The 67,065-nt window shown below is 29.2% G+C and overlaps 3 protein-coding genes across 4 annotated transcripts; 1 reads left to right on the top strand and 2 right to left on the bottom strand.

Annotated features, from left to right (window-relative positions):
- Positions 1–1,796: 1,796 nt before the first annotated feature.
- On the bottom strand, positions 1,797–6,514 carry LOC107883967. Of its 2 annotated transcripts, XM_029488015.1 has the most exons (3): positions 5,786–6,514; positions 4,117–5,047; positions 1,797–2,537 (listed from the first exon to the last, which is right to left on the bottom strand). In XM_029488015.1, exons 1-3 carry the CDS (start codon positions 5,811–5,813, stop codon positions 2,420–2,422), a joined length of 1,077 nt encoding a protein of 358 aa, XP_029343875.1. In that variant the 5' UTR covers positions 5,814–6,514; the 3' UTR covers positions 1,797–2,419. The 2 variants fall into 2 exon arrangements, with proteins under 2 accessions (XP_029343875.1, XP_029343874.1); XM_029488014.1 differs by lacking the exon at positions 5,786–6,514 and having other exon boundaries at positions 4,117–5,506.
- Positions 6,515–9,869: 3,355 nt separating this feature from the next.
- LOC100169488 (ATP-binding cassette sub-family F member 3) lies at positions 9,870–15,956 on the top strand. The gene is made up of 13 exons (XM_001946492.5): positions 9,870–10,191; positions 10,320–10,425; positions 10,512–10,689; positions 10,806–11,038; positions 11,213–11,317; positions 12,322–12,480; positions 12,544–12,747; positions 12,968–13,133; positions 13,619–13,809; positions 13,888–14,062; positions 14,314–14,494; positions 14,565–14,785; positions 15,483–15,956. The coding sequence occupies exons 1-13, from the start codon at positions 10,119–10,121 to the stop codon at positions 15,636–15,638; spliced, it is 2,148 nt and encodes a 715-aa protein (XP_001946527.2). The 5' UTR covers positions 9,870–10,118; the 3' UTR covers positions 15,639–15,956.
- An 8,453-nt stretch (positions 15,957–24,409) lies between these two features.
- LOC100167416 (uncharacterized) lies at positions 24,410–25,904 on the bottom strand. The gene is given in 3 exon segments (NM_001293547.1): positions 24,410–25,372; positions 25,455–25,579; positions 25,706–25,904. Coding segments are annotated over 3 exon segments (435 nt in total). The 5' UTR covers positions 25,892–25,904; the 3' UTR covers positions 24,410–25,248.
- Between the last annotated feature and the right edge of the window lie 41,161 nt (positions 25,905–67,065).

The raw sequence follows: 67,065 nt of genomic DNA, 5'->3' as shown, positions 1-67,065 counted from the left end.
AACGCACATTTTTAATCCCCTCCCAACCCATGAATTGGACTATCAAAACCTCTGAAAAACAGTTGCTACATATGGTATATTGTAGTGGTCCATATGGTCGTAAATTTAAAAGAGCTCATTTAGAGTGAGCTACGTCAAGTGCCATCAATCATCATTGATCGGAATACCCAATAGCTTATACACGAATAACAAAAACTGAATAGTAATAAGTTATGCTAGGCGTATAATATATTATATTGTTAAGATATAAACATACAACTGACACAACTACGAATGATTCGTCAAAATATAATATACATGAAATAAATATACGAAGAGTTCTGAAGTCTCATGACTATAATATAATATAATTTTAACTTGGCTTTAATTTTTTTCCGCGACTCTGTTCAAATTTAATAGGTGGGTCGTGTGTGCTGCAACTAACATTTTCTTGTCTCATTGTCGAAAAAGTTCGCGCCGCCACTGCTTGAAGTTATCTATAATGCTGGCCTAAGAATGGCATCCGGTGCATTTAGAAGTAGTCCCATAAACAGCATACTCAATATTACTGGAGAACAACCACTTAATAATCGGAGAAATCAACTGATGTTGCAATACGCAGTAAGAACAGCAACCGACCCGAACAAACCAACGTATTCCACAGTATTCAATAACAGATTAGAAAATACTTTTAACAATAACAAAAAATCAATACAACCTATGTACAAAAGAATAAAAGGAAAAGAGGAAGAACTAAAATTAGAAATAAATAATATATTGACTAGAGAAGAACTCGTAAAACCTCCATGGACAACGACAAAACACTCGTTTGACATGTCGATAGCGATTTAAAACAAAAAAGAAACCACAAATCTTACATACAAAAATGTATTCTATGAGTTAATAAACACATTACCCGACCACATACATATATATACCGACGCCTAAAAAACAGACAAAGGGGTGTGTGTTGCTGCAGTTTTCCAACAAACCGAGCTACTTAAATATGTTAAAAAAAAACAATTTATAATATGATGAATTATAAGCAAGGTTTACGTGACATAAATTCAAATGTATCTTTGCGGAGAGAGGATCAAGTAATTACTGAACAATATTTTTAAAAAAAGCACGTCATATTGTAAAACAAATATTATTTTCTGTGCTCAAAATCTAAAAGGTTAATGAGGATCTATCTCCCATATTTTCCGTGGGTAGGCCCCTTAGAGGGAAACAATTTTTTTTCACCGGAGCTTAGAGGGCGCCTATTTTTTTTTTGAACTGGGGCGCAAAATGTCTAAATGCGGCACTGATTATAGGTACTATGCCCAGTGCTGCATAATATTAGTTACATCCCAATGATATCTATTAACTACAATAAAGGTCTAATCCGAATTGTGGCCCGAATTTTTTTTTGCGTCATATCCGATTAATATTTGACATATCTGTTATACGTCATACATATTATACAGTGGTTGCCACTCATTATAATCACGGTTAATGTTATCAAACGTTTATTGTTATCGAAAAGTATAAGTACGGGCTGGATGTATACTTATATGTGTAAATTATGTCGGCTATTGTATAATAATATTATTATTGTTCCCAGTTCGATAATAACGACTACCAGTAGTCATAACATAGGTTTATACCATTATAATATCATATGTATTTTTACTAGTTCCAGATGATTTTCTATCCAGACCGATAACTAGTTGACTGTTTAATAAAAACAGTAAATGTATATATTTTCTACCGGTGAGAGCGTTTCACCACTAACCTATTTCTTTTCTAGGGTTAGGTTAAACAAACAAAATATATTAGAAAAAGAAACTTTTATTTTTAATACTATGAAACAATTAGAAGAAAACCAAATTGACAAACTTAAATTTATAAAAATAATCTCATACAACTTAATATGAAAATATGAAAATATAGAAAATCTAATGTAGGTAGAAAAAATTGTAAAATGAACAAAAAGTTTTTTTTAAAAATAATTTTTATATAATATCCGATAGTGAAATAATAATCAAAACCTTAATCATTACCATAATCAATTGTCTTTAACATCAATAAGTAAAATATTTTATCGGTGGATATTTTGTAGCCTGTAGGTTATTATTTTCATCAAATATTGATTAAATTTATTAAATTTATTAAACAGTATAATGATGGTGAGATGAATAACAATATTGTGTTGTCTGGAACCACGATATTATTGATGGATGTGTAGTTTTATGTATAGGTAGTTGATGAAAATGTTAAACTGTATGTCTTCATATTTAACAATGTATTATAATTTATAGTTTTATATATTGGAATAAATTGTGTTTACACGTATATAATTCTGGGTAGTAAATATTAATAAATTAAATAATTATAAAGTATTTAAATTAATAATGCATTTCATTTTAACGCATTAAAGAAATTAAATTAATACATTTTATCTAAATTTTGCATGGATTTTGCACATGTATTGACTACAATCAGAAACAGATCCCGTAAATGATTCTTTGAAAACGTGTGCCAATTCATGTTTTGAAATAATTATTTTTGACATTCTGCAAATTAAAAAAAAACATCGTATAAATAGTAAAACGCTTAGCAATACAATACAATGCACGTGCGCATATAGATATTGCATTCTACAGAATTAAAATTTCATAAGTATTGCATAATGGTAATAATCTATACAAGCCAATTTTGAATTAGTAATACGTTTCGACAGTCCTGCATATATCAACGAACATATGCATTAACATATAGGATATATCACCCTATGGATATATACACATTAGACGCGTTAGGTACACATCGTGGACGTTTTATAAAAAAGCACTTAGTAATTTTTCGAAAACGTACATGTTACACATGGGACCATGGGACCCAAAATAAAACGTATATAAATATTTATATTATATTATATCGTGTGTTCGTGAAAATTGTGTAGTGTATATACACTCTATAACTCACTTATATTATTCAGTACACTATAAATATTTTAGATATATTGATGATCCAATGGCCTCATTACATATCCCGCAAACAGAATTCAAAAATATGTACTGGGTTCTGAGAAATATAGTATATGATTAATTTAATTATAAAGTAAAACCCTGTTTTCGTTGACACTCAGTATATTGTGACTTTACTATTGGCATTAATCAACATTTTGAGCATAACTTTTTTTGCAGTGTTGAGTCACAGCAAATGTACCATTTTAAAGGCAATAATATTTTGGACGTAAGTAAAAGGACAAGATTAAAAAATAAATGATACTTTTCTTCAAACAACCACAAAGGTCGTTATATCAGCTATTAAAATATAAAATACAGTAGAAACCGTTTATAATGACATCGGTTGTAGTGACAATTGGATGTAATGACTTTAGATTAAAGGTCCCTGCAAAACTTCTATATAATATTGTATGTACTAATTTGTACCGGTTTTTATGACGTTTATATAATGACTAACGGATGTTATGACGGTTATTTTTGGTTATCTATAATTACTTTACTTTATTAAAGGTATACTATTACAGCCGATAATACCGATAATTTCATTGTTGTTTTGTCGTCAGTTTTATTTTATTTTATTTTATCGTCGGTGTACGGGTAATCGTCGTGCGAATGAATGTGTTTTGTGTTCTTGTGTTAAATATTTTGAAATTGTAGAATGAGTAAACGAAAGCAATCCACAATATTGAAGAAAAAGCAAATGTCATGTTTCGTTTAAAAAAAGTGGAAAAAATTCCCACATACCTAATGAATTAGGGGTAGGTCACTCTACGATTTCTAACATATGGAAAGCTGGAGATAAAATCGAACAAGAGTTTCAAAATGAAATTACAGATTTTTAAAAAATAATTTTTGAATTAATTAATTTAAATAATATGTACATAATAATTAAATGTTTTTAATTTACTTTTTTTCTATATTATACATTACATAAATAAATAATATTATTAATATGTATTGAAGTTACAATTTTTATTTAGTCATTTTCGTTATAATGACAACCGGTTATTAGGACCTATTTTCTTTGGTCCCATGAACGTCATTATAAACGATTTCTACTGTAATTATATTTATATCTTATATTATATATGATAAATAATGATAGTATACGACGTATTATTACCGTCGAGCAGAACGAGCTACGGGACTGCTGGCCAATTGAAGTCCGGCCTCACAGACAATTCTCTGAAAACACGGTATGTCGTCGTTGACCGCATCGTTGACCGCCGAAGTCAGGGCGTCCAAGTATCCGGATATCTGACGACCGCCCGCGAACCGACCGTCGTCCACGACGTGGTCCTTCATCATGGCGTACACATGAATGTAATGCGCTATCCTGGGCAACACTGACGTCCGGAACAGGTACGACGCGGCCATAAAGAAGCCGGTGGCGAACAGCGGATCGAACACCCTGTCCAAGAGGAACCGGCCGACGGCTGTCAACCGGCTGCACAACGGCGAGTATCCATCTAACGACGGTGGGTCGAACATCGTCTTGCCGAACAGCAACCACTGCAGCAGACCGGAAGCGCGAAAAAATGTATGTCCGAACGGGTGAATGTGTTGCGGGGGCGGGGGCCCGAACTGCAGCACTCTATCACCGGCCGCGACGTACGGCCCGACCGCGGATAACGGCAGCTGCTGTACTCCGACCGCTTCCGGTTCGCCGAACTTCCCGATGCCGCCGCCGTCAACGACAAATCCTCCGGCCGACGGTCTGAGCACCACGCTACCGCCGCTGACGACGACCGGACCCCCGCCGTTAACCGTGACTCCGGTCACGTCGGTTAGTGCTGCATTAGAATAACCACCGCCGTGGTGCACCCCGGATGACTCGGGGGATTGCCATTTGTCGTTGTCGTTTACATCCGGTAACGAATGATAACCACCACTTACGGGGTTTTGTACGTTGTCAGTATCGTACGGTTTTCCAGCTGCAGACGGCCGCTGGTGCACTTCGGAGTATTCGCGGTAGACGTTATTGGCCCCATGCGATTGACAGTTTGCATTCTGCAGTCTGATGCACACGCTAACGACAGCCGACATTATCGTCCCTGGAAAAATACGGTGGGATTTAATTGGGTATTTATTTTTTCGTACAAACATTTGGCAGATCATATAGGCGTGTTCTATGACATAATCCTTTTGCGTTACAATATTAAATTTTAACTTGCATCGACACATCGTACTGCGATCGTAATTGAAATAAATTCACAATTTTTCTTCCCGGCACCCAGGATTCGTAGCAGGATATTTGGGATTTTCGAATAACTGTATAATTACAAATGGCTTTAAAGGAAAGGAGCGACCAGAGTCAAATATCACTCAAGTAAATTATAGTTCAGGTATACCAGTTACCCATCAAGAGTTGAAATGCATTGTTGTTTACAGAGCTCGAAACCGATATTTGATACCTACCGATTTTGAATACCGGTTAAAACCTCTAAAAACTGAAATCGATACCGAAACCGAAAACAAAATCGAAATAAACCAATACCGGTAATGAAAACTGAAATCGGAAAAATTCCAAACCGGTATTCAAAACCAAAAACGAAATCGGAAAAAATAAATGCCGATATCCGAAACCGAAATTAAAATCGGAAAAAATAAATACCGATATCCGAAGCCAAAATCAAAAAAAAAATAAAAAAATACCTATAACCCAAATCGGTAAAAATATCTATCTACGGTTTCAAGCCCTGGTTGTTTGGTACCTATAGTACCCAATAACACTATACAGACAACTTGAATACTAAATTAATAATTATAAAACAATCCTTACTACTGCTTACCTTTCCAAACGGCAAACGAATTCCTCATTTTATTATATTTGGAATTTAGGTATTAATTAACTGACTGACTAAAAACAGAGAGAACAATTATATCATTCAATTCCACGATAAACATAAATATTAGGTAGGTACCTATAATATACTTTGTTGAGATTTTATGCTTTATACTACAAATTGTCTAGTTTTCTTTAATAACGACGACCATACTTCTTTCAGTTTTATATAAACTTAAACTTAATGTGATTACATGATAATTAATACCTGCTAAATCGTCGTTGACATTATTTTCTAATGTTCTTTAAACGACGGTATTAATTGTTGATCACTAAACGCTTTGAAAAAAGAATACAAAATAAAAATTAGGATTTGGTATCTAAAATACATTAAAACTATAAATACGAAATAAATATAGGTTATAACTTACCTATAACCGTTAGGTATATATTTTGTCTTGTAATTTGACAATTAAATTAAGCTATCATATTAACATTTGTTCGAAACCGTGAATTATAGTAATAGAAAGCGCGTATTTATTTTGGTAATCATTAGCTAAATAGCCCAATTAACATATTATTATGTGAAATTATACATAAGCCGAACATATATATATCTACTGTTAGACATTTGATCCAGCCGTTCATTAGGGGATTTGTTACTTTAGTTTATTTTTAGCACCCCTAGGCTAGTAACAAAATGTTTAAAATGTAGAAAAGTATTTTTTACCTATATTATATACTATTTTATTGATTATAAATTATAATTAAAATAGTACCTACTATTATAAATATAGGCCTATTCAAGTTTCTGTGGATTAATTATGCATTAATATTACAACTATAATTTATCAGTGAATAATATAAAATATTAAAATGTATGAAAATGACACTCGGACACCAGATAAATAACAATTACGTTTTCAAGCTATTTGACTTAGAAAAATCAACATATCATATCGTTTAGATAACAAAATTTAAAAAAAAAACGTAATTATTTTACTTTTAACTTCCCGAGACTTGCAATTGTCTACTAGAAGTCCGTAAACCACCCTAATTTTTTGAGATAAAAGTAATAATTCTTCTGCTAAAAAATGTGGGCATAGATTCAAAATCAAAAAATTAAAAAAAAAAAAATGATAAAACTTATACTAAACATAAGAAGTATAAATTATAAAATATATATTATAAGAGAAACATATTAGCAAGGACGGAGTGGCCGGTCTGGAAATGGGAATTTTCTAGATGGTTTAGACCATATTATGGCCCGGTAATTTTATTTACAAAATTAGTAAATACGTCAACAATTAGTTTGTATTAAAATTTTAAAAACTATTAAATTATTGTATTATATTATTAATGAAATTATGTTACAGTTTAATGGTCTCGTATGAGTATGAGAATGAGAAAGCATCTGATATAAAACTATAAAATATTAGGTAGGTACATAAATATATTATATTGACATCAAATAAAATCAATACAATATTTTGACGTCGGCTGTTTATTTTTATAATAAAACACCCGGATAGTGTATGGATTCGACTGCAATCCAGCAGCACTAATTACTAAAATATAACTACTGATATGACTCTGTACCTGTTTAAAGTTGTGTATCTACTATCTGTAAAGCGTTGATGTATATACTATATACTATATAGGCTATAGCAATACCTACCTAATTGGACAATTTAATAATAACTAATAATACATAGTATTGTGTTTTGCCTTTTGGTTCCATTTGTCATTGTTATTTATATAAATAATATTATCTGTAAGAAACCCTAGCAAATCTTTGCATGCAAATGTGATGTGGACAACACTCGACAGTAGGTATTCTGCGGTGTGTATAATATTACGCGCGTAGATATAGATCGCTGGTGTATAAATGTATGACGTATAGGACATAGGTAGCACTTTTAGAGCAATATTAGTTATTACTCTATGGTGTATACAATATGTGTATAAAATAGGTTTGTTCGTTTTGACAAAAAGTGTACGCTTTTTAACAATAAGTGTACACCAAAGCGTTCGTTTTGAAATAGTGTAGTTGTACCACAGAATAGATGAAATTTCATCTATTCTGTGGTTGTACACCCTGTTTGTTTTAAAAAAGTGTTACATCAGTGTACACTTTCTTCACACTGACCCAAGAGCAGGTGTAGCCGGTGTAGGTAATTGTTATCATTTCTTATCAGCGAATATAGTTGATTCTGTATTGCAGCTGATTGATCTACACCAAAAACGTTTGTTTTAAAAACAGATTTCTGATCACACCCCTTACACTATCCCCTGACACTACACTAATTAGTGTACACTTTTTTTTCAAAACGAACAAACCTAATAGAATGACATGACTAATGAAATATCATTTTTGTTCTAATCAGTATTTAATATTTTTTTATATATATAATTTACAGACCCTTGCGCTACAAGTATTGTGTAATTTTAATTTTAATTTTTTTAATACAAAAAATTAACAATTTTCAATTGTAAAAAATTTGTTTTTGGGAAATTTCAAAATAGCCAACTTGTAAATCAAATGTTTGATGGTAAAAAAGTTTATTTGAGCTAAATAGTTAATATTTTTAAATATCAATATTTTTTTGGGGTAAATGAATTTTGGAATGACAGTGCCTACCTATTAAAATATGTATTATATTAGAATTCTCATTAAAATATTAAGCTTTAAAATATTTAATTAAAAATCTATCCCGTTAATCAAAAAGTTAAAACTAACAAAACAACTAAAATAATTATATATTTAAAAAAAAAAAAACATTGTTTTATCATGACTTAAAATTGTGAAACTGTATAATGTATATCCAGCGCAGTGATCCTGGCGCGAGCTAAGTAATAAAAAAAAAATAACTGCACGAAAGTGTGTAGGTATAGTATATCGAAGGAGTATAATACACAAGATTTGCCTATTTAAACTGTGTAAAATACAGGTAAATTTGTTATATGACATAACTAATTTTCTAATGCATCAATTAACTCCTAGTAAATTCCAAAACATCAGAAATATTGCGTAGAACGTGCTTTTGTAAAAATTATCAAAATCGTACGTTTAGAAATTAAGTTATAAATGAAAAAGTGCGAACTTTTTAATGGAAATTTATATTAAATTCAGAATCCCGGTAGCCGTCGTCGTCGTAATCGTCGTCGCATCAACGTTGCCAATGTTTGTTATCTAGTCATTGGGGAAAATATGACTAAATTACCGTACTATAAACAATATACAGTTCTTATAGATTATTGTGTAAATATAAAATATTCAATATTCACTCAGTATTTACGCAAACATTTGTTGTCCGTACTTTACACCATATACTTTATACAATATACGATATATATATATATATATATATAATATATATATATATAATATATAGATAAAAATATAGATACATCATCATTATTTGCATTGGTCATAAAAATTAGTGATATCACAACAAAAACCCTTCGTAAACTAATGAAAATGTGTAAAAATGACCACGGACTAAGATATATATATAGTCCGTGAAAATGGCTAAGTAAAAAAAATATAAGATCTTTAATCACTATAAAGATGTGATATCACGAATAAATGCCAAGTTTATTGAATTTAAGGAAACTTATTTCGTTTCAATTATTTATTTACTTGGCGAGGAATTATTTAGAATAGTATATAAATATTAATAATAATGTTTTTAAAATAATAATAAGTTATATTTTAATAGCCCTTCGCCATTTAATTATTTTGTTCATCACACTTTGTTTCTTTTAATATCATACCATCTTCGCGTATCTTCTTATACGCTACTACTAAAACTCGAGTAATGTACTAATGCTTCAAAGTTTCAAACTATTATTTCGATTGCTTAAGTTTTTTATATTTCACTTGAGTACTTGACTATAATATTATTAAAGTGTCTTTCACGTTGATCCACAATGTTTGGCTCCCACCACCAATCACATCAGTGTTGCCAATGACACGGTTCCAGCCATAAATCACGGCAATTTTAAAATTTTAGTTTATACAGCTTGATTTGTGATAGGAGCTACGTCCGCTATAGCGCCAGCTGCTAAATGGACGGACCGACAGATGACAGTATGTACTATTCAGTCTCATTGGGCATTGATTAGTTGAGTTTCCGAAAAAAAATATTAAATTGGAATATAGATTATTCAACAATCCACATCATGAATATTGTTGTTTAATTACGTTTATTTTATTTCAAAATAAACATTTACACGTCCGGAAGTATGCCAAACACATGTCCGTTAATACTCAAAATACGCTCTATAGAATAATTAGTCAATAACTTAGATAGGTATAATAATTTATTAAGTAAGCGATGGATCACTGTAAAGATTTTATAAAAACCGAATTCCCCTCTATTGATATAGAGATGTTTCAATACATAGAAGGTAATATACAAGTAACTTGTGCATACACAATTTGTCTCAAGTATTATACATATAATTGTATTGTAAACTTGTAGAATTTGTAAGCTTTATATACATTTTTATCCATGTATACTGCTTTACGGTTACAGGTGTTCTACAAAATGGAATTGAAGACTTCCATGATTCTGAAGACATATTTGAAGCAATTGGTGAAGTATTACAGGAAATAGCAAATAAGTCCGAATCAGATATCAGGTATAGCATAGGAAGTCTAATAATAATTGCATTTAAATATTGTGCACTGAGAATATTTGTGTTATTAAATAAATTGTTTTGTTTAGAGGAATCTGTTCAAAATTATTACATTTCATGCGTCCCCATTCTAATGACAATGTAATCAGAAATGGCCATACAAAAATTTTAGATGCCCCAGTCCATTTGGCTTCTATGGCAGCAGATCTAGAAGATAACGATATGGAAATCAAAAGTATATGGGTGAATTCAAGGGATGATAGTCTGGTATGTTATAATATTTATATATTATACCCATGTCTTAAATATAAGAACTGATTATAATTTGGTAACCTAATATTAATATTAGTACTTACTTTTTTGTATTGCTTTAATTTCATAAGAAAGTGGACAAAAAAAAACTGGAAAAAGCTCAAGCAAAATTGCAACAAAAACAAGATAAACGGACTGAGCAAGTTGTTAAAGGTGTAGGAACTATGAGTGTAATAAATAGTAAAATGGATGCTGCAACTGCTTCTCAAGTGACTAGTAAAAAGGAAGCAAAACTGGAAGCTAAGGGAAATAATCGAGCCACAGATATAAGGATAGAAAATTTTGACGTTGCATATGGAGAAAGGTATATAAAATTCTATGTTATTTTTAATATATCTAACTTTGCTGTTATTGTAAAATTAAAAGTTATTAATATTACTAAGTACTACCTATTACCCCTATTCAATGTAAATAAAGTAAATATAGATGACTTACAATTTTAACATAATTATTAAATCTAAATAATGATTTTTTTTAGGATATTACTACAGAATACAGATGTAACTTTAGCATGTGGTAGAAGATACGGTTTAGTTGGAAGAAATGGTCTTGGAAAAACTACACTATTAAGAATGATTTCAGGGTGAGATTTATAGTTATTTTTACCTATTATGATTTAATGGATATAATTTTAATTTTAAATTCATAGATGCAAATAGAAGGGCTAGGGACTAAGCCCACCCCCCCAAACATTTCAAAAGCCACTCCCCAAATATTTCCTAACTTTTTTAAGCATATTTGACATTATAGTATAGGGTAGGCTAGGCTTTAGACCCTCCACCCTAATTTAAATGCTTTTTGCGCTTATGACATTAATTACAATGGTTTATATAATTTATTACTCAAGTCTTATCTAAGGTTTTTGAGTTAAGAGAACTTTGTACCCGCATGTGTTGTCTCTGTCTTACACAAGTGCAACATCGTAAATTTTTGTTCACCATTTTCAGTATTATGCTGTTAGTACTGCGTCCTCTTAATACAGGTTTAAGTCTCGGTAATTTCTGCTAAAAAAATTTGAAGTATGGAGACATAGCCCTTTACATTCCTATTCACATAACTGTAAATTATTAATCAACCAACCATAAACATTTTGGAATTAGAAATTGTATTTATAGTATAATCGATTACTTATTTTGTTTATTATACCTAATAAATTGTGTCCCGCGAGGATTTACCCATTGCGATATCTCCTGAGATGAGGTGATAAATATATCATATATCTGTTTTTTTTTTTTTTTAGATTCATAGAAACAAGAACTACACATATTTTAATTTTTAATTGAATTAAATATTTAAGTAAAAAAGTTAAAACATTTATTTTTGAAACAATTGATGATAGCTATTTTATTAAGTTTATTTTTCTAGAAATTTTGACGTTTCAACATTTTATTTTCATTAATTTCACGATTTTAATCATTTTTTGAGTTTATAGGTAAAACGGAAAATAACCAGTTTGTGTTCGGGCGGCAAATCCTCCCTTACGACTAATCCTCACGGGACACCCTGTATATCAATAAGATATTATTATTATCTTACTCCAATTCAACGTGATCACTGTGTTTAATACTTATGTTGACTAATTTTTAGTGGTCAGTTGCGAATCCCATCTCATATATCAATACTGCATGTTGAACAAGAAGTTGTTGGTGATGATACACCTGCTTTAGAATCTGTGCTGGAGTGTGATTTTGTTCGTCATGGTTTGTTAACTAGAGAAAAAGAAATCAACACATTAATTGCTGATGGGTATAACATAAGTTTACTTTAAATTTTAAAAGAACAAATGTATTTAATATATGTTATTCTTAGGTCAACTGCTAGTGCTGAATTATCATCAGAATTAAGCGAAATTTACATGCAGTTAAGTGCCATAGAAGCTGATAAAGCCCCTGCTCGTGCAAGTGTCATACTTGATGGTTTGGGTTTCAACCCGGATATGCAAAAAAAAGCTACTAAACATTTTTCCGGAGGATGGCGTATGCGTTTAGCCCTTGCAAGAGCACTTTTTTCAAAGTGAGTATCTTCAAATTATTAAAAATATTAATAGGCAATCTGAATAGACTATTATTATTTATCCCGTCTACCAATAATTTAGCATTTGAAATGTATTATAATCGGAACAACTTAAATTTATTTAATAAAATGTTTTAATTAAATGTTTTAATAAAATGGAATTTACAAATAACTTTTGAGTCTCATCAAATAATACTATTTTTTGTTTTTATTTAAATAGGCCAGATTTGTTATTACTGGATGAACCTACGAACATGTTGGATATGAAAGCAATTATATGGTTAGAAAATTATTTACAAACTTGGCAAAGTACATTACTAGTAGTATCTCACGATCGTCATTTCTTAGATACTGTACCTACTGACATATTACATCTTCATTCCCAGGTAATTCATATTTAAGGAAATTCGATACCGGGTTTTTCTGTCTATTCAACGCGTATCATAGGGTTTTTGATGTGTTCTTTGCCAAACGTACCGATTGATCTAATGAAGCAATAAAAATTCTAAATACAGATTTGAATTTTTCGTCAAGACATAAGATCAACTTTTCCACATTTTTAATATTATCCCCCAAATTCATAAAAACATATTTAAAAATAAAGTAATTAAAAAATTGTCATATTTAAATTTTTGGATAAGTTAAAATCAAAAAATTAAAAATGTGGGAAAGTCGATCTCTAGTAGATTTGATGACAAATTCAAATTTGATTTCAAAATTCTTATCAATCACTACATCAATTGTTACGTTAGGTAAAAAAAGTTTAAAATCCTATATCGCGTATGTGTTAGACAAAGACAGAAAATCACGGTTTGAATCTTCTTAAATTCATTGTTTTTTTTGTCAAAAGTTAATGAAGTTGTATATTTAGCGCATTGATACGTACCGAGGTAACTATGAAATTTTTGAAAAAACCAAAAACGAGAAGCTTAAAAACCAACAACGAGAAATTGAAGCACAAATGGCTCATAGAGCTCATGTTCAAGAGTTTATTGATAGATTTAGGTACAATGCTAACCGTGCTTCCAGTGTCCAGAGTAAAATTAAAATGCTTGAAAAATTGTAAGTCTTATTATTATTGTTGGTATAAGCTTTCATGTAAATAATAAATTAATCATTCATAATATAATATTGCTTTAGACCAGAATTAAAACCTATTGAGAAAGAAGTAGAAGTTGTATTACGATTTCCAGAAACAGAAGGGTTGTCACCTCCCATATTACAACTTGATGATATTTCATTTGCCTATCCTGGTTGTAATAATGTTTTGCAAAATGTTAACCTTGGGGCTACATTAGAATCTAGAATTTGTATTGTAAGTTAAATACCTACTTATTCTATGTATTATTGTATTTACCTCCAATTTTTGCTGTATAACTTAATTTATACTGAATATCTGAACTAAAACATTGTTTACATACATAAAGTACTTTGCTGATTAAAAAGATCCCATATTCACAGAATGGTTTATGTTGTTATACCATAGTCTTAACCCCATAGTTATTATTTTCTATGAGGTCATTTTATTTAATATTTATCATAAATTTAATTTTAATTTTTTATTAGGTGGGTGATAACGGAGCTGGTAAAACAACATTATTGAAAATTATTATGGGCATTTTAAATACTACAGCCGGTGTTAGAAATGTACATCGAAGTTTGAAGTTTGGTTATTTTAGTCAACACCATGTTGATCAACTGGAAATGAACCTTTCTTCCGTGGAACTATTACAATCTTCATTCCCAGGTCTGTTATCATTTTATTGAAATTAGAAAATGTTTATACCTACTCAGTTTACAATAAAAATTTTTATTAGGTAAAACCGTTGAAGAATATAGACGTCAATTAGGAGGTTTTGGTATATCAGGTGATTTGGCATTACAAAGTGTTGGCAGTTTATCTGGAGGTCAAAAATCGAGAGTAGCTTTTGCAAGGATGTGCATGTCTAATCCTAATTTTCTAGTACTTGACGAACCTACCAATCATTTAGATATTGAAACAATTGAAGCTCTAGGCAAAGCTATTCAAAAATATACAGTAAGTTTGCAAGTTATCCATTATATTGTGATTTATTGTTTATATATTGTATCTTAAAACATTATGTATTTTCATTTTTCTCTAATCCAGCAATGCTATAATTAGACACATTGAATAGTTTAACCCTCTGAAAATCTGTAGTTGATAATTAAATTGAGTTCTTATGAAACTTTTTTTACCAATTATCCTATAAACCATTAAAGGATATATAGAACATGCTGTTATTCAAATAACAGTAGACTGATAAATCCAACAACTATGAATATTATAGATTTAATTTTAAATTATCCATAAAAATCACATTTTTCCAATTACAGAAATATTAGTTAATGTCAAGGTTAATGTCCTTAAAGACCTGAACATAATTTTTTTGCCTATGGGTTACATTTGTTAGCCTAAACATGTGCAATGTACCAAATACAATTTATGCATCATTACTTAAAATTAGGATATTTAAACGCAAATACATACATTTTCCATTTAGTAAACTAGTAAATTGAATACGGATAGTGTCTTAAACGTAAAAACAAATTTTTATACTATCCATAGGTACCTACAAAATAATTTAAATAATCAAAAATAAAGTTAATAATTTATTTCAATGACTTACCCTAGTAGCATAATTGTTAAATTATTAATAACAATGTATTAGCTTACAGACAAATAAATTGATTAATCTTAAAAATTCTTTTTTTAGGGCGGTTTAATACTTGTATCTCACGACGAACGCTTAATACGTATGGTTTGTAAAGAACTATGGGTTTGCGGTGGTGGAAGTGTTAAGAGCATTGAAGGTGGCTTCAATGAGTACAGAACCATTGTAGAACGTGAACTTGCAGAAGCAGCCAAATAGACACCACTGACCATTGTCTATCTAAAATAATCATTTTTATATATATTATTCATTTGTTTCCTTGTTGGCATTTATTTGGAACTTTACCGCAAGTGTATGTACATTGGTCTGTTGTTATAAATATTGTAATTTAACAATTTTCATAACAATGAGTGAGTGTGAATTGTATATTTATATATGTAAAATTTTATGATGACTTGTTGTCAGCCATTATCCATACACATGTATAATATATATACACAAATGTTTCTTTTTTACTTGATTATTATTGTTTGGTTTGTAAACCATTCTTTAATAAACCTAATATAACTTATAAAATGTTTTTATTTCTTTTGAATAATTTTTAACTACATTTTGGTTAAAATGGTTGACATTATATTAGTAGCATTTATTTAAATGAGATTGGCATAACATATTATAGTATTATTTTCTCATATGCCAAGCATTAAACGATTGAAAATAAATTCTGGGAATGAACTAATTTAACATAAATGGCCAACTGATGTTCTGATCTATTAAAAAACATCTAATATTCAATAATATATTATTATATTATTCTAACAATTCATACCTACCCTAAGTTCATAAATTGGAAGTCGTGTCGATGGACGCTCTTTCCCTCACAATTGTCACTACTTCATATTGTCATCCTATTTACTTATTGTATTAATTTGTATTTTTGTGGATACAGATTGTAAATAATTTTTATAAATAATCAAAAAAAAGAATTAATCTAATTCCAATTTAAATCAGAGTTTTAAACGATTCTGATCTTTAATCAATTAAACCTGGTAATCGTGTTTAAGCAAAAACATCTGAAACTTGTATAAGATATTACTTATTGCATTAATTTTACTGATTGTAAATATTCACTTTCTTAATCAAAAAAATAGTTTGTTCATATATTAGAAAAAAAATAATATATAGCTATTACCTAGGTATTAACTATTTTTAATAGTTTCATAATATTTTAATATCCATTATAATTTTCCGTCAGTTTGAATAGTTTTGATGATATTCATGGACAACTATTATTTTTATTAAGAAAGCGAATATTTACAGTGTGTAAAATTAATGCAATAAGTAATACGATTCTGAGTGTAGCGATGATTGTATAATGTATTGATTCTACCATGATGTACGTTTTTTTCTATTTTTATTTTTTGTGTCTGTGTGCATAATAAGTAGTCGAAGTATTATTTATGGAAATAATGTTTTGATTTTCAACTTCAATGTCTTCTCCGATAAGAAAGTGAATCTAGTTGGTGCATATTCGTTTATCTTGGTCCTCGTCGATTTTCAAATTATCTTCATAAACGGAGATGACGTTTTTATAACATTGATGGTACATTTACTGTATAGATTTCTGAAATATGAAGTACCTACCATAATTATAATTACTAAATCGTTAATTGATTATAATATACTTTAGAAAGTAAATATTATAAGCTATACTCTGAATATATTTATGGTAAATATGATTAAACTGTATGTGCTAATAAATAATTAAAAAGTTTAAAAAATATCTGTGAGGCAAAATTACATTATATTGTTAATTTTGAATTTTGACTGAATCAAAGTTATTAAGTATTAACTCATTCAAATTTGCAGTTTAATCATTATTATTTATTTAAATAATAATTTTTATTATATTGTGAATTTCAAATTCCATCGTGCACACAATATACATAAAATAATTTAATAAAATAAAATTAGTTAATTAATACCTCAAATATAATTTAATTAAAAATAATATTCATTCATTTACTTTGAGTAATTTATGATAATAGGTATGTTTAATATTAGCATAGATTAAATATACTTCATATTTATTCTATATTTCTTTAATTTATCCCCAGCCTCAATATAGGAGTGAGATGGCGGTTCAAAATATTTTTTTGAAAAATGTATAAGTAAAAAAGAATAAACCCTTATATTATATATTAAAGTTTGCAATTATTACAAGTTATTCTTGGTATTTAGATTAAGACAAAGGTACAAAGTTTTAAGATTTTCGGTATATTATTTAATAATCTAAATATTGATCAATCCTTAGGTTCGTCAACTTACCTCACTCTTCCTTAATCGAATAATGGTTTTGTTGTAATTTAAAAATATTATTCATGGGTACTTGAAACTTCTCAAGTATATTATTACATGCAAATTATATTGATTCAACTATAATTACAATAAAATTATAGAAACTTATTATATTTGCTCACCTTATACCTATGGTCGTCGAGATGCGGATCGCTGTTTCTTGAAATCGTGAATTTGATGTACCATTGCTTAGACGGCTGTCGGAAATTCCGTAATCAATACAGATTTATATTATTATATGCGTGGCACGGCGCAAAATACGAAAAACCTATATCTAGCATGCGTGTATGGAGAATCAACAAGCTTTTGGAGACGGCGCAATATCACCGTTTGAAATCGATGTCCAATACCATTGATTTTATAATATACTTATACTAATATTATAATATTATAAAATTAATGCCAGTACCTAATCGCGTATTGTATGACGTATTGACTTCTTCCATCTATATTTTATAATATACTATTACTATCTGTATAGCCTGACTTTGTCCGTGAAAAAATAATCAAATATATAATACAGAAAAAATATTCGATTTTCGAGGAAATGAATTCTTGTGTTTATGTGTCAGCTACCCAATATAGCATCCTACATCAGAATCCTACAGGGGTTGAGAAACAAAGCTAAAAGAATACTCTCCGAGTCTCAAGGAACACGTGTGAACAATTTGGTGCCAATTGGTTCAATAGTTTCCTAGTTTATACCTAAGCCATTCATTATTATATGCTACACATTCATAACTATACAATTAATTAAGGGTGACAGTCGTATCGTTTGATATTTTCGGTGCTACAATTATTTTAATGACCCTATTGTATTTTATGTATATATAAAAAAAAACGAGACAAACAATTTTGGCTATCTCTAATAAAAAATACGACCATGGCATTAACAATTTTTTAGTTTTAATTTTTTTATTGATATTTTGGAGATTCCTGTTGTTGGAAAGGGTGATATAGGCCTTGAAGGTTCATAAATCATAATACACTGTGCAATACGTCAATACGATTAATTAGACATATTTTATACAGTCAAGTTAATGCTTATAGCTGAGTAGGTACTGACAATCATAATTGTTCGTCGCCACTCGACGCTATCGTTTATATAAAAAATGTGTTTATAAGTTATAATACAATTATTTACTTTAGTTTCAATAATTAAATATAAATGTAATTATAGGGGGTGGGTAGTTAGCTACTTCAGTCACGCGTGAAGTTTCCGCCACCGGGGGACATTATACTCAAAAAACCGACCAAGTTCGAGTTGGACTCACGCACAAAGGGTTCCGTAATCCATACCACCATCTATAAACATGTTGGCAACACTGCTTATATTATATATTCTAGGATTTTTAGTATTTTGTTGTTATAGCGGCAACAGAAATACATAATCTGTGAAAATTTTAACTTTCTAACTTTCGTGGTTCATGAGATACTGCTTGGTTAGGTTAGGTTAGGACAGCGGAGCCTATTAGTAATATGGTCCCGTTTTACCGTACGGAACCCCAAAAAATGATGCTTATACAATATAATTGTATTTGTATTTATACATTTATTATTATTATTATTTTAATACCTATATAATATGCTAATAGAACATTTTTAAAATATTTGTGAAAAATTATTTATCAAAAGTTTTATTGTAATTGCCCTGAAAATAATTGTTTAGTAACCTTTTGCGTTTGCTATCCAAAAATATTTTCACGGAAATTTTAGAGAAATATTTAAAAAACATTTTTATATAATAGGTATATCTTAAGTAGGTAGCTAATTATGTTGTTATCATAAAAAGATAATATTTATACAACATTGTTAGTGAACTATTCATTTTTTAACCACTTTAAAATGTTTAAAATATTTTAATTTCCCAAATGTTATATGGGAAGGGCGTGACAATCCCGTTTTAAACGAGACGTAATGTCACCACTCACCCTACTGCTACAAAGCATTATATAATAATATATAATATTATGATTTATGAATTATGTGATTAGAGCATGAGTGACAACACGTCATTATATTAATACGCACAATAGAAGAACTGCATAAGACATCACGAAAATGGTTTAATCGGCGATCGAAGGAAAAACATGACAGTGTTTTCTCACGCCAACGACTGACGAGGGAAATCGTCGCGGATAACCGCTAGCGAGTATACTATATAGACATTGGCGCAATTAGGTGAGGGCTTGGGGAAACTTAGTCCCCCCACATGTCTGCCAAGTCCCCCCCAGTTCAAAAGTCAATAATTAGTACTGAGCGTATATAATTTTTATAAAATATTATAAGAGGGGCTTTAGTTCCCCAAAAATAATTTGTCTATTTGCGCCTATGTATATAGATCATAGACTATATCAGTGGCGTAATAATTGGGCTGACAACGGGAGCATTTGCGCTACCTGAAATTTTTGCGGAGGCGAAGGTATTATTTTGCGCCCGCTAAGATTTTTACAAAGTTACGCCACTAGAACATATTAAATACAGCGTGGACCGCGGTCGCCGAATTTATACCATGGTCTATGTTACCCGGTCACCAGGACACTGGTAATAACCGCAACCATATTTTCCGTTAGTCAGTCTTAAGAGTAAACTGCGGAGGCATCACAATCCGTTTTTTCAGTGTCCGATGCTGAATCTGATTCTCAATGATTCTTTTAAGACTAAATCCGGGTATTTACTAAACACCCTGCAAGGTCGTTTAGTGGGTCTAAATTGTCATTGATTTAATCCTCACACAACTCTGTTTTCTTAATTTCTATATACAATTAATATTACCTATATTTATACATTTTGTAATTCGTTACCATAATTTATTATATGTTATAAATGCCAAAGCCGTATTAAACATTGAATGTGATTTAATATTTTAATCTTCAGTATTTATTTTACTATGAAAATATAATTAAAGAATTTTTTTTAGTCACAAACCGGGGGAAAATGTTATTTAACTGTTATTTTTTTTTAATATACCTGATTTCGCGTGTTATTATCAAAAATGCTTTTTTAAACTAATACATTTTTTTTATTTATATGATTGAAGGTTTTTATTGTTGCCCTTGGGAGGAAAGTCCTAAATATGGCCCTAATACTGTGTCGTGTATAGTTGACTATATTCAACTTCTATAGGTATAATACGTGTTCAATTGTATTCAATATACCTCCTATACATAACACAAATTCACAAACATGGCAAGACACGGTGTAATGGAAATCTGCAGGCTTTATCAATGGGATATATCGTTGTAGATCTATAAGTATCTGACCGACATTAATATTTTGCAGATTTCCTCGTGTAAAATAAGTTTAATTTCTTTATAAAAAAATCTATAAAATTAGTTTTGTGTTGATTTAAATTCGCAGGTCTGCAGGCCATTGCTAGAGTGTCAATAGCCACTGACGAGACACGTAAATACGCCTCTGTGAGATGTACATCAATCGCATCAATGTGCATATTGTTCACTACCCTATGCAATCTGCAGGCTCCTCGACCCTCGTACAGCAAAGCAGCCACTATACATACAACCGTTATTTAAGATTTATTGTTGAAGTTGTGAATAATGTGTTGTAGGGAGTATATTGTATAATATATCGTGGGTCAATAAAATCCATATAAAAGTATAAATACTAAATAGTAACGATAAAATATTTGCGTGATCGTTAAGTCAGCTTAAATTTTGTAAAAAATCGTTCGTACACAGAAGTACCAGCGGAAATTCCCATCCACTATATTTGTTTTTTTTTTGCACTTATATGACACTGCATCTATATTTTGACAAATTTAAAAAAAAAATTTTTATAACATTTTCATCTGTGTAATACTAAATTATAATATAATCGTAATGTAAATCGAAAAAACGCGTATATAATAATATTATAGTATATTATGACACGCTGCGTATACCGTAAGCACGGCTTTGAAACAGTCAAGAGCATTGACTATTGAGTCATGATTAGGACGTGGAATTGGGTGGAAAACGATAAAAAAATAGGTTAATTTTAAGCCGGGTGAAGTCGGATAATATACCTACAGCTATAGCCTATAGTATCTAACAAAAAATTACCCACTAGTTTCGGCCGGTTCTTATTTTCTTTCTATTTTCAAACTTTTCACTCACATATTATGTTATTATTCTAATATATTATTACATGTATTAACTCGCAATTAATTGATTTACGTTTACAAATGACTATTTAAGATTCAACTTCTGCAGAAGTGACCTGCAGTAGGCAAGGTGGCTATTAACCTACTCAAAAGAGAATAAACGAGGAAAAGTATACATCGAAAATAATAATAGTTACGACTACGGCAAGTATACTCGTGGGTTTCGTGTGTAAATGCCTCCACCCTGTGATCTAAATCAGATAATATATCGTCTTCGCGATCGAAATTCTAGCGCCGTCTATAATTACTGTTGGATGATATTAATAGACATGTGTCGTGTAATACGATCATTTAAATGTCCAAGTTTCTGGTGTACGCAGATAGTTGCAGAAGTCGACAAAACCGGCATCGCTTCCGATTAAAACAAGATCAGTGTGTGTGGACTATCATAATAATATTATTTCGTAAGTGTGGCGTATTATTTAGTTGCGTGTAGATCCAACACAACGACAGTTTATTTATTAGGTATATTATTATTCACTGCAGGAGCACAAAAAATCACGTACTAGAGTAAAAAACAACAATAATATGACGTGTATACATATATTTTATGGTCATGTGGGCAAGGGGCTGATGAGACACCATCGTCAATTATAATAATCCTGATAGATTTTATGACAATATTATACGCCTATTTAGTACCTATACGCCGATATTACAATGACCACTGATTAAATAATATACGTATTATAATATACTATTATCCTGTTATACTATTATAAATTAATATGTGTATATAGTTATGTTTAATGATTAATTAGAGCCAGTGGCGTACCCAGGATTTTCGAATGGGGGGGGCTAAACAAAGTAAATCAAAATTTAACATCATCTTAACAAACAATTTTCAATTAAGTCTTATAGCAGTTAATTGTAATATTTCATTATTATATGCTTTTTATAACACATACATAATATATTAGTGATATATTTAATTAGTAGGAAGTAGGGACTGATTTATTATAAAAAATATGTTATACGATTATTGCTTATAATAGGTCGTTGTTACTTAAGATAATAGTACGTTCAACGTTGTATTCAACACTGTTTTTAGGAATATAATGGTTGGTACTTTGTATTTTATAATATAAAATGTATTCCATAACACGGCCAATGGGGGGGGGGGCTGAAGCCCTCTAAGCCCCCCCCCTGGGTACGCCACTGATTAGAGCTACGAATTACGATAATATGTACTTGATACTTATGTGGCAACTATAGTGTGATCACTAAAAGTTATTCGAAAATGACTTGTGAGTTGTGAACTTGTGACTCTACGATAATATATACGAGGAAAAAAACTATACAAAAGTTGCTAAAAAATTATAACATTTTCAGCAACTCGTTCTCGCCGCAAACCAAAATATCGACGACGATTTCGGATAGATCGGATTGAAAGAAATTGTTATCAATGTCCTGCACCACCATTACAGTATTAATTATATAGCTGCATAATTAAAAAATATAATTAAATATTTAAAGTCGATTGCCAATCTCGAAAATGTTCGAAAACTGCGATTTAACTAAGAAATCCTCTCATTTACTAGTAATACTAATAATAATATTTAAAAAACTATTTTGTACGCACCACGCACGTCACGATGAACTGTTTTCGATGATAGATTAGTATTACGTCTGATATGAGTATATTAAACTGTGTATACTTAGACAGTATTACAATATAATATAGGTACACGCGTATCTATTGCATGCAATTAAAAGTAAAATTATTGTTTAAGAGGTCATAATATTATTGTTTAATAATAAGTGATTGTACTTACCTATTTGGTCGATGAGTCATTTACTCATTAATAATTCGTTTTCGATAATATTATAATTGTTATCTATTTGCATTAAATAGACGAATGACGACAGAAGAGTCGTAATAATAATATTAATACGTGTGTACCTATAATAATAATAATACCTAAGATATGATAATATGCCAAATGTAGCCGTTATCGGGTCCGGTTCTTAAATATTTTTTTTCAATCTATAATTTTATTGTAACAAGTAAATAATAATTGAGTTGCTAATGACCGCTTAAGAAAATAAATGCCCAAACAGTATAGTAACCGCACACACAGTATATGCTGTACAATAGGATAAGACCATAGAAAAGAGATAGGTACTTATACGAGTAAGACGACGCCACGCCAAACGGCAAACCGATGTCATGTTTACTCTAAAATATTATTATTATTTAATACGATTTGAGTACATTTCGATGCCTATTCACTCGTTGTCCAGGCGTTTTGGCCTTCGTAAAGTTTCCGAGCAATTATAGTTCACGCCATACATATTTTTTTAGTATAATATTATATTTGTATACATCGTTAGTAAAACATTGATTAATGATAACAATGTATTACGCATTCGATGTGCCGAGTTTATCTGTACGTATATAATATATGCGTAGATATAATAATTATTATAATACAAAACGAATACGGACTAGGATTTCATATATTAGGAAGGGACTTCAATAGAAAAGATAAAAATTATTAGGCGCAAATGTAATCTTATCTCTTCTTCTTTATTAATGTAATAAAATAATTTAAAAAAACCAGAGGACATAATTATAATAAACATAATAAAAATAATAATAATCATAATAATAATAATAATAATAAATAAATATTAATAATAATATTATTAAACAACAGTAGTATGTTTTTTTAATTATGTCTAATAGTGTGTTGAAAAAAATAATAAATAAAAATGTTGATCTAATCGCCATATTAAATGACAACGAGATAAACATTATAAATATTATTACAATAATAATGTTAGTCGTAGTAAAAAAGTAAATAGTTAAGTAGCTATAGCCTCAAAAAATAATAATTTAACTTATTCTTACAAACTTAGGTATAATCTAAAATGTGAAAAATTAAAATATAAAAATACTGTGATATAAAGTCTAAAGGATGAAACCTCTTACATGGGTTAAAATATGATTTTCCCTAATGGCTAATGCCCTTTAATTTGTACGAAAAAATATAATAGTATTGAAAAATACATAAATATAATTATTGTATAAGAATAAATGATTTCAACCAAGTAGGTTTGATATAAATTACTAATAATTTTACTTTTTTAAGTATATATAGGTATAAGTACCTAAATAAAAATAAATTACGAAAAAGCTTTAATAGCATAAAAAAATATTTCTTCTTCTTAACTCTTAAGACTAATTAGAAAAAAATAGTAAAAAATATGATTTCCGGAACATAAGTAGATTTGGTATTAGGAATAAACTAGTATAAATTCACTTGTCCAATGGCGAAGAAGCAGCGCCAGTGGTGTGGTGTTGGCCACCGCTTCGTTGCTGTGGACATATCCCTCGCTCAAATCTCAGATGGTCGTCGGTATGATCTCCGTAGTAGTCAACGGTCTGGGCTTGCAGCGGTACACGTACGCGTTCACTGACAGGTCATCATCGGTCTTCAAGCACGCCAAGTTCGGATTGCAAATGCAACTGTAATCAAGCAAAAGTGTATTAAAAACGACTGTTTTATCATTTTACTATAATAGTGCTTCGAGGTTCGGGATGGACTCACGTGTTTTTCATGAAATAATCGATACGGCGTGTGAACGGCACGTATATGGCCCATCCACACGGGGTATTTTGGTGGCACTCTTTCAACGGTCCTGTGGTACTTTCGGTAGCTGAAGCGATAGCCCTCTGGAAAAACAACAACATATACGATAAATGAAAATTCTATAATACGTACGTTGTTGTATCGATATCGGAGGAAATCTGACGGGCGAAAATACAACATTATGATGACATAAATAAATAACGACTTACCTTATTCTTGATTACGGATGCGCTGCTATCCGCGGCTAGCAGCCAGAAACATAACATCAGGAAAAACACGGAGACGATCATGTGGCTTTTGTCGTTCCTGGAAGCCTTGCCGGGTCTGCCGTAGATCACTTTCCTTTTCGGAGCCTCTTGAGCCGTTGCCAGAGTCGTGTCATTTCTGAGCATCATGATTGTTTCGACTGATTCTATAGTCATGTTGTATGGAGTGCAAACGAAAAATTAAAACGAGAACGGACCAATATGGTGTAAAAAAAATCGAATTCGAAATGAGGAAGACAACTGTCTTGCAAAAAACGATTAAGTTCCAAGAGACAAGAAGACTTCCGGAGAGGAGCCGATTATTATAATCGTGTGCAGGTATAAGAATGAACGGACAACGTGCGTGTGACGCGAGGTTGGTGTGTGCAGACTGTTTCAAATCGAGGCGGGATAATGGGTTATATAGAGGGTCGGCTCTGTGGGAGGGGGGGCCGCCGTTCAATGGAGAGATCCGCCGCCGCCGTCCGATCTAGTATACAAGGTGTAGTACGGTTGCCGCCACCACCGCCACTTCTACCACCAACACCACCACCACCACCACCACCACCACCACCACCACCATCGCACCACTACATCAACCAATAGTCTCCGCCGCCGCCGCCGATAATGTATAATATACATTATACATATTATAATTTATAATATATTTTAATAATAGGTACGTGCGTTTCAAATCGTTCCTCTAATTATATTATATATTTTTTTCTCAACCGTCGCCGATGATTCATTATAGAAATTCCAGAACAACTTTCATTCGTCTGATATTATTATGATTATAGATAATAATATTATGTAAAGAACGTCGAACGCGACCGGTCATTTTAAGTCTAGGTCTCTCTCTCTCTCTCTCTCTCTCTGTGTATTCTATAGGTATTATAATAATATTCATTACTGCTGCAGTCTGCAGATGTCCGAACATCAATCACGCGGGCGCGAGCGCGGGTTTTTTTACTATTCTCATTAATTATTTTCCTGCACGTTTTTCATTGCCAAATGTTCTGCGACATTTAAACGTTTTTAGTTTTTTTTAACACTACACAACATTGTATCATATACGTTTTTCCCGTCGAACAGCTTGCGCGCGCATTATAATATAATAATAATGTATAATAACATAATCAGAGTCGATGACAAACGAGTTGGCGCATTACCTAACTCGCGTGCATTGGATAAACATAAATTCTACTATAATGACTGAATCACGGTAGTGTTAGTAGGTAGTACCTAAATAATATCAGCTATAATATACAGTCAATACATCAGCTATAATACCTACAACATAGGATTGGTATAGCTGTCGGTCATCACAACTGTATGAGTACAGTCGTGAACTGTTAATGTGTATAATTATTCCAATGAGATCTTGCAGACGTGAAGAATCAAACGAGTTACGTCTAAGCATAGGCGCAAATAGCGTTTGAGATTTGGGGGGGCTAATAGGGCTAATAGGGCCTTACTTTGATAATATTGAATAAGCTTAAAACAAAATGTAGGAAATGTTTGGAGGGCTTAGCCCCTAAAGCCTCCCCCCCTATTTGCGCCTATGCGTCTAAGCATAGAACATGTTCTATGGCCTAAGAGGCGTTCTTACGATGTCCGGTAAGTGTCGGTTAACGCTAACTGACTGATAACAGATTTTATTACCGGCAGAATTCGGGCGGTTAAGTTTCGGTTAACTTTAACCGGACATTGTAAGTACGGCCTTTAGTATATGTATTATATCATATAATGTTGTGTACCTATATTAAACACGGGAAATGCAAATATCCGGGCACTTATATATCGACCGTATAGCCGTATAGGTACTAGGTAGGTATCTATATATACACATTATTATTGCGTACACTGAACAGTGAACACGCTTGCTGAATATTATGTAGTGGACCGTATCGGTTTATAATAATCTTTAATGATCTATCCGAATGCGGCCGTAACATACTATAAGTCATTGATTAAGCTGCGTACACACATCCAGTGAGATAGATAACATACTACACGTATGTGATCTATCTCAAAGCATATATGCAGTATTAAATAAATAATTGTAAACACTGTTTTAATGAGTATTTTATATATTATGTCTAAATATTATTATTATATAATATATAACATAGTGTAATGGCAAAATTATCTTTCAAAGTTTCAAATAGTCTTAATTTATTATAGAGACGGTTGCACAACGAATGACGATATTATGGTCATTTTGTATAACCGTCGTATATTATAACAAGGTAGATAAAAATATGATATAATAAATTAGATTAGTTGGTATAGGTACCCAAAACAGTATAACTACCTGTACAATATATCACTTGATATAATGTAAAATATACAATCATTTATAAAATAATTTTCTAACGATGGGTTACATTGTGACAAACTATATAGGTAGTAGTAAAATTCTATGGAAAATAATTTAGAATTAAAAATTGTTTTGTTTAAAATTCATAAGATGTATATTATAGTATAGTAGTTTCTGCTCATATTATATAGAATTATGAATTAATTATTATAATTATTATAAATTGGAAATTAAATATTAAAACATGATACTGTGAAATATCTATAGGACCTAGTTCTCTAACATAACAACATATCGGAATAGATGTTGTACAGTGGTATAGGTACTTATAATTAGCAATATAATAATTAATTAATAGTATCAATATGACATTTTAAAGTCAGTTGTAAAACATAATCCCTAAAAACCCTTTTAACTATTTTTATTAGAAAAATATTATGTAATATTGCAATCTCTATGCATTAATTTTCTTGCAATAACAATATTACGTATTTTTTTTTTAATTTTAAAATTAATAAAAAAAATTAGAAGTGTACATATTATGAGTAAGTAACAAAATATAATGATTGTCATAAAAACAAGTTCTTCAGCTTATTATAATGTAAGGATAAATAATAAGGACTGTAAGGACATCGTAAAAGGTTAATGGGAAATTCGTAATCGAATAGACGGAAGAAGAATTTTAAAGAAAACGAATACCCATACTTACAAAAATATATGCATTTTAAGAGTTTATAATCATAATATATTGTTTTGGTAATTTAAAAAAAAAATATTTAACTAAACGAGTGATAATATTTAACGTGATTTAAATATTTTTAAAATCAAATTAGTTAGTTTTTAAAATTGAATTTCTAGTATTTTACGCCTACATAATATACCACAGCAACATAACTCATACATTACTGATATTTATTCATATATTCATGCAATTAAGATCAGACAAACACGAAATTAATTATTAAAAGACAGAATAGCTAAAACCAAATCATATAATGTTATGTCGTTGCTACGTCGCGTACCTACTATTATTAATGTCTATTAGAGCCATGCCAAGACATTCGGAGGACGTGCCACCCGTCACGGATCGTAGTCGGCAGCATTTTTCTCCACCAGTAAAAGAACTCTTGGTAAATCGACACGATTTAATTCCGAAAAAAAACTTGTACATTTCTTCACCGCATATATTATTGATTTATGATGTATTATAGGTACATATTATTGTTAATGTCAATCAACGTGCTATAGTAGGTATTTATATAGTTATAGATAGGTATTTAAAAAAAAAAAAAACTATCGTCATTCAATATTTGAATAAATAATGTATTTATTTTTGAAAGCTGTAATAAACCCTACTCATACAATTAATTATTTACTAAACAAATATATAATATACATTTACATGCGTATGTATGTAATATAATATCACTTATCTTATGTAGGTAGAAACTAGAATATAAATGAATACAATTCGTAATTATGTCGGTACAACATGGGGTATCTACATATGATGTCCTTATATGAAGAAATTGTTAATATTGTTTACTTCGGTGATCATATAGGTAGATCGAACGTATATACTATCGCATATAGTATAGGGTGTAACACTTCAGTAATATATGTAAATTGCTTATACCAAGGTAGTAACTGCTGATGAATTTGTATTTTCATTTAATTTTCTCAGTTGACTGCCTAAAGAAAATGGGTTGATGGTTAAGCGATTTTCTTGCAATATAGATTTACTTTACCGTGAAAAAATTCAATTTTTTTAAAATATGCTTTTTTCTACACTTATAACATATATCTGAATAATAATTAATTATCACTTAATGTCACTATCTAGAAAAAATAAATCGTTTCATAAATCAAAATTTACATATACCTATTATATATTGTAGTACCTATATGTCCTACACGGTTTAGGTATAAATCGGTAAGTGCCTAATACATATAATATAATGCACATCATGAGTTATGACTAACACGTGCGTTTCATCATGTTGTTTCACGTGTAAATCAAACTTGAAACCGGTAATATTATGTATATTATGTAGGTCTCGGCTGCCTCTCATTTGCATTATTATCTATTTTTTTCCCACGTATAAAAATTACTTAATTAATAAATAGGTAGGTATATGAAATATAATTTATACTAGTTTCATGAAATCAATGTGATTATACTTCGGGTGACCATCATATTACCATATTAATAATATCATATTGGTATATACCGACACTTAAATTATAGGTTTTTGTTGCTACAGTAGGTACTTATTCGTAATATCCTATACAAAATTGTGATAACATCGAACTAATAATATTTGCTTGAGTTGGAACAACATAATATTCATCATGCAGTGGTGAGGTACAGCCTACGATATGGAAGTTGATAGATAAAATGCGTAGATAAATAAATGTTAATGCGGCACAGATAGAATTGGACGATTTTTGAGAAAATCTAAAACAAAAAGAAAATGGGTTGAAGATTAACAGTTTTTTTTACAAAATATCTGACATTGCAGTATAAGAAAAAAAAAGTAAGGTTAATTGTATACCTAATAGTAGCAATGCTAGATGTGATGTAACAATAATAATAATGTAAATGTATAATTAGTAATAGTTATGACTTATATGAGTAAAATATATTTTGTTTTAAATAATTGTACCTATAAGGCTGTAATAACAACCTGGGTACGAAATAATAATAACAGCAATATATTATTTGTTTTCTCTGACTTGAATTGGGTTGTTTCATCGAAATTTTTTCCTTAGCCTTCCCATCTATGTAGCTTTTACCACCATTTATAATAGTTTTGTATAAAAAATTATGCTATAATTGTACTTACTGATTATAATTTTTAGGTATGTTTATTCAATTTTAACTATTGACTTTGTCATTCAAAATGTATAGGTTGGTATATTAGTAAATTAATTTTATTTATTATTCATTCAAAGCAAAAACAACAATAACCTAATTATCATTTTATTTTAAATTAATTCGCAAATGAAAAAACTCGCAATGCTGTATTTCGGATGTATGATATAAGCGCTAAAGGTGCAAAAATGACATATCATATGCGCCAAAATTTATATTTTATATAGGTAAGTAGTTATTTAAAAATGTCGATCTTATAAAAAATGTTCAATAATAAATCTATTAACCATGGCACACTGCAGGTACTTAGGATTTTGGACCTTTCGTACGATACGGTTTTGGCTCTTTCGTACGATACGACTTATTTTTTTTCTTATCGCATGTTGGCACTTATGTCTTCCACCGTGTATTTCTAGATTTCCAGTGTACTTCGTCATTCAGTAGGTTACTTTAATGGATGATTTTAATTATAATACAATGATAAATCATTGTATTACCCATTACAAAATAAACAGGTATGTATCCTCAAAAATAGTTCTGAACGGAGAAGGTCAGTGAGCTTATATTTCTAAGGATATTTTGTACTTTAAATTTTTCTATTGTATGTACCTAATGGCTAATATTGCAGGGTGCACTAATTGTTACAAAAAAAAAATTACATTCCCTCAAGTCCTGTCCGTAATAGTGGTCGTTATTTAGGTCGGTGGTAACTGACAAACCGGGGGCGGATTCTTGATGTACAGATGGCACGGACCTTGTAATAAATAATATTTTTTAAAATTACATTTCATAAATATACGACTACAATATTATATGTACTTACTACTATTTAGGCACCTACTTTAAAATCGACTAAACCAAAGAAAATCGATCATTGTGTTATATACTTGGGCAGATAATCAATTTAGTCAATATAGATAGTCAATACTTAATTATTACCTACATAAAATAATAATTTTTTTTAACTACGATCTACGGCCAGTCACCAGATCTAGCTGCTATGCAACGTAGATTTAAGATAAGGTTTTAGAACTTTAATAACAACGATCGTTGATCGCTTATTTTAGACCATGGTTGTATTATCGTAGTATTTAGTACCTATACATAAATAATATTATACCACAGAGGAAGAAAATAGTCGGTCGAATAACTATACTGATAGTAACTATAGACATAACTATAACACTGTTATATTATTATCATGATACTTTATTTAATGTCAATTACACTAATATTGCCATATTATCAATAAGTTTGATATTCGTGTGAAAAATAGAAAAGTTCAACTTTCCTTAATTTTTTTTGTGCTTTTAGTTTTTACTAATATTAGTTTGGTAATTAATTAAAATAAAACCTTGACTGTATTATTACGGATGTGCAATGATAATAACGAAAGAAAAATTAAATGTGCGATATTAAATAGTATTATTTTTATGATCAAAAAATTATATGAAATCGATTATAATATGTTTAAATAGAATTCATATTATATATTATAGATGCATTAAAATTTTCATTTCCGTAAGTATTTTAATTGGATTATAATATACTATCGCGAATTGTTAAACTTTGTTAATTATTTAAACAATTAATTGGTGTCTATACTGATTCATATTTCTCGGAACGAATTTTGATTGCAATATATTATTATGAATTATGATAATAAAATATTTTGTTTTTATATATATACGCATAAAAAACGTGTACCTAAAATATAGTATATTATACAAGCACAATTATCTCATTTTAAATTATTTTGATAATGTGTAAATGATTACATTGCATGATACATTTATACTACAAGTACTATGCCTACCTGAATACAAGTGACTAAGTAAGCAATAATTTTTTTCTTGTGTAAAAACATTTCATTATGATTTAACGATTGATAAGGAACATACTTATAAAACAATATAAAATAGTATGAAACATTAATATTGACATATTTTCCTGATAATGTATTTATTGTCTAGTAATGTTTGGACATCCGAAAAATTACTAAGCTTATAAGATAAATAACGACTAATGAAAACAAAACTGATTATTTACTCGTCATGTTACTACAATAATCGCATTGCTACGTACTCATACGGTCTACAATCTACAATAGTTATGTTATAAGTTGGATCCGACGTACCAAATTTAATCGAAACAGGTAGAAGAAATGGTTCGAACTTCACTTTCTAATCTTAATGACAAAATCAAAATGACAAAATTGAATAAGATTAGGTAGCTATATAATCGTATAATCTTCTCTTTAAGTGAACTGAAGAATAAAATATAAAATTAAATAAATTGTGACGTTTTACAATTAGGTAACTACAAGTTCCTAACTTATTTAAACTTTTACGAGTAGTTATTACATCACTAGCCTACCTATATCTAGTTATATCACTTATAAGTTATGTATTTCAGTATGTGCAAATTAGCTCAGAAACTTGCGAACGCAGTTCCTCGGCTATGCGCGTAAAATAATGACATAGGTATTATGATACCTACTATACTTTATGTTATAAAATAATAAAATAGATTTAATAATTCATTTATATTTAAAAAATATCTGCATATTTCCATTAAAAGAATTATAGATACCTATATATTGATTTAATGGTAGTTTACTTGGGAGTTCGGAGGTTGAACATCTTTATGTTTCACTTTGTCCGGTAAAATACTATATAGCCTACCTAAATTCCACAACATTTCCAACTATACTGCAATTTTGCCTAAAAAGGAAGTTAAATATTATTTATTAGATATGTAAGTATGTTTGACTAAAAGTTCTAAGCTTATATTTGTTCATAATTTATATAATTATATTTTGTCATGTGTCGTCAAGTTTCATTTTAATTAAAACTGTAACACAATCTCCATTTATTAATTTTGTTTTGTCTAGTGTATCTACTATCTACATACAATTTCAATAATTAAATGTTTCGTTACCATGTTTTTCAACAATTTTTATTTCGTCCAATATATAAATGGAAACAAATTAATTTCATATTACAAGAACAAAATATGAAGTAATTACACTTGGTTAGGTTCACAATGGACAAACAGTTAACCTTTACTCACAGGTTACTGTCTGGTCTCGGAGAAAATCCTACTTAGAGACTATAGTATTACTTATCAAGCGATTATTATTACTATTAGGACTCGGATTTCGATGCGTTTGCGTCTTTATTCTGGAATGCTTGAAACGATGCTTTTCAAGATACAAATGTGTTTACAGTAAACACTATGCTCACAACGAATTAGTTGGGTCATTTTTTGCATTTTCAAATGATGTTAGGGCATTACTTTTTCTAGTAATATATTAAGAAAAAAATATATATATATAAATAAACATCATATTGTACTAAAACAACATAAGGTACTCTGATTTTTAAATAAAAAAATTCACAAATGTATCTTGATTTCCAAAGAAATTTTTAAGTCATAAATGTAATTTTTTATAGGCATTTTTCGATACTTCTAAGATCATTTAAATCCGAGCCCTAATTATTATATCTTACACAATAATGATACCTATACAATACCTATATCACACGATGGCCGACAATCGACTACAATCGCTTTTTCCGTGCAATAAATAGGCCAAGTTATCGGGTTGTCTGTAACTACAACAGTCAATCGCTGAATTTATGCGGTCCACAATAGTTAAAAAACCGTACGTAAAATATTCACGACGTATATACGTATTTAACGCATATTAAACGTGAGGGAAAAAATGTCTGTTACTACTAAAAATAGTCAGGGAGAGAAAACTAATATGTCATTTTAACAGACATCGTCAATATTCGAGCGAATATTACATTTTCCACCTAGTTAGGTACAAGGTAATCATCGTACACAGGCTACAACTATTTACTGCGTGTGAACGTTTATCATAATAATATTATTCCGCTGAACGCGTTTATATTTTTATATACGGTGGGCAATGAGAACTATTATTTCCGGAATGCACGGTTCGGTTTTTTGTTATCGACGGTTTTTTGGAATTTGCTTTTTGATATTCCCGCAGGACACTACATAATAATATTATGATAATTATTGTTGCTATACAGAATGTATAATAATTTATTATGTTTGTTCCCGCTGCTTCCCACACATACGCAGACGTTGAATAATCTTATATTATTATTGAGTTTGGGAAAATATTTGACTCTGAAATGTGTTTTACGTTGTATAATAAGCCGACAGATAAGAGTATAAGACCACGTGTCGTGCGTAAAAAGAAATAAAATACACACTCACACAAAGAAAAGGGTCATGCCACATGCGAGTCGTTCTGGCGCAGTAGAATATTATGATAATGCGAGTAACTAATGGATTCGAGATGAAAAATCTGGTAAAACCTATTAAGTTAATGCGCAGTTGTAGTCACTATAAATGCCTTGTCGAATCATCTACCCGCGCCCATGAAAATATATTATTTTTTTTTTCCCATTTCCTCTTTCTCGGTCGCTCCCCATCGCCATTACATAATATATCATTAAATATCACCGTCTCCATCACGATGCATATCTCTCTCTCTCACTCTCTCTCGCTCTTTCTTGCTCTCTTACTCTCTCTCCCTCCGCGTAGGCTCTCTCCGTACCTGTTGCAGCTGCATAATTGTATATAGGCATGATGGTAGTTAAGTAAATCATTCTTCCTCTACATGAACGCTCACGCACACACAGCCCACAGCCCACAGGTGCTTCTGACCGGTGGCGGGCGGTAAAGTGCGGTCCGTCCAAATGGAGGCGGGGCACCAACCGGAGCCCGCAGGCGTATCGAAGATCCCATCAGCTGCCTCTCCCGAACGATACTGCGTCCGCCGCCGACTTGTTCGGCTGGGTCACCCGCCGCCCCGCCGCGCCTGAGCCCCAACAACCCTATTCACCAGAACCATGGCCGCACCTGGTTACTCCGCATGCAACATGTCATTATTGTTGCTATACGGCCAATGATCATATTTTATTCATCCCCCTTTTTTTTCGGGTATTAGTTTTTTTTTTTTATAATCGTTTTCTCCTTGCCGACCGACAGTTGAAATATTTTTAATTTATTACTATTATACGTGATATTATTGAATTCCCACGACGTGTTCAAAATATGCGCATTGGCTTTACAATTTTTATTACTTTCTATAATACTACAGCACTATACCTATATGTATAAATGTATAATATAATGTAGGTACATTGCCTGCATTGTCAAACGTTTTTAAAAAAGTAAGCCGCGTCGCAATGCCTGAATGCCCTGCAGGGCGCGCGTTATTTCAATGGACGTCGCTTATATTACAATATAGTACTATAAAGTATATATTATAGTATAATACATTATATTTTCAAAGAATAATAGGTACAACTGCTCCTAAACACCAGGTGAAGAATAATATATGATGTTCTAAAGAAGAATATTATTGTAGCCTGTAGGTACATTTTCAAATAATGCTTTAAATCGTAACAATATAATGAAATTATATTATAATCTCTAAATGGAGAGGGCATGTTAGGGAAACAACAATTCCCGTTGAAATTCGTGTGCAGTGCGCATTATGCCCTTGCGTGATAAATATACCAAAATTATTACTATTTTTTTTAAATAGACGTGACGGTAAATACAGACCTGTAAAGTATTTAAGTAAAAGTATTCAAATACTTTTTTAAGTATTGAATAACTTTTTAAGTACTTTCAGCATGAAGTATTTTGAATAGTATTTAAAATACTTTTTGGTATTGAATACTTTGGTTTTATATATCGAACATTTTATTTTTATTCGAAATAATTGGTTGGAAAAATATTATTGTCAACTACAATAATAGAATAATAGTTTTATTTAGTATTCTGTATTTCTGTGTTAGCTGAAGCCTGAAAGTTTGTGAAAACAGATTTCTGAAAAGAGTTATTGAATAACAATATATTCCCTTTAAACTATTAGCTAACTATTAAACAACCTACTACCTATGTGTTTTATATTACGATAGTTAGAAATCCACTTTAAAAACCAAAAGTATTTGAAAAGTAATCCAAATGGCAAATACTTTTTCAGAGTATTTGAGTAGTATCTTAAATACTTAAAAAAAATGTATTTGAGTATTTACTCAAGTACTTTTTAAAAGTATTCTTTACAGGACTGGGTATAATAAAATATTATAATTTATAATACTGGTTGTTGGTTAGTTACATTTTCAAAAATATTTTACGCAGATAAGTACATATTATTTCGTATTTTTATATTTTTTATTTACAGACATAATATTGACAATAATCATTATTCTGCGGGAAAATTAATGTTAAATTTGTTGTAAATCGTAATAAATTAGATAAAATAGGTAAGCGATGTTTAATATCGCCATATAATATGTTATAGAAACTATTATTCAATAGTTCTAGTGACTGGTTGATCTAGTTTGTTTATTTGTTTTTCAATTTAGTACTTTTCTTTTTTATATGACATACATTTTAAAAATGTATGTTGAATAAAATCAATTTGTTAAATATTTCATGTTTTTTAATACTTATTTTGGAAAAAAATAAAAACATTCATTATTACATATTTTGACCTTTTAATTACCTATATACATAAAAAGCTGCGCCCCTTATGCCCCTATTAAATATTAATAACTATATATTGCTTAGTTTTATAATAGTTGTGTGTTAAATATTCATGATTATAGCCTAATACAGCCTCTTAATTAATTATTTACTTAAAACGTTTTCTATAAAAGAATGTTTGGTTTAACTTTAATAAATACGTTACAATATTACATCAACCCGTATCGGCTGTGTGAGAATATAGATAATCGTGATAATATTATTTAGTGGATATCGATATTTTATCAGTTAAATAATAATGAATATTGCAGTTATAACTATAGGTAATAACTAAAAAATATTGTGTAGGTGTCTATAATCACTTCAATAAACATTATTAAAACAAAATGTTAAATTATCATCATTTTTTTCGAAAAAAATCAACAAGACACGATATAAAATGATCTAAAACAAATTAAACACTGTCATAACGAGTTTCGAATTTCGGATGGAGGCGCGTGGTACGCCCGTATAGCCAGTGGCGTACGCAGTTGCAGGGTTCTGGGGGTCTGACTCCTTGAAATTTATTTTTTCTACAAAAAAAAAACTTATTTACCACCATTTTAATACACAGAGTAGATTGATTTTTGTTTATTTTGAATAGATATAAAATAAATTGTTAAATATGACAAAGCCGCAGTGGTGCATTTAGATGAGGGTGAAAGGGACAAATGCCCCAAGCAGCAAATTTTTGGGGGTGGCAAAAAATGATAACTTTTGCTAATGATGTGGTATTTATGATTTTTTAATTTTTAACATGTTTGGTATTGTTATTATATGTATAATACGCATACCTAAAACGTATTTTCAAAAATACTGTTAAGCATCTATATTAGAAATTAAAAAAATATACGATATCTAGGTAAAAGGTACTTATATTATATTATATATATTATACAACAAAATGTAATATTTTCGTTCGATGTTCATTATGATTAGTTAATAACTAATCATTTTTAGATAAAAGTTAACTTTTATCTGTAGGACCTCGAGTTTGGCGATCGGATCCGGTAGGCATAGCGAGCAAGTAGCGACTACAACTGTCTACTTGTCATACTTTGTTAGTGTATACTATATTATTATGTGCTGTTCTTAATTTGTTAAAATACGAAAGATCTTAATAAAAAAAATAAAAATTTATTCAAGGCGCTGGTGCGTGGCGGCGAACCACAACCTTATGTGCATGCGTAATAACAGAAAATTGCCTACTTCTGCAAAAGGATATAACTTCCAAAATAATGATTTACGCAAACTTTTTTTATTTTTCCCCCATCATTCTTAACTCGTTGAAATACATATTTCAAAAACAAAAAAAAACAGAAAAACGCATGGAACTAAAGTGAATTTGTTCCTTTATTTAAAATACAAGTAATGTTTTATAATTTTATATAGGTAGATATTTATAATTTTTATTTTTAACACTGGACATCATCCTTCCTCCTGCCGACCAAAAACAGAGGTGGAATTTTATGAGTGCCCCGATGGGTATAATTTCTATGTACGGTCTTACAAAGACGTCGATAATCATAGTTTCAGTTTTTTTTTTTTTGGCTGATTTAGAACATTTCGAAACGTCTGCCATAATCGTCATATGGTGTATCATCTTGTACTATCGTTTATTATCACGTTTATTATGGCCCGAAGATACTCTATAGATGACCAGATTATACACTCTAAATGTAGACTAAATTTGAGACTAACTATAATTTGTTATAACTTATAACCAATTATATAAAAACTGTTTAGAAAAAAATAATGTAAACTCAGGTTAAATCCTAACTGAACTAAAATCCTGCGAATGCTATTGCCTATTGCGTACAGCTAATAACAATGACCGACATATATATAATATAAAAATATATCTAAATTTAATGAAGTACAATAATTTATATAAAACTTTCAATGGTGTTCATTTAAGAGGACGCTACCCGTGCGTTTGTTGTTATACAAACGTACGACATTCGTTTACTAGTTTTAATAGTGTGCCTGTTGTGCAGTTAGTTTTGATATAAGAGTGAACTGGCCTATTATAGACATTTTAGGTAAGAAAATTATCTGTGCTTAAGAGTCGGGCGATGTTTCCGATATTTTAATTTTCAAAATATTTTCGAAATATCACAAATTAAAATGCTCATATCTCGCTTGAAAATGAAAATATTGAATAAAAGCCGGCTTTTAAGCACAGACACAAGCGTCCTCTTAATTTACAGGTATTCAATAATCATAAATATATCAAGATCCACCTAAATCGGCTAAATCTAGCAATAGAGAAACTGGGTCAGCGAAACTTATAAATCTTATTAAAACGAATAAATTATTATGGTAAATATTCTTGTAAACTTTTTTGTTGTTCTTGGGAGGGTAGTAAATTACTAAATTTTTAACTATTTAGTTTTTACCACAACTGAAAAAAATTATGTTTTATTTGTATTTTGAAATTGCATAATAGTACCTTATAATAGCATGCACACCCGCGTGCGTGTTGTTTGCATCCGTCTAATCTTACATACACACGACTGGCCTGAGAATTAAAATATATTAAAAAACCAACGAGAGAGCACAGATAATATATTAATATGTTCTTATAGTACTTACTTATGATACCTTTTACACTGTTATAACTTATAACATACCGATTATTATGTCTTGACCAATAGTGTGACATAAAATTGTACGTTCGTATGAAATAAAATCTGTATACCAATTACTTATTATTATAGTGGTACCTACCTATATTACCTACATGGCTACATATCAATATCTGAGCACCCATATATATTAAATTAAAATATATTACATATTTTGTTTATAATATTGTTTGCACGATTAAAATATTTTGTAAGAATTTAGTAAATATTGGAATGGGAGAATGTAAACTCGGCCCGTTAATATATAATATAATATAATATTAAATATATAAAAATTATATCAGGTAATCAAAAGGCCAATAATTGTAAATTTACTCTGTTCATTTCTGCCGATAAAATTACGTATTGTACAAACATGACCTTATTTAACATACACGCAACAATAAATTGTTTCTTATTGTATTCAAAGTTGAATGCTTCATGAAGCAGGAAACCACGCTTAAAAATACGAAATTAGTGAAATATAAGTTGATGAATATAGCATTACAAATTTACACTATTACCTCCGGTAGGTATAGGTATAAAATAAACTACATGGCGAGCTTACTTTTTAAAAATTAATAATTAAAAAATATATTTTGAAAAAAACGAATTATTCAATTATACAATATTGTATAATATTACTATGTACCTACGTTAGCGACTTCACGTGTACAGTGTACAAATTTTATACAATGTATCGACAATTCGGGTGATTGTAAATTGCGATCACAGTGAACCTAGTAAAAATATAAAATAATAAGTTGCGCTGGCATTTTTCGATTTATAAAATGGGTGTTATAGTAAATTGCGCTATAGTATCTATATAAAGGGACCACCTGAATTCATCGATATCTATATTGAACACTGTTGTACATTTATTGGTGTAAACAATTTATTTTATATTATTATTTATCCTATACATTATTGAACTAACAATTTTTTTTTTAACAACGGAATATAGGTATATTAAGTATATTTTAGATTCTGTGCGAAACGATGAATGTATTGATTTTACAATGATGTGTGTTTTTTTTTAATTTTTTTTTTTTGTGTCTGTCATCACCTTTTAGGATAGTAAAAATGCTTAGATTTTCTTCAACAGTATCTTTACTGATAGGAAAGTGAATATAGTTGGTACTTTGGGGGGTTAAAGTAAAAATAAAGTCCCAATAATTTTCAAAAGTGCCGTGAAAAAGAAAAATTAAGGAAAAATGGGAATTTTTACGCAAAATTTGTTTTCGAGAAAATTGATTTTGGTTTTTGGTGCAACACTTAAACAAATGACCGTAGGTACATGAAATTTTGACTGAATGTTTATATTAGCATTTTCTATACACCATAACATTTTCCAAATATTTTGACTTATTTTTAGCTCCTTACGGACATTTTCAGTTTCTATTTTTTTTAGTTTTGATTTCTATAAATATCAAACAATTTTATTTATTGGTTAAAAAAGCTTGACCATTTAATAGAAGGCTCCTATAGTATATTGTTTCAAAGACAGATGAAAAAAAATATATACATGAGATTCCTCATAAGTTTATCTACCTATATCAAAAAAAAAAAAAGGTGGGTAAGTGGATGTCATTCTGCTTTACAGTAGGTTACAAGTGGGTCACTGTATAATGGATAGTATTAAATTTGAATTCAATGATATAATATCACTGTATAAGAAAAACGATTCTGAGCGGAGACGGTTTGTCAGTCTAGATATTAGACATACCTATTGTATATATACCAATTGTCATGTATCTACAGTCATTCGTTTTAAAGTTACACCAAAAACCAAAATCGATTTTCTCGAAAACAGATTTTGCGTAAAAATGCACGTTTTTCCTTAATTTTTCTTTTGTTTTCACGGCGCTTTTGAAAACTATTGGAAACATTTTACATTTGACCCCCAAAGTACCAACTAGATTCACTTTCTTATCAGAAAAGGTACTGTTGAAGAAAATCCAAGCACTTTTACTGTCTAAAAGGTGATGACAGACACAAAAAAAAAATTTAAAAAAAAAAACACACATCATTGTAAAATCAATGATAAAATCAATGATTTTCTCATCTCATGTAACGATTTCCTTATTTTATTGTAATTAAAAAACGAATGACTGTTTATATTAGCATTTTGTATACACCATACGATTTTGAAAATAATTTGACCCTTTTTGAGATTTGTCCGTAAAGGACCATTTAAAATTTTATTTTTCTATAAATACCAATAAAATTGTATTTGTTAGGCCAAAAATTGTGAAAATTTAATGCAAGGCTTCTGATATATTGTTACAATAGCAGTTAAAAAATATTAATAATACATAGGCACAATTTTTTTTTTATAAGCATTTAAGGATTGAAAATTTAAAACAAGGTTCCACGTAAATATATAGGTTATATATATAAATTACTTTATTCACAATAATATCGTCAAATATACTTGGTAATATCATAGGCTGACTGACCGTTTTCGCTCAGAATGGTTTTTCTTGTACAATGATAGAACAGATTTAACAACGTTTTATTCTAATTTTCCGATATTGAAATCGCGGGTCTACATGGCATGTTTGGTGTTAGGTCTGTGTTAGTGTGTTTATGTGTAAGTGTGATAAGAATCTCGCTGTTTAAATTACATCATCAGGTGCTGCAACAATCGATAATGTAATATTATTATTTTGAGGTCATAGTTTTTATAACTGATTTACGTCACGTGATTTTCGGGATATGGTCAGTGATGGTCCCATCACAACATGCACAGAATCTCAACCATATATCATATTATCTCAGTATGCATATAATATTATTATAATAGATTATTATAAATGCCCCAATAATATTTTTTCTCGGAACTTGATATCTGTTCGTGCGTGACTGTCCATTTCAATTGCAATAGCCTGGGATGAACGCGTTATTTTCGTCGGCGCCCGGCGAGCGTTAAAATATTATTTGTGCATTGGAAAAAAATGTCTTCCGGTTTTCTCCCATATTCGTAATAAATGTATTATTACACAAGCGAAGCGCGAGTCCTTGAAAATTGAAATCTTCCGTTTAATAATTAGAATACTGTACCTATATAATATGTAATAATATTATAGACATATTATATAGGTACCTTATTATCGTGTTGTTCCTACTGCAGAGATTGCAGTAAAAATACACAAACACGTGTACTATAACATTTTATAATTCATATTTTTATTTACATTTAAGTTACAAGACATCATCAATGAAACACGCAATTTAACATTCTATAAAACTGCAACAGTGCACTAAGGTATAATACGTGTTTTGGGTTTTGCGATCTATCGTCGCCGTAGTAAATCTACCGCTGCAGTGGTGAATCGACATATTTTCATTATTTCAATATCAAACAAATATAAAAATTTTATTTTTTACTTTTCGGATAACGCATTTCTCTGTCTTCCGCCGTCGCTGCTGAGTTCTGGCTGCTGAAGTGATATACCTAATATTTTGTAAAACCTCCGGTGAAATTTTTTCTTCGGCTTAGGACGAGCAACGAAAAAAACTTGTCAATAATTTTGTCCACGCGCGCGGTATCCCAACGAATATTCTTTAAACTGCCTTAGATGGATTTGTGCGAAGTCTGCACATTTATAATAGGTAGGTGTTCTGAGAAATGTAAAAAAAAAATTGATAAAACTGGATCAATTATCTATACCTACTTGATAAAAAAAAAAAAATGTTTGAATAGGCGTTTTATAAATGGCGATGACTGGGTAATAACGGAAGGGCTAAGTATGGAAAGCGAAACGGAATTATTGTTTCTAAGAATGAATGAAGAATGCACTCGATGAGTATGTCGAGTTTTTGTCACTAGAATATGCTCGGAATGTAAAGCGGTTCGTATGGGTACTTCGTCGGTTGTACCTACAAAATACGTCATAAAGACACGAGCCGGAACCGTTGAATGCTGGAAGGTTCCCGCTGCAGCAATGATGACAACGGCACGTGCAGGTCAATAATATATAATATAATAGTATTATACTCCGTGCGAACTTATATATCCTATATATATATACACGCCACTGTGCGTTAGGGACTATAGGTGAATTGGGTCCACGATTATTTGTGTACATTTTGAATGCGATAAATTGAGTCCCGGGAAAAAAAGGTAGTAGGTAATAGTTGGGTCCTGACTTCAAACCCACTGGTTAGATTAGCTACCAACGTTTATACCGCACAATCATACAATTTTACATCTAATAAAGATTAAGTATAAATCACATAAAAATTAAATTTAGTATATACCATAAGATTTTTAATTTATAAAATTGATATACCATAACTATACAATTTGACTTCTAATAAAAATCATTTTAGACATTGAAAAAATGGAATGAACGGTCTAACCTTTTTTCCGGGACTCTGCTAACTTATTTGCTACCTTTTTTTCCAGGACCCAATTAACCGAGAAAAGGTAATTTAGGATCCAATTTACCAATCCTGGTGCGTACGCGTATAACATGCGCGACCGACTTCATCAAAAACGTTGACGGAAAATTATAAATTACATTTACGGTGGTGTATTATAATTTATAACCTACCTATATTTTGCCGCGCATTTGTGCATGGTAATCAGAATTATATTGCGCGGTGTCTATAACAAGTTGGCTGATGTAATGCAAACACACATTTTATAATAGACTCGTTACAGGTTTATATATATATATATATATATTGTTAAGAGATCTGTGCTCTATACGTAATACGTTTACGGTTTACAAGTTATCGACTGCAGACTATAGGTTTCTTATAATATTATAAAGTATCTATCGAAAAACGCTCGATTATGTCTATAATATGCGATACTTCCAATTTCGTGTATACTGTACCTATGTAATTTTTTTTTATTATAAATACAAGGCCTCGGCTGCATTGGTCATTGGCCGCTATTAATGCGTGTTACATATTAGTTTTTAGTACCTACATCATAAGGATACAAGTTTTTTTTATAACATCGAATCAAATAAGTAAATATAAGTAATTTATGCAAACAAAAATTAAAAATAAATAGATATGTACATTTTTGCTTTTGTTTTAATTATAATATTATAATATTATGGTTTTGTATAAATTTGTATATTTGATAAATTTTAGTATGTGTGGATGTTTAGAGGTTCGTTGTTTTGGTATTCGGAGAAGGTATTTGGGATATTGTATTTTGATCTTTCTTAATTTAATTTACGACATTCTAATAGGTAGGTGTTTGATGGAGATTTCAGAACCGCAAGTAGCGCATGATTCGGCCGGTTTATATGTAATTTATAAATATTATTATAAAGTAAAACGCTCGATTATATGTATTGATATATACCTAGCGGCTTGCTAGGTATGTGCGTTTATAATATAATAATATGTGATACTCCTGATTTCGTGTATAGGTATACTTATTAGTTAATATTATAAAGTATCGAAAAACACGCTCAATTATTGGAAGAATATATGTAACCAACTTTAGGGGAAGTAATGCTAACGCGATCTCCCCTCCCATAGTGATTCAAAAAGGGAACGAAGACACCTACATCTAGCTACCTATGATGTGCGATACTCCTGCTATCTTGGATATCTGTAATAAATATATATTCGACGGGTAAAGGACACTGTATGTAATATATTGGTAATATATGAACCTTATAAGTTGTTACTAGTAATACATTTCGTAAAAACAAATTTACGCGAAACTACCTATTATAATAATAGGCACTCAATAAAATATCATTGTTACACCGTTTTGATTTCTAGTTGTATGCAATACTACACCATCATAATATCATTATTTAATTAATAAATAATTAATACATATTATCATACTGCATCGACGACCATCATAATATTATAACTGCAGCATGAATTGGCGGCAATATACAATGTGTAGGTATATAATAATATGCATACAAAGCGTTAAGCGTACCGCTTTGTATATAATCTACCTACGCAACAGTAATAATTATCGTCACTACATTATAATATAATAATATGATGTATATTATAGTATATCGTGTCATCTATGATGTGTATATTATAGTTATTAATATTAATATCCTATTAAACGTCTGCAATAAATGTTGACGTATTAGACCAGATAATATATATTGTGTAAAATCCTAGGGACGAGCGTCATAATTCGTATACTTATATAATATATATTAGTCATTTTAATTTATAGGTATTAAAAAATAATGGTGAGTAATTTATTATTTTTAATTTAAATTTGGATTAAATTCTAGGCACTGCAGCTATTATAGACACGTTTTATGAATTAATTATAATGAATAATTATACGCATATATCTGGTACATTATGACGAACAAAAACGTTGATATCACATACCTATACAACACGATAACACACCGAAGTACGGAAAATACTTATTAGCCCAGCTGCACTCAAATGACATGCCCACTTAACGAAGAAAACACGGAAGCAATATACCAATTTATTTTTCCATGACATAAACTTAAGTCACACATTTTAAATAATTGAATTTTGTTTTACTTAGCCTGCTGCAGTATCTGATCTATAAATAGGCTAATAAGTCATAACGCTCGTCGTCATTGAAGCCTTAATACTTAATAGATAATGATGATAAAAAAAATAATAAAAAACCTAGGTATGACATTATATTAATTAGTATAGGTAACATAATAATATAGATTTCAAAAACTATAGGTATAGATGTACCTAGTTCATTGGTAGCTGGAAAAAAAGAGCTATAACCATTTACACCGTGGAAGATGACGTTATAAGCAATACAATATTATATTATTATGAGCTGATAAAACTTAAACGATGGTCATTTAAGATTTAACACACGTGTTTTCCGCATGGAAGTCGTGTAAATACTATAATGTAGTGGACATTGTATAATATATAGGTCATGACGAATCGAATGAATTATTTTTCTCGCTCAAAATAACTACAAGATCGGTGTATCGGGTGTTATATATAAATATATAATTCTGTAAGGCAGATATAATAGTGTTCGTAGGTATGTCCTAAAGTCGAGAACGGCTGGTTCGATCGGAATGATTTTTTTTTACCACGTTTGGTGAATGTCAAGGAATTAGGTTGAAGGGTATATTTTATTATCTACTGCAGGTAGTCACAGATGTCAGCTATGTCGTATATATATTATATAATATTAAATATTATATATACATTGGCATATTATATACGTAAGATAATATACTGCAATAATGTTGAGTTTGACGTGGTTTTTTTTCGTGGCGTATCTATGACGTTCATTCTATATATGTTTTCGTCTGTGTAATATTTGGAATAAATAAAAACAAAGTTAGAGTGTATAGGTTCTATGAAGATCTCCCACACCGGAATAATATTGTTAATTTAACCGATATTGCCGGCCATGTACCATTATAAATGACGGATTATAGGTCGTACCTATATAATATATATTATTATTATTTCTTTTTTTTGAACATTTATCAGGAAAAAATATACAACCTGTAAACATCAATTACAATAAGCATAACATGAGCGTGACAACTAACAAACATATATACAGGATATGAAAACTTGAAAAGAGTTGCTATAAATTATAATATATTAATATATATATATAATGTTTATTATATACATTATCGGCGGCGGTGGAGACTATTGGTTAACGTGGTGGTGGTGCAACCCTGCAGCAGAAACACTCAAATGTTTATAGATATTATTATAGGTATAATATTATATTATAATACGCGAACATGACTCAGGGAGATATTATTACCTATATATTATTATGTTATAGATAATTGTTATTATAGTTTAGAATTATTAGTAATTATAATCGTTATGTCGTAAAGTAAAGTATACCTTATGATTTTGTTAAATGACTGCTGTAGTGATTGATCTTTATCGTTTATTATTCGTGTCATTAATTATGACATCATAATATAATACGTAAATTGTATATGTAAAGGTATCGACGATCGTTGACCGTTGATTTTTTGCCGAACGACAATTTGTGCTTATTTAATCATGCTAAACAAGTACTTAGCGATGAGGTCGCCGGGTCGGCTTTTCATTAAACCACTGTCATGCTAATCTCAATATCCCGTGAGTCATGGACGTACGATATATTCAAACAATATAATGCTTATGGATATTATGTAAATTTGTTCAAAACAAATACAAATATTTAGAACACAAACGATTTACTGTATACCTAATGTTTTAATGGTTATAGCAGTATAAACACGCCAAACCGATAATTTATAGTCTTTGTCTTTTATAGGTACTTTTTATACTATAAGTAAACTTGTATAACGAGTTATGACTTCTGTTCCTGTAGTGAGTACACTGTACAATATTAATATTGAAGATTTTAGGGGTATTCAGTCAGACATTTTTTTTTTATAGAATTCCGCCAGTATCTCTACTGGTATTAATATTTTGAAATATAAAATTCCCGAAAAAAAAAGTTAAGAGTCGAAAATTGTATCAATCATTTTTAAATAGTCATAGATATATATATATTTATATAGTCATACTATTGTTAATATAATATAGGTATATACAGTTTTATTGGTTTAAATCTATAACTTAAAACTGACTATTAAGTATTATTTGACATTTTTAAAAATAGTTTATAACAAGTGTAGATTTACCACTACCATAAGATGTATTATCGTTTAAATTTTATAATATTTAAATATTGTGTATTTCATTTATATTTTAATACATAAATGATTGGTACTTAATGTACTTATTGTTTTGTAAATTATTAATATTTGATTTTTAAACTATTATTATGCATGTACATTTTGGTTGGAAATGAGTACCATGTCTATCCATTATGTTTATGTACCTAGACGTAAGAAATTTTTTTTCAAACATTTAAACTTACGTTTGATATTCCATCATTATATTTGCCTGCAATGTTTATAGAAATGAAAAATTATATTATTCCATTAACGTTTAACATAAATATTATTTAAAGTTAAGGAGTAACCCAGGTAAAAACTACTCATAGCTCAAAAAGAGTCAAAATATTTTTTAGATTAAACTACGTCTATAAAACATTAATAATATAAATATTTGATGATAATTTCAAGCACCAGCCTATCTATTTATTTTGTTATTATTAGTTTAAATATTACCTACAGTAAATTGACCAAAGCTAAGAATATTATCTGTGTTCTCCCGTCGATTTTTTTTTTTATTTTTAAATTTTAAATTAAGTTATATAGTTATAACTTATAAGTATAAGACGTAACTACATAAGTATGCTAAATATAAAAATGCGCAAAATTCGTTTCAAAATTAAAATAGTGAAAAAAACCTGGCGAGAGAACACATAGATATTTAAACTTTTTGATTGGGTTATGTTTAACTAACAACACAAAATTGATTCTGCTGAACGCAAATAATACGGAAACAGTACATGTGCGATGCATCCGTCCTTTTTAAAGGTAAATACACAAATATTGAAATATATTGGAGGTAGGAACTCACATTAAAGAAAATCAACTTCATTCTCCTATTTCCATGTTTGCATATAATATCTTAATTAGTTCGTGTACTATTCTAAAGTACAACTAATACTATCGGCACGTTTTGCATAAAGACGTAACTACCTACGTACGTACGTACCAAAACACAACGTGACCAATATTAATTTTAAAATACTTAATAAGTAGAAACAACGGATTTATTCCCTAGCTATAATAATATAATACATTTGCTAGGAAATCATTATATCAATATATATTTTGATATTTTTTTTTTATCTTAAGTACCTATTATTCACCTTCGTTATTTGTGTTTTTATACGACTTTACAAATAGACCATATTAAATTCATACTTTCATACAAAATATCGAAGATTATATTATGCTCCAATACAAATAAATAATAATAGTGGGGAATAAGCTATAGGTAGTTAGATACTTTATTTTTGTGACATTGTATGGTGATAATATGTGCTTATCGGTTTTTCTTTTGTGTTAAGAGGAGGAGCGCTGGTATAGGTAATAATAATTATGTATATGAATACCAATAGCCAATAGGTCAACTCATTGCAACTTGCAAGACACAAGCCTTTGAACAAGTAATTATTTTTAAGCTGCACATATTTTGAACGAATTAGCTCTTTTGGGAAAGCTAGATGTGTACTTGAAAATCAATAATTAATATATATTATGTCTAACAACATATAAGCAAGTGAACTAACTAAGATATTATTATAACTATCATTCAAATTTTATATTTTAATATCATTATTAATTATTATTTTTGACAAATTAATCCAACAGTTAGGTATAGCTTTGGGGATTTTTTATCGGGGGTTTTTATTCCGAAGATTTTTTTCCTAGATTCGTATTTTTCTTATTTATTATTGTTATTTGAACTACAAACCTACCTATTATATATTATAATAATATTGTTATTGTGAATATTTTATGGCTTTATGCCTATCTAATCTACAAAAATATATCTATATACAAAATTATTGTATCAAGAGAAAGAAGAGAAATGTTTGTATTATTATAACATTGGATAATTTTTATTTTTATTTTTTATTAATTTTTACGTATATAAAACCATAAAAACGAAAATTTTCAAAAAATGTTTTACTTGAAGGTTTTTTCTTAAATCAACTGAAAAAAGCCAAGTTATTTCTACTGTCAATTAAACTAGTTGAGCTCATAAGTTGATTATACAATTACCTAACTAACTAGTTAATTTAAAATGTTTAAAACAAATTAATTGTTTAACTTAATTATAGTTAAGGCACCTTTGATATTTAGGACATAGACAAAAAAAAAACAAATTAAACTTAATTGGATATGAAACAATTAAAAGACTTTTTAAGCTCAAACTATATTATAGGTACCTAAGTCCTAGATATATTGATTATACATATTATGAACAAAACATGGACATAAATGCAATACAGTAACAATAGACTAGTTTAATTAGGCATAATAATTGTCATAAATATATATTTTAACGCAGCAAGTATATTACATTTTTTTACGAGATATCTTTCAATCTTTGATAATATTAATTAAATATGGTGTGAATTGGTAATTGCAGTAATATTGCACAGTGGCACGTATAATCATATGTTTATTAAAAAAAATATAAATATATTATAATAGTGAGTTGTATTATTAAAATTTTACTACTCGCGAAAGCCGATAAACATATTATTTCTTATAATGGTATATTAATGTACACAATACAACTTTATACTACAGTTTTATAGATTATAATATATTAAAAAATATACATAATATGTTATAGTTGCGTATTAGACAACGATTGATCGGTTATAAATGCAACGTATATTTCACATGGTAACATTAATACGCAGCTATAAATTTGTATACAACGTATATTACATATTTTTACGTCTGTATAGATAATAGAACCACATCGAACCCCGATTTTTATCCGTCACCTGCAAAATAGAGGCGGGACTACGGCAGAGTAGCAGCTGCAGCTGCATATTATAATAATTCAGCCTCCTCTTCCATTTTCAAGAGGGCCGGTTCGACAAAAAAATGTTAGATATATACTTAATGTTTAAGCCTATGGTATTTGGGCGATACGGTCTGTTCATTTATTTTCTTATTATATTTTATGTAATATATTATTATTATGGTAGATATCCCGTCATGTATAAACCAGCCATCGGCCATTGCAACGAGCCGATAAAAGATTTTTGTTCTGACAGTGAGTTTCATATCACACGTATACCAGTCACAGTGCATTATTATTGTTGTTATTATTATCATTATTATTATTATTATTACTTATGTAGTTATGTACTACGACAATATTGTCACAAGCATACTTCATACTAAACACAAATGTTGCAAACAGAGATAAGACAAATAAATGTAATCGGTACCTAAACAACTATACAAGTGTACCTATAGTCTATACCATGAACTAAGATAATCTTATCTTAGTTTATCTTAGTTCATGATCTATAACAGACATATTGATACTGATATTTATACTGATCACTGGCATCTGGTACATAGTTGAGACTTGAGATTACATTTTTTGATGTGGTACGGTGGTCATTGGTACTTATTACCATTTTGGTAAGACCACGTAAAACGAAGATATTTCGTCTGAATATCTTTAAATGACTCAGACATGACTCTATTAAACTCCTGTCGGCTTAAGCGACGTTTGTACTCATATATAATTTAGGTATATAAAATAATATATTATGCTTTATTTAAAAATAACTATAGATACTTAGATCATTATAATTGCTCCTTCTCAATAGTTTAGTTATAGGTACCTACACTTATATCAGTAGTTTATAAATTAATCAATATAGAAAAAAAATATCAATGTTGTCTAAATTTCAGTTTACATAGAGAGTTGAACATTTTCTATAGACCTAATTTGTTTTTAATATTTGATTTTACTCTGGACATATAAGTTCAAACTTTAATAGTTATTATACAAGTTAACAGAAAATAATAAACTATAATGAAAATAAATACATAATTGTTACGAATGATTTTTACAGTAAAGTTAGATTACATTTTTATTATTAAGTTATGGACGATCTTCATTTTATTGGTATTTCCACATTACACAAAAAATTGATTCAATCGATTACAAAATCCACATGCAAAAATAATAGTTAATAATCAATTGTTATAAGATTAGTATACAATAATATAGGTATAGTGCTTTTTTAGATTCAGAAATAATTTTTAAAATATTTCAAACAAATCTGTATAACATTTTATATAATATAATCTATTATTTAATAGCATAATATAGGTGTGCCGTTGAAAAAAAATGTAACTTCTTAGATAGTTATTGTTTCTTGAAATCTAGCTATTTATTATATTGTAAAGGACAATTCAAATCTAATGACTTATAAATCGTGTAGGTTCTAATAAATAATTCATTAAATTGTTCAAATATATTATGGTTTTGTCTGAGTGTCTGACAATGGTATGAAATGCAATTAACCCGCCGTCACATACGGTATTCAATATCAAATATTTTAATAAGCACGAAACATGAATAATAAATTTGATTTTTAATCACATTTTAGGATGTACGTAGTATATAATATATATATAGTCTTCAATTGCTTTCCAATTAAACAACTGCGCATTTACTCCAATTCTATCATGCCGTTTTCGTGTGTTAAATATTTACCGAAAGATATGAATATATGATTAATTATTATAATTTGAAGATCTTATTTATTAATTGGCGTTAATATAGTCGACTTTTTAACAATTTTTGTAGGTTCCTATATTATAATTTAGTAAATAGCATAATCTGATAAAATTATTAAGGTCCGTGTTCTTTGGGGACTACGTAAATGTTATGCCATGACTCAACATTTAATATTTGTTGCTTACCAAAAATCAAAACGGGGTTTTTCTTAAATCAATATAATATAATAGAAACCAAAGTGTCCCAAATATACCTAAGTGTCCGATTGCGTCCTTAATTCCTAACATACTTATATGGCTCATAAAATAACGTTTATAATATTATTTCATTTCTTTTATACAATATTACATAAAATATCAGCTTTTAAATATTAGTCAGATTAGATAGTTACAAATAAACATAATAATAATACTAATACAGACTACAGCCAACTCTAAAGTCTGAACTCATAAATATAGTATAGCCGTATAGGTAATAATAAAATTATAATGCTCGATAATTTTCAAAAGTTTAAAATTCATTTTTTACAAAACAAAGTAATAACTATATAAGATATAAATATCTTATGGTATAGGTTATAGACACCTATATAGTCAAATTATTACTATAAGAAGCATAAATTAAACTAAAAAAAACAATAAACAATATATTTATTATGTTAGGAATATTAATTATTAGTGATATGTTGATTTTTTATGACTTATTTATTTTTTATCCTTCCATAGTCTGGGGGCCTATTTTTGAATGTAATAGAACGATATTCGTACCTATATAGACACTAACCGTTCTGCTGGTCGGTGGTCTACTACTAAAGAAAAAATATATTCTAAATTCTTGAATGCCAATAATCAATATAATGGTGAATAGAATAACTTACTGTTCGTGCATAAATATTATAAAATATAATAATGGTACGGAACAGCAAAATTGCAATGCCGTTCATTCGTTGGTCGAAATGTGTATGTACATTGTGCATGCACAATTTATTAGTAAAAATTCAAAATCTATCCCGCCATGAAGTGCTATTATTGAATAGCTTCTTCAATCAAGCCAACTATGACCTATTATATATCCCTCCATTGTGCTTATTGTAAATATTTTGTTATACAGATTGTAAAAATTAAATAAATATGACAAAAAAAAAAAAATATATAATTATTATTACATTATACTATCATGGTCTTATAGTCGTATTGCTACAGTTGGTACCTAGTATGGACCGTTCAATTTAAAATATATTTTTTTTTTTTTTCGTATTCTCTTAGAACTGATTTCGAACGTTGGTGAAGAGATCGGATATTATAGTCAGAAAAGAAGCTTTGGTGAAATTAATGGAAAACTACTATGAAAGGTAAGTTTTTCATACAGTTCACCACCGCAGCCACGTCCAAATAAACGTGGGAAGAATGTCGAGATTTTTTAAACAGTATCCCTGGATCATCCAAACAATGGCGAAAAGTAATAATTGATAGTTACTATTTTAAGTTTATACTAAACTAAATCAAAATATTGATAAAACAAACTGAAATTTTAAAGTAAGATATAAATATAATATCTGAAATAAAATAAAAATTATATACCTATCTGGCTACCTCTATATAATTCAAATTTTACTATAAATGTTTAAGAAAGTAACATTTTTATTAATTTCAATTTAACTAACTTGAATATTTTAAAATCTACTTAAAACAATATTTACATTAGGTAATTCTGTATTGGAATAGTTACAAATACCTATTTAACGAATTGAATCATATTAAGTTTTAAAACTAATTGTCATAGTCGTACCTTGATGTTTGTAGTAACTAGTTCATTCACCGGTACTATTATAGGGACTTTGGCTTTATAAATAATAATAATTATAAAACAATATCCTATTAATATTTGTATTTATTTTGTTTTACAAAGAATGCATTAGATAATGAGCAAATGTTTAAACTGGTACAGTATGATATACAAACATCAAGCAAGTAACATAGTACTAATTTAATCAATAATTGAAAAAACAAAATTTTTATGTTTAAGCCAAGCACTTAGCACACTGTCTTGTACCTAGCCAGTTGTACTATCTCCGATTAAAGTTAACCGGAGTTTTATTGGCCTGGTTAAACTGGTCTACGGTTAAAATTCGATTACGCTTATAATCAGCTGATGACAGATATTTAACCGGGCATATTTGGCCAATTAAACTTCGGTTAATTTTAATCGGAGATGGTATAACTGGCCCTTAGTTATAATCCTAGAATGGTGAACTAAATATACAAAATTTAAATTATCATAATATATACTTACATTTATGATAAGGACATTTGTGGTGTACCGAGTACTAATGAAAATAAAGATTCAATTAAATACAACTTCTAACTTTTTTTTCAAATTGAATAAACTTGCATAACATAACATATTAACATGGTATGCGAACTGCGAAGACTAATACATGTGACTATGTGAGTGTCGTGTGTACAACATAAAACATAATTCAATATTACAACATAACCTAAATCTACAACATTCTCATGGAATAGACAACACATCACAACATTGAATTGTAAATTTTGTATCATATTATTAAATTTAATTGTTATTACCTTAATGCCTTCATTAGTAAGTAGTAACTAATTAGGTAATTCTCATATAGTTAATTTGTTTTATTGCATTGTTCATATTATTATATTTGTATTAATATATTTAGTTTAGATTACATTGTAAATATTTTTAGCAGTTATATTGGCAATGTTTAACTAACAAATAAATATACTAATATAAATATACACTAATAAATATACAATAATAATTAGGTTTTATAGGTTATAAGTTATTATATTAGATATACCTATATAATATATATTTTTAAATCAGTGCCATAACCAGGGTTTTGATCGAGGGGCTGTAGCATACATGCCACACGACAAAATATATGTTTTTGACTATTTCAATACAAATACTTAGCGACTCCGCTTAATATCTATACTTTAAGTTTTAACATATATTATATATTTTACATATTACATATTGCATGAGTAGTTTTACAATAATATGTCAACCGTTATAAAGTCTCAGAATTACCCTCAGTTGCGTATCAACTATTTATGTAGCTTTGAAATCTTGCAGTTCATCTGCTTTCTTATCTTTAATGGACTAGAAACCACCATTCGAACTAAATATTGTAAGCTCGTGTCAATGCGCTATCGGAATATTATATATTTAGTTTTAATAACCACTGAAAACTGAAATTCCTTCCTACGTTGTTGTTTGTACCGGCCGTTACCGGGATATCTGTCTAGTTTTAATAACCACTGAAAACAGTATTTCATACCTACTTTGTGAGGGTCACAAGCGGGATGTGACAAAGGAAAAAAGGTCATTTTAGGACGCATTCGGTCGATCCCCAACGACGAATATTTGTACAAAACACAATGACGGGTGCTGTCACAATGGCGTGCCCAGGGTGGGTCCCGGTGTGCCTTGGGGTACTAAAAGTATTAATCCCATGATTCAGGTACCAGATCTTTTGCTACATGCACGTTTTCTAAAAATATATAAGATTATAAATAAGAAATAACATAGTCCCCAATCATTGTATACGTTTTCGCAGGTGAAAACTTGAAATATGTTGGTAACTGGTGGAATTTACTTGACCCTGAAATTGACGACTACCTGTAAACTGGTGGAATTCATATGCGCCCAAATTCGCTTATGGTGTTATCTTTGTAGTTCTACGTTCAGCATACTATAATATAATATATCATAATATTATATATATATAATTAAGTGAGTTAACATGTATAAATTACCACTATATTATGCGTGTTATAATTACTACCTAATCATTATTATTGCAATCGTCTGTTATATTGTTTGTATAAGACCTATATATGTTTAGTGCGCGTACGTGTATACGTAATTATTATGAAAGAAGACCAATCGAAGTATAATTATTAATGTACACCAGCACACTTTTTATTATGTATTATTATTTATTAACATTGTATAATATATCTCTATCTATCTATATAATATGTACTTACAATGTAATTAATGATGCACGTTAATTGGGTCAAAGTCAAAGTATAGATATGATACAATGTATATTGTAAATTATAGTGAACTGTATCGAAATCTAATATACGTGCTCTTGGCGTGGGAGTCATAGACTGCTGTTCGTTCGATTACAAGTTACAGCCGTAAAAAGACGTGTCTCGAGTCATTAACTTTCCGTTAACCGGAATAGGTAGACAGTATCGTCTCAACACGATGATCAGAGTCCAATTCGTTTGGCTTACCTACATTATTTACATTTAGAAGTACCTACTTCTACTTAATCTAGACGTATTAGGTGTGAGTGTGTGACGCACTACTAATTAACATCGAAGTACGGTTGGTTTAAAAACTAATAACTTGTACTTAGTAAGTGATAACCAATATGTAATCCAGTAACAAATTCATGAAATCAGGGAGACTTATTCATTAAGCAATTTTATTTAAACGAATTATCGAGGGGCCCTGGTATTAACCGAACTATGTGCCAATAACCATTCTATGTATTTCGTTAAGTGTTTAGGAAGAGAACCCTTTCATACAAAAAAAATATTTGCAATCGGTTCCCGCAAATCCTCGAGACAGCCCTGCACGTATGTACCTAAAATTTACATTCTTGAAAATATTTACCTATTATATTATGCACAATTATAATTAGTAAACATGTATGCATACAACTATACACTTGAACTTTAGTCTACTCTTCCCCAACCCACCTACCGATCTACTGATAAGTTCATTCATCGTCGGTACTTCGTGTTTTTTATTCTACATAGTATATTTAATATTACTCAACGATTGTATAATATACGCTTTTGTTTTATAATATTATGTGTCTTTGTTTTTTTCTTTCGAAAAATATTTACTAACAAAATACGTCACTATGTTTTATGCATATGTGTATATATTATATATGTATATACATATGACCGTCACCGATAAACATGATAACCTACGTGCAAAAAAAATAAATATTTTAGTCGATTAAAAATAGTAAGCTAATATTATAAGTTAATTGTTATAAGTCATCATCATTTATCTTGTACGAATAAAAATAAAGTGAAATTGATGACTTATATTTTTTAATTCACATTTCAATCAGTACAACAAACGTGTACATTTAAGTAGGTTCGTGCATAATATGATATATTGAATAACGTGGCTTACCGCCCCATCTGCACTCTGCAGTTATATTTTTAAACTTCACTGTATAGACTATAAAATTAACAAATATGCATAGCATATTTATTATTTACTATTCAATAATTTCATATTTCAGGCCATCGAATGAATATTTTTCCTGCAATATAGTGCAATGGTTTGCGATTTTTATATATAAATACACTGTAGTTCGAATAACCGTATATATAAGTAGGTAGCTGCAATAATGAATGAATCCAAGCTATATTATATTGTTAAAACATTATTTTTAAAAAAATAAAAAAATGTAAAACCGTGTTTTTATTAGAAAATATTAAAATATTAAAAATTAAAACAATATCAAATCTTGTATTGAGGAAAATATATTATTTTTGGTTTCTACAGACTCCAGGAAAATGTATTATAGGCACTTGTACATGGAAATAAGCATTTTTTTTTTTTTTAATATATTTACAATCTATACTACAGGTATACCTAATGAGTAAGTGTGGTGACATAAAATTATCTATAGATGAACCATCGCTAAACTGTACGATTCGTAAAACTACTAGGTTATAGGTAGGTTTATAACATACAGGATTTCAACTATCAAAACGCATATAAAAGTAAGATGTAGGTACCTACTTAAAATAATTAAAGTATTATATTTGTTTATTTATTTCTTTAGAGTTTTATACTTGCAGGCGGGGAATCGCTCGGTATATTTTCTTCCACAAATGTCTATAATTAGAATACCTAGGTACATATTCCTCGTCCAGCCTTATTCCTAGGTGTACACGAGTTGGAACCATTGTATATTTGTATAATAACCAACAACTGCAGTTGATCAGTAATTTTGACATGTTTCACTATAATTAAATAACTTTAAATAGGTATTAAAAATAATTTGTTTAGTGAGTGGAGTTGGAATGCGGGTAGAAAAAATGATTTATGATGATGATTACTTTCCATGCAAAGTTCCCTTCCTACGCCACTGTAGAGGGTATTAATTTGGAGGCTAGGCCTTAGTCAATTTTGCAAGGTTAGCAAGTTAATGATTTTTTTAACTTATAAGTTAAGTTAATATGCACCAATAACAAAAAATTAAAAGTTAAAAGATAATTTAATTATAAGTTAACTCAGTTAGTTAAAAGTTAATACACACTTTGTTAAAAAAAAGTTAATTTGTTTTTTTACAACGCGTACTTAATTTTTTTCCAGCCCAAAATTAAATTATAGAGTATAGTGTTTATAATTTATACAGTATTTCCATATAAGCTAAATTAGAATAATATAAACGATTCACGGTACATATTTTTTGCCATAAAAACGAAATAGACTGAAATAGTGAAATGTAATAAAATAAAAAAAAATAAACTAACTTAACTTACTTCTTAAAATGAAAAATTAATTCGTTAATTTTTCGTTAGTTAAAAAATGAATGTAGTAACTTCTCAGTTAAGGTTATGAAAATCAAAAAGTAACTAGTTAAATTAAAAAGTTAAAATAACATTACCTTTTTAACTAACTTTAACTTTTTAACTAGTTAATGCCCAACCTTGCAATTTTGTAATGTTCATTTCAATTTCAAATTAACTGGATCCACACAACTATTCATAATGGAGGTTGGTTTAATAAAAATAATGTTTAAGACTGTAAAAAATAGGCATACCTTAATTGTCACTATATTTTTTTACAGATTTTAAAATACTGAGAAAATTAAAAAAAAAAAAAAAAATGTTTTTTTTTTTTTTTACTTGATGTAAGTAATCATATTATACTTGTTATTTATGGAAGACATTTTGTATCAGTTGTGTGTCTATGTATACATAGTTAAAAATTGACTGAACTCAGATACTATGATAGTTAGGTCAAGAATAAATAAATCAAGAATATCAATGTTATTATTCTTGATTTCTCATTTCATTGGAATGGTCGGTATAAACGTTTACGTTTCGACTCGAACGGTTGGGTATAATATAGGTACCGTCTCCGTACGAACGGGCTTGGTTCCTCATTGGCTTGTTATTTGTCGAGTGCTACAGATAAAACGTACGTATTAACGTTTTACACTGTTTAATTTAGAATCTAATATTATGATACTAATATTTAAAATTTACCTACATGATATGAAAGTGAATGTTTTAAATTATTTCCTCGTGACTCGCGTTACAATTTTTATGACACCATAAATCTTAATGCATAATAATAAGCCGATCGCTGCTGTATAGTAGGTTTTAAGACGTATGAATTTCGAGTAATGTATAAATCATCAAACACAAAAAAACGATTCTGAGCGGAGAATGTGTCAGCCTCTATTTCTATTGATATCTTATACTTTATTTATATTACTATTTGTTATTGATTTTTCTCCGCCTTGCACGCCAACCCCCTGGGATTCAAGACCACCCGTCGGCATACACCGACCACCATGGGGTTTTTATTCTACGATCAAATAAATATCACTCTTTGCACCTTGAAGTGTAATATCTGTAATTTAAAATACTTCTAAGAATAAAATCAGTGGTAGATCAAATACAGGTACGCAGAATTTTTTTAAATAATTTAGAGAACTTAAGAATTTAATATACAGTAGAAACTTCCATATAATGGTCACCAAAGGGACTGTAAATAATGACCGCTAGTTAGAGGTGCCCATCCTACAGAGGTAGAATAACACTAAAATACACTCGACGGGACCAAAAAGTTGACCGTTACATAGAGGTGACCGTCCTATAGAGGTGACCGTTAATGGAAGTTTTACTGTATAATAATTATTATTATTTATTCATTTTTTAGTCTCTGTAACAATAATATATATTGTTGAAGATGAAATCCATCAAAAACCTAACCGTGGAAAAAAGGCCTAGTCCCAGACTCGCTCCCAAAAATGTAGTGATATCTACATTGCGGCAGTCTGCTATTTCTTCAGTCAATAACCTATTAGATAATACTCAAATACATTAATTTGCAACAAATCTCTTTTAATTTTATTGTTTATCAATTGGCTAGTTTCCGATTTTGATTCTATAGCGTTCTTGACGCCTGAAAAAATTACAACTACCCATTAGGTATTTTTCTATATCTGAGCGTTTTTTTAAAAATTATTTATATTACCAACAGTTATATTCTACGAGCTCATCTCGTGCACTTCGTTGCCCATTAAAAATTCCAACTGTATATAAATAATATATTTAAAATAATAATAATAGCTTTAAAACCCATGGAAACCCATTTATAAACAAAACATTTTTTTTTATATCTTGTAAACAAAATTTCTACCAGAAGGAGTGCTTTGATTTCAATATATAGTATCTTATATTTTAAAAAATTGGATCAAGATGGTACTTTAGAGAGGTCATTTTTCGATTTTCTCAATAGTTATCTAATATGCCACGGAAAAAATCATTGACAAATTACAAAAAACTGCTGAAAATGGGATTTTAATTTTCAACACTTCGTTTATCACCATAGAAACGAATAAAAATAAAAATAACGATTTTAGTTATTTTGTTGTAATTTATAATATTAAATCAACATAATATAGGCTATAATAAAATATAATAACAATATAAAATATCCAGACCGATGAATCGTCCCCGCTCAGAAACGTTATTCAATATAATTCGTATACAATGATATGATGTCATTGAATTCAAATGTAATGCATTCCATTGTACAGAGACCCATAGTAGAGCGACATCCACTTACTCACTTTATATATATGCTATAAATTAGTTAGGTATCTTTGTTTATATTATATTCTATATTCATATTACTTTATAGTTTATTTTACTTTTGTAAATTGCGCACACTCTAACACCAATTATTACGTAGGTAATTAATATTTTAATTCTTTTTTTTATTTTTATTTTCATACATATAGTTGTTTAGATTAGTTTCTCTTATGTCTCCAAAATTATTGTAAAAAAAAAATAATAACTTGGCTGAAAATATTAATGTATTATTTATTATTATATATTATAGGTAGTTGCAATTTAAATACTTACACCTATTATAAAATATTCTATAGGCCTAACAAGTCTGTAATAATAATATATAATAATAAAGTATATTAATCTCCATGCCACCGAAAATCGCTCGGAACCGAAATCGTAAAATAATTTATTATTATGATAAGTCATGATGTGTGTTGTAGTATAAAGCCATGGCCATCTCTGCTCAGAATCGTTTTTCGTATGCAATGATTTATCATTGAATTCAAATTTAACACCATATCCATTACAGTGACCTTACTCGATGCCATAGTTTACTCGACACCTACAAACTGCAGTATATAGCAGAGCTAGTGGTTATAGTAATGGGAAGATAACGCTTTTAATTATTTTGTTTTTTATTATGATTATTTCAATTTTTAAATATAAAATCTTTACAATAGGCATTATAAAGATTTTTGCGGATTATCCCGAAGAAGAACTAAGAAGCCGCCCTCACCACGATGGCACTTCTAAGTTCTAGGGGGAATATTACCTATATATTTTTTATTTCCGTAAATAGTGTAGATTATTTTATTTAAATGTCTGAGGATGTCATCGGCGTCTCGTCGGAGGAAAATAAGTGGCTATGATGTGTGTTAAGTATTTTTTTCATCGAAGCACGTGATAGGTAAGTAACTGTAAATAAATTATTTGTATATCCTCTAATTAGTAAAATATGCAGTCTTACAAAATGAAAAAAACATTATGATAAAATACGAAGGTATCAAATTAAAAATTGTTATTAGTAATCACTTAAACTGCATTACCTTAAAAATAATTTTTTTACTGAATAGACCTTGAAACTCCATTTTCATTAACAATCAATTATTTTGAAATTATAAGTTTTAATTATGCCATTAACATAAATCACAATAAATTCATTAACGTAACTTCAAAATAATATATTTTTAAAATGTTCGTTTTGCATTGGTAATATTTTTCGAAGAACAGCAGACTGACAGACAATGGGTTTTCAGTGATTATAATAAACTTATAATATATGGATATAAAAAACTAAATATTATTAAGTTACCGAAATTTATTGGTGCATGTAAATATTCTGGTATCAAAAATCAGATATTTATATTTTATACTGATATAACAGTGTTGTGTTCAATTTTACTATAAATTTGAAAATATCCTGACACCCACTGCAGCATTCGACAAAATATTTATAAACATTTTCAAGATTCAGCAAAATCACAGAACAATACGTATTATTATATGTTTGTTATTATTTATAATAATTGGAAGAAATAATTTTCTCATAATCTCATCGATGTTCTGAAAGAACACGTTTGTAGTATTATATTTATCAATTATTGTAATATAATATGAATACAATATACGTTCTTTCATTCTTTGTATAATTTTCACATATATTTTATATTATATTATAAGCATCGTTTATTTATTATAAAACCGTCGGTGGGATATCGAGATTCGGGAATCGGGATATCGGGTTTGTACACAAATAATAATTAGAGGCAATCCCGTTTATGGCTGCCCAGAAAAATATTCTGAATAATATTGATGTTGAAGACATGATTGACTTTGTTTAAAGATAAAATCATTTTATCAGACAAAAAAAATTATAAAAATAAAAAAAATGTACATTTATTTTTTAAATTTAATATTATATTCAGTTTTGCAAAATATTAATAATTTTTTTTAGTATTTACTATCTATAAAATTTCAAAATAACCATGCATTTATATCCCGCACAAAAACCACTAAATATATTATGCAGGACGAAACAAATTTGAAGGTCGGTAAAATACATTTTTTTTTTTTTAAATAGTTCTTAACTACATGAACACATTATCTAACAAGCGTTGTACCTATATTAGTTTTAAGAATAATTTATTTTGTAATTTTTATAAATTTTTACAAATTTATTATTATTTTTAAATTTAGTATATTGCATGATTTTACAATTTAACTATAATTATAAGTTAAGCGTCGAGATATAAGAATTTTAATGTATAAATATCAATAAAGGAAAAAAAATTAAAATGTTGTAAACATATTGTAAGTATTTTAATTATTCATTTATTATTGATATTAAATCTCGTGTGCAAGTATTAAACATAATATTATATAATGTATACATAATTGTTTATTAAGATTTGGCTATTCATAGTTTTGCTTTGGAGCAATCTTTCATTTACTTCTTGTCAGATAATTGTTGTTTATCAGTATACCTACATTTCTCGATCTCACCTTTCTATAAAATTAAATAAATAGAACTAAAATTATCTTATTTTTATTTTTTTGTTAAGAAATGCCAGGTCTAATTAACGGGATAATGATTTAGAAATTACATATTGGTGCTATCAATTTTTTTTTATAATTAATTCATGAACATTATATCTAATATCAAATTATAAGTAAAAGTAGGATATACCTAAATCATAATGTCTTAATTAAAGACCTTTTATCAAATTTCAATAAACGGAAGTAATAAATTAAAATAAATAAATACCTACACGTTGTCGAAAATGTAGCTGAACGGTGTATTAGAATACGAATTTATTATTACTTGCTGTTTGTTATTTTTCCCACAACAAAAAAATATCTTCTTACATTTGTTATTATTAAAATATATATATTGATAATTGTCACACACATTTACAATCATTAGATCATATTATATCATGTCAACTTTTTAATTATTTAATATAATATATATACATAATAATTGTTGTAGGTAATAGGTATAGTACTATACTTATACTATTTGTACAAAATACAAAGTTGTTAAATTTAAATAATGAAATCGGGGAACTCGGTATATGTTGTAAATGAGATGTCGAGTGTAGTGCGTCATTGAGTATGCAAAAACAAATCACATAGGTATCTGTATATAGTATATGTTTAAGAATATATCTTGACTAATTAATCAACGAGCCAAACTGCCAAATATTATGGTAGGTAACTAGATACTAGAAATGTTCATGGCACGTTATTCGTATCAGGATTTTTAAAAATTCACTTTTTAAAGATGGGTTTTTCAATCCACAGTGATTTTATTTCGTATCACAATATATTTTTTTGTTTATAAATTGGGTTGCCATCATATATAGTTATAGATAATAAAATAGTTATTATGATTGGATATAAATGATATAATTGTCTCATGCCTGTATTTATTTGTCATTTAGATTAATATAATATTTATCAATTGTTCTATATAAATGTGAAATTGAGTGACAACAGACAGCTACTATATTAGGTATAAAAGTCAAAGTGTATGGTATTGAGGTTTATAATAGTTATAGTTTATTAATAATAATTATATGTAAATACCTTGTGATATGCAAATTGCCAGTGGGTTGTAAGACTGATTTGACAGCATTAATACTTATAATGTCCAACTATCCATGGTACACTACAATACTTGTGAAAAAAATTAGATGAATATTATGTTGGGTTCTCCGATTTCGGCCCTAAGTGACCTTTTTTTCTTTTTTCATACTCCAATAATGCTACAAAGTAGGTCCATACAAAGGATGGTAGAAATACTGTATGAGTAGACATTTATAAATACCTAAATCCTTATTTCTTCTAAGACTCAACTTACGTAGGTACTAGGTACCTTTTTTCCCGGGATCCGACTAATCGAGAAAAGGTAATTTGGGACCAAATTTACCAATCCTGTTCGCACTATGCGTTTGATGGTGAATGATTTGTGGAATATGTCGCATAATGGCTGAGGCTCTTATTACTAATAATTAGCAGGAGTGTGACATCTTTTGATTGTTTTGAAAAAAATATATAATTTTGAGTTTGTTAGATGTTGGTAAATGCCATTAATTTTGCCGAGATGAGAGGATTTTTTTATTAATAGAATTTTTAATGTCGTAGGTGGGTAAGTTTTTTTTTTTGGAATATGCAGGATGTAATATTTGACTGTATAAACACTATAATAATATTATAAGGCCCTTACAAAAAACATTGAGTACCTACACATAGTGTAAAAGAGATTATTTTCATTGTGATCTATCAAGAGTTATACTTATAGTAGCGACGTGGTGTAATTAGTCCAAAGTGCTAAAAGTATAAGTTGCCACAGGACCTTTTTCATTACATTGAAAAATATATTATACATAAATAATAATATACAGGTTGTGTCATCTTATGTCATTGAACGCGGGGTTTTTTAACGATTATGGATCAATGAAATAGAATTTTGCTAAAATGAAAAAAAAAGACGTTTCTTTATTTTTATCAAGCAATTTTTTTATAACAATTTCAAAATTTTTAAACACGCATGTGTACCAAGAGCAAAATCAACTTTATTTTTTCAAATGGTAACTACTATATTTTTAATGGATTCTAGTAAAGCTTCTTTTTCTGAAAATTTTGATAGTCAATTCATCAATTTTGGTTCGCTAGTTTATTAACTATGGTCCTCCAAAGTTTAGTAAAATATGCATTATTAATGCTTTTAATTGAAATAATTGATATAGGTTTAATTTACAAGAGCTAAATCATTTTTTCTTATTACTACATTTTTATACACTTAAATAGTTTAATTGGCAATC

The sequence above is a fragment of the Acyrthosiphon pisum genome, chromosome A1 (assembly GCF_005508785.2).
Source record: "Acyrthosiphon pisum isolate AL4f chromosome A1, pea_aphid_22Mar2018_4r6ur, whole genome shotgun sequence".
NCBI lineage: Eukaryota > Metazoa > Arthropoda > Insecta > Hemiptera > Aphididae > Acyrthosiphon > Acyrthosiphon pisum.
This window is presented reverse-complemented; position numbering and strand designations above follow the sequence as displayed.

Bases quoted from the DNA above. Each gene is read 5' to 3' on its own strand.
- LOC107883967 (XM_029488014.1), bottom strand. From the start codon at position 5,177: ATGTGTCGATGCAAGTTAAAATTTAATATTGTAACGCAAAAGGATTAT. The intron at 2,538-4,116 runs GTAATAATACGT...TTTAATTTGCAG, and splicing joins GTAGCTCGTTCTGCTCGACG to AATGTCAAAAATAATTATTT.
- LOC100169488 (XM_001946492.5), top strand. From the start codon at position 10,119: ATGGATCACTGTAAAGATTTTATAAAAACCGAATTCCCCTCTATTGAT. The intron at 13,810-13,887 runs GTAAGTCTTATT...ATATTGCTTTAG, and splicing joins ATTAAAATGCTTGAAAAATT to ACCAGAATTAAAACCTATTG. The intron at 14,495-14,564 runs GTCTGTTATCAT...AATTTTTATTAG, and splicing joins ATTACAATCTTCATTCCCAG to GTAAAACCGTTGAAGAATAT.